The sequence below is a fragment of the Physella acuta genome, unplaced genomic scaffold (genome assembly GCF_028476545.2).
Source record: "Physella acuta isolate Inbredline_101_S28 unplaced genomic scaffold, ASM2847654v3 ptg000223l, whole genome shotgun sequence".
Lineage (NCBI taxonomy): Eukaryota > Metazoa > Mollusca > Gastropoda > Physidae > Physella > Physella acuta.
In genome coordinates this window covers 904,352-976,440 of record NW_026731742.1, presented here as the reverse complement: position 1 = coordinate 976,440, position 72,089 = coordinate 904,352, and the positions used below count along the sequence as shown (strand labels likewise).

The window sequence follows — 72,089 nt, the reverse complement described above, 5'->3', positions numbered from 1 at the left end:
TGGAAGATGGACGATAGCCATACGACAGGATCAGACGAGATGTCAAACAATGTTCTGGCAGGTGGAAGATGGACGATAGCCATACGACAGGATCAGACGAGATGGCAAACAATGTTCTGGCAGGTGGAAGATGGACGATAGCCATACGACAGGATCAGACGAGATGGCAAACAATGTTCTGGCAGGTGGAAGATGGACGATAGCCATACGACAGGATCAGACGAGATGTCAAACAATGTTCTGGCAGGTGGAAGATGGACGATAGCCATACGACAGGATCAGACGAGATGTCAAACAATGTTCTGGCAGGTGGAAGATGGACGATAGCCATACGACAGGATCAGACGAGATGTCAAACAATGTTCTGGCAGGTGGAAGATGGACGATAGCCATACGACAGGATCAGACGAGATGTCAAACAATGTTCTGGCAGGTGGAAGATGGACGATAGCCATACGACAGGATCAGACGAGATGGCAAACAATGTTCTGGCAGGTGGAAGATGGACGATAGCCATACGACAGGATCAGACGAGATGGCAAACAATGTTCTGGCAGGTGGAAGATGGACGATAGCCATACGACAGGATCAGACGAGATGGCAAACAATGTTCTGGCAGGTGGAAGATGGACGATAGCCATACGACAGGATCAGACGAGATGGCAAACAATGTTCTGGCAGGTGGAAGATGGACGATAGCCATACGACAGGATCAGACGAGATGGCAAACAATGTTCTGGCAGGTGGAAGATGGACGATAGCCATACGACAGGATCAGACGAGATGGCAAACAATGTTCTGGCAGGTGGAAGATGGACGATAGCCATACGACAGGATCAGACGAGATGGCAAACAATGTTCTGGCAGGTGGAAGATGGACGATAGCCATACGACAGGATCAGACGAGATGGCAAACAATGTTCTGGCAGGTGGAAGATGGACGATAGCCATACGACAGGATCAGACGAGATGGCAAACAATGTTCTGGCAGGTGGAAGATGGACGATAGCCATACGACAGGATCAGACGAGATGGCAAACAATGTTCTGGCAGGTGGAAGATGGACGATAGCCATACGACAGGATCAGACGAGATGGCAAACAATGTTCTGGCAGGTGGAAGATGGACGATAGCCATACGACAGGATCAGACGAGATGGCAAACAATGTTCTGGCAGGTGGAAGATGGACGATAGCCATACGACAGGATCAGACGAGATGGCAAACAATGTTCTGGCAGGTGGAAGATGGACGATAGCCATACGACAGGATCAGACGAGATGGCAAACAATGTTCTGGCAGGTGGAAGATGGACGATAGCCATACGACAGGATCAGACGAGATGGCAAACAATGTTCTGGCAGGTGGAAGATGGACGATAGCCATACGACAGGATCAGACGAGATGGCAAACAATGTTCTGGCAGGTGGAAGATGGACGATAGCCATACGACAGGATCAGACGAGATGGCAAACAATGTTCTGGCAGGTGGAAGATGGACGATAGCCATACGACAGGATCAGACGAGATGGCAAACAATGTTCTGGCAGGTGGAAGATGGACGATAGCCATACGACAGGATCAGACGAGATGGCAAACAATGTTCTGGCAGGTGGAAGATGGACGATAGCCATACGACAGGATCAGACGAGATGTCAAAAAAGATGGCATCAGTTTTAGGTTCGTTTTTTTCTTTTTGATGCAAAGAAAGCCCATATTTTATCAAACTAAATTAAAATTAAAAATGCATTTTTTCTGTTTTACTTTTTAATTAAGAGTGATTGTGGTTTTAGATTTAAAAACGTATTAGAACATAGAAGAGATTAATAATTGTGTGATTTAACAAGAGCCAGTTTCGACACAGCTGTTTGGTTTCTGTCTATTGTGTCTCACTGTATAAAGCATGTTACCTTTTGCCACAGATCAAACTTTTTCATGGAATGGTATGCCAAGTTTATAAACTGAATTATTTCAGGTTTAAATTAGATTGGGACTTTATTTTTGTGTTGGTTTTTTTTCACGTATAATGAATACAATATGTAATGAAAACGATTTGTTTCGGAAATAATTTAATTTAAAAAAAATGAATTTTATTTTTAAAATTAGATTGCTGTTGTTAAATTTAGGGTGTGAAATTAAAAAAAACAACCCAGAAAAAAACAAATATTAATTTTAACCAATCAAGTTATTTGGTAAGTGGTACTTAGAGAATGGTGTGCTTGTGAGATCGTGTAGGTGAAACAGAATTAAAGGAGGGACGTATCGCTTTCTAACAGGAAACGTCTTCGTCTAGTAACTATTCAAAAGTTCGGCTATTTTTAGATTCATCCACTTCCGCCCTATATTCCAGGAGTTCCTGAAGAAATCTTCGCGTCAATGAGCAAGCTTCTCGCCTGTGAGTTCACAGTCAGGGTAGTTGAGGGTAAAGGTGTGTTTGAGTTTGGCTTTAACGGCCTGGCACCCTCAGGGACGTTAACACTAGAGCATGGCCAGGAGCTGGAGTACACAACGCCACGAGGTGGGAAGGTCAAGGTTGGTGCAGGCAGCCATCTTGAATCGTCACATTGTGAACTTGATGTATACATACATATATATATATATATATATATATATATATATATATATGTGTGTGTGTGTGTGTATGTGTGTGTGTGTGTGTGTGTGTGTGTGTGTGTGTGTGTATGTGTGTGTGTGTGTGTGTGTGTGTGTGTGTGTGTGTGTGTGTGTGTGTGTGTGTGTATGGAAAAAGTCTGAACCCCTCAACCAATGAGAAATTTCTAGCTACGGCCCTGTATAAATATGTTTTATATAATTCGAAAGTTTTGCTAACCTGAATGTGCTGTATTGAAAATTGACTTGCATGTTTGAATGTGTTTTATTGAATAATGACTTGCATGTTTGAATGTGTTTTATTGAATAATGACTTGCATGTTTGAATGTGTTTTATTGAATAATGACTTGCATGTTTGAATGTGTTTTATTGAATAATGACTTGCATGTTTGAATGTGTTTTATTGAATAATGACTTGCATGTTTGAATGTGTTTTGTTGAATAATGACTTGCATGTTTGAATGTGTTTTATTGAATAATGACTTGCATGTTTGAATGTGTTTTATTGAAAAATGACTTGCATGTTTGAATGTGTTTTATTGAATAATGACTTGCATGTTTGAATGTGTTTTGTTGAATAATGACTTGCATGTTTAAATGTGTTTTATTGAATAATGACTTGCATGTTTAAATGTGTTTTATTGAATAATGACTTGCATGTTTAAATGTGTTTTATTGAATAATGACTTGCATGTTTAAATGTGTTTTGTTGAATAATGACTTGCAGGTTTTAGTGTGATGTGTTAAACATTGACTTTCAGGTTTTAGTATGTTGTATTGACGAGTCAGCTCTAGACATCCATACAGATGTTGACAGTGGTCGGACCTGGAATACCAGTAGAACCGTCGATGGTGACGTCATGACTTGGGTGAGTGGCTACTATAATGAGTGAATGGGATTCGATCCAGCGACTTAGCGTTGTGTGACGTCTATTTTCCCTGAGAATGAATGCTGTAGTGATGGATAAGGTAGTGCTAGTAACTGGCTATCCTGAACTGGTATATTTAACAAACAACGGTATCCAATGGATTTAAAGCCATTGTGTTATATACATATAGCAATTTAGGATTACACGAATGTAAACGGATGAACATACAGGTTAATTATTTCTAGGTAACAACATTTGAAGACGCTACGATGGTCCAAATTTGCAGAAGGCAACCATTGGAATGACTTGACGATGTCCTATTGGTGTCACACTACTTCCACCAAACTCATTAAGCTAAATTCTTGCATTAATGTTTTTTCTCTAAACTTTTATTTTAAATGTTAATTTTTAATTTAGTTTTTTAATACATTCTTATAACACAACTTATTTCAAACAGACAGTGAGTGAATTAAACACCCCCATCCACTCCGTCTACGCCGGAAAAATGACTGAACCTATCTGTACATGATATACTATTTACAAGCTCAAAGTGTGGGATGTCTGTCTGTGATAATTAGACGTACATATTTCAAGTTGTTAAATACACATTTGCAAATCACATTAAAAAAATGTAAAATAAAAATACAGGGCTTTTTCTTTGTGAGCCTCGCTTCAAGATTTTACAACCATAAAGAGTTCCCAAAATACTGCAACTATTAAAAAATTTCAACGCTAATTTGTTCATTTGGCTGGGGACGCTTTTCTGAATTTACAAATTACAACATACTTAAGGACTTATTAGCATAGGTTAAGCAAGAAAATTATATTGCCGGTTATATAGTAACTACTTTGAGGTTAACTTAATACGGATTCAAATAAATAATTTCGGGCAGATGAGGCTCGTTAGCTAAGAGAGACAACTCAAAAATCAAAACAACTGCTGCCTTGTAGTTTGTTCTTGGTTGGACAAAGGCTATGGAAGCAAATCCAAAGAGAAAAGCATGCTGAAATCGGAGTCAATGGCCTTAATTTTCAAATAAATATTGACAAACTGTTCCCTTCATCAAAAATTAACAGTTCAACGTGGGCTAGGTTTGTCTATAACTTAGCCGACATCTTGTTTTTTATCATTATCATTGTTTACGATTTTTAATAACAATACTTATTTTTACCGATTTAATAAAAATATTCACATTTGGTTTGAAAAAACAAATCTAGCTTGCAAGTACCAACACGAGAACTGCTGACCTTCTTACAAGCCCTATTATAAAGATTAACAATTATAATACGACCACATGTTGAATTTAATGTCGAAGAACTACCATTTTAAAACAAACATAAAATGTGTACCCTGCCTATAAAAAGTGAAATGAAGGCGACATTACTCTTGTTAAATAAAGATCTCTAAATTCTACTTTAGATATTTAGGCCTAATAATAAACATTATAGAAAATACTAAAGCCGTATATCAGTTATTAGTCACACAATACATGTTGTTGAAACAGAAACTTGGTAGTAAGTTTTGCGAGATCTACTAAATTTTTATGGACGTCCACGTGGAGGGGGGGGGGGGAGGAGGAAGAGGCTTCATTGAAAGTGGTCGCGTGTGGACGAGGGGGCGGGTGGTCTAAAATCCGAAATTTTTGTCGACGTCATAAATGGATGCACCCTTACCTAATATACTTAATATATTTACTTAATATACTTACTTAGTATACTTATTAAGCATGTTCGTATTGTAATATCAAACATGTCAGGTTTTATTGATGTAAGCCATTACAAATGCTTTATGTTCGCCTTTTAAAGCCAAGTATAAATATCAAGTTTCAAGATTTGACACATAAACTGCCGCGACTGAACAGACATAAAGAGACTTCTGTTCAAACGACACATCTCTGCACCATAACCGTCAATTGATCAGACCTTGGCACGCCTAAAAGTTCTCGCTAAATAAAGTGAATCAAATCGTTGTCTTCCATTCTAGGTCTACTTTAATAATGTGGAGCAGATTCAAGTCTAAAGCGAGATTTTCTAACGCCAGAAATAATGATGATGACGTGATAATACCTCACGATGTCTTTAAAATCTGAAGCTATTATGCACAGTTATCAAATCTTTTGATTTTTTCCAAAAAGCAAAAGTAAAACAAAAAATGGAAAATGGAAAATTTTCACGATGGATTTTTGTCACGGAGTGTTTGATAAAGACTGAAATCGTAACCAGCTGAATATTTTCAGCATCAAATTTTATGCAAATTAGTGGAGCATGTCAATGCAAATTAGTGGAGCAGTGAATGACGTAGACATGTAGCAGTTGAAACTGTTATTTTCCCATTGGACACGGTAGCGAGTAGCCAGTCATAGTCGAGCTAGTGACTAGCGTTTTACGTTTGATTAGACTGGCTGTATATTTGGGCTACTGTTGATCAGACCAGGTTGTATATCTATGCTACCGTTGATCAGACTAGCTGTATATTTGTGCTACTGTTGATCAGACTAGCTGTATATTTGTGCTACTGTTGATCAGACCTGACTGTTTATTTGTGCTACCGTTGATCAGACCTGACTGTATATTTGTGCTACCGTTGATCAGAATTAGCTGTATATTTGTGCTACTGTTGATCAGACCTGACTGTATATTTGTGCTACCGTTGATCAGAATTAGCTGTATATTTGTGCTACTGTTGAAAACTGGCTGTATATTTGTGCTACCGTTGATCAGACTGGCTGTATATTTGGGCTACCGTTGATCAGAATTAGCTGTATATTTGTGCTACTGTTGATCAGACCTGACTGTATATTTGTGCTACTGTTGATCAGACCTGACTGTATATTTGTGCTACCGTTGATCAGACATGACTGTATATTTGGGCTACTGTTGAAAACTGGCTGACGTGTTTTGAACTAAAAACAAACTTTAATTGTGCGAGGATTCCCCATATTTGTGATCGAGAAGTGGGGAGGATGTTCCCATGGATGAACACAACATTCTGAAAACAAAATCCAGGAGCAAATTTTTTTTATTCTGCAGATAAATTCTGAGTAGTTATATTTTATTTTTGGGTTAACGCTATAATTATAAACTTCGCGGTCGTCACTAGCCGAGAGCCTACTCTCCACACTTACCTAGGTAGGTAGAATGTAAACTAATCGCTAATAAATTATGGCTCATTTATCAAATCCGGGTTATATTTTAACTGTGAGAATATTGATTTTTTAAAAACTACAATTGTGTATGTGCAGTTACTTTTTTTTTTCAATTGAATAAACCAGAACAAATCGCATTTAAAAAAAAAATAATTTTATCATTAAACACTTTTCTCTGTATCGTCCATATTAAACTCTTTCTTCTTCGTCTTTTTACTTAGGGGTCATCCATTTATGACGTCCACAAACATTTTATTATAAATTTGGCCGTATGAGGTAAGCGCTTCCCTTAATTCTAAATGTTTCTGTCAATACCAAACATAAACTGCAAAATATTAAACATTTGATTTTAAAATTAATAGTATTTTTTTGCCTTATATTATTAATAGATTTTTTTAATTGAAGATGCTGTAGACCTAACATTTCAATGTCATTTGTGGCTGTCTTGCTATTAATAACTTTATGGGTTAGGGTAAATTCCGCTAATTAACGTGACGTCACTATATTATTTTTACTCAAGTTGATGCTACACGTGTTTCTCGTGGTCTCGCTGACCGTTAGCCCTACACACCTGACCAAGCGAGCACATTATACACGCGCTGACCGTTAGCCCTACACACCTGACCGTTAGCCCTACACACCTGACCGTTAGCCCTACACACCTGACCGTTAGCCCTACACACCTGACCAAGCGAGCACATTATACACGCGCTGACCGTTAGCCCTACACACCTGACCGTTAGCCCTACACACCTGACCGTTAGCCCTACACACCTGACCAAGCGAGCACATTATACACGCGCTGACCGTTAGCCCTACACACCTGACCGTTAGCCCTACACACCTGACCGTTAGCCCTACACACCTGACCGTTAGCCCTACACACCTGACCGTTAGCTCTACACACCTGACCAAGGGAGCATATTATACACACACTGTTATTTAAATATCGAATTGTAACGTGGTTATTTTGAGTTTTTTACTGGAACAAAAAAAAATCTAGATATGCGTCGTCTTCAGGGGCGGAACTACAGTGCCGCCAGACCCCGCAATGCGGGGGGGGCACGCCATTTAGGGGCCCAAAGCCGCCCATAATAATTATTTTTATAGTTAAAAAAAATAATTTTCTTGCATTTTTGACTTGATGGTTGTTTTTTATAAAGAATACTGTAGCTGCAGTTGGTTTATCTTTATTCTATAGACACCACCCCACGCTCTTGTATATTATTTTTCCCTTTGTTTTTAAACCCTAGTGAAAGCCGAGTCATCTTTCTTCTACAATCAAACTTATCAAAGATAAGCAAACTTTGAAACCACTTCCATGACTTATTTCCCTTTTAAAAAAAAAATCAAACAGGGGTGCTCATAAGCTCCATTTAATAGATTTGTACTAAACAAAATAAAAAGCAATTACCTCTTTTAATTATTTTTTTATAAAGTACTTACTAAACTTACTAAAGAATGACACTGTATGAAAAGAAAATGTATTTAAAATTAATAATTTAAATAAAAAAAATAAAATAAAAAAATAAACATAATACGAGACACCATTACTAATTCAAAGCTTTCATATTTTATAATCTTTTGATTGAGAGGTGGGCAGAGGTAGTATACTAGAAATAAGATAAAACTGATTTTCACAAAATACAATAAAGCACTTAGATCTACACACATATTTTGACACGATGTTGTAATTTGTTTTAATTAAAAAAAAACTTTTTTTTTCCCAACTAGAACAGGCCAGAAATGTGTATCATATGTTCGTATTTTGTGTTTATATATATATATATATATATATATATATATATATATATATATATATATATATATATATATATATATATATATATATATATATATATATATATATATATATATATATATATATATATATATATATATATATATATATATATATATATATATATATATATATATATGGGGGGCCCTAAAAGTTTTTTTGCGGGGTGGCCTTTTTTTTCTAGTTCCGCCACTGGTCGTCTTAGGCTTTGACACAAAAAAATGATTTAGACTATAATCTAGTTACAATATCGGAGTCTAGAACTAACTGTTTTTTTAAAATATGATTAAATTGTTTGAAACGTTTTTTAAAAGTTGAAATACAGATTGGCATATGGGAGGTAATTCTCTGCTTGTACTATTTTTATTTATGTTCAGTATGGCCAGACGAGTCCAATAAACAATGTCTAGTGACAGGTGCGTAGCGAGGGGGGGGGGGCGGGGGTGCGGACCGCACCGGGTGATACCATTTAGGTTTTATGACACCAAGGCAAAAAATAGCAAATTATATAGAGAAAAACTTGAGGGGAGGGGGGGGGGTGCAAAACGAAAATTTGAAAGTTTGTCCCCGGGAAGGGTCGCTACGCCTCTGGGGGGTGACACCATTAAGTGCCGCACCGGGTGACACCCGACCTCGCTACGCCACTGTCTAGTGATGTACTGGTCGCTAGTCTCTCTCTACTTCAAACTAATCCTCACAACACCACAACACCACGTGTTGGTTCAAGTAGATTAGCTGAGTCTTAATTTTAACGAATTGACACAAAAAAATATTTAACATGCGACAGGTTTTCAAAGATAGTTTCAGTCTTGTGTCCAACAACCAACTTGAATATACACGTGGGCGGCCGCTAAATGTGATTCGGCGGAAACTTGGCGGCGGTGAGTGAATCGCAGCTAGGCAAGGGTCGGATGTGATTGGTCAGTTTCATCACGCTCTGAGCTTATGTAGTCTGAGCTTATGTAGTCTGAACTTATGTAGTCTGAACTTATGTAGTCTGAGCTTATGTAGTCTGAGCTTATGTAGTCTGAACTTATGTAGTCTGAACTTATGTAGTCTGAGCTTATGCAGTCTGAGCTTATGTAGTCTGAGCTTATGTAGTCTGAACTTATGTAGTCTGAACTTATGTAGTCTGAGCTTATGTAGTCTGAGCTTATGTAGTCTGAACTTATGTAGTCTGAACTTATGTAGTCTGAGCTTATGTAGTCTGAACTTATGTAGTCTGAGCTTATGTAGTCTGAGCTTATGTAGTCTCAGCTTATGCAGTCTGAGCTTATGTAGTTTGTGCCTTTATGTCTGTTCAAGACTCGCTGATGTCTACCAAACAGGAAGTCTATCGGCTAAGATCGAATGACGTGGACTAGACAAAAAGACTAGACAATTTGTCTGCCTGTACGTTTATCTCAGTGACGTGGACTAGACAAAAATATTCACAAACGTTCGTTGAAGATTTCGATCGGTGAAAGTAAAACGAAAATCGTTGAGACAAATGATTCTTTTTGAAAATTACAAAAAGTAGGCCTACATGTAACAGCATAAACATATCGATCAAGTTGGAAGAAGAAAAAGACTAACATAAGATAGATCATAGAACTAATTAGTCTGGATATTTTCTAAATTGGTTGGTTTGCAAATATCTTTCAACCGTTGGATCTTACGACAAATCAGCCTCTGCGACGTTACAAGTCATTTGAAATCGTTTATCAGTTTAAAGTTATCCTGGTAATAAAGATTGAATACACCCCCGGGGTACAGCCCCACCCCATCCCCAGCCCTTGTCTATTGCTAGTTTACTTTTATTTCGGTGATCTACAGGCAAATAACGATCAGAGAAAAAATACAGTTTCCAACTAATTTACTTTTTACAGGTAACTTTCTTTGTGCAGTTGTGTGTGTGTGTGTCTGTGAGATTAGGTGTATGAGTGTGTGTTTCTCGGAGGGAGTGTATGTGTTTAATGTCAATGAAATGTTTACATAAAGGAACAGTTTCATCCTACTACTTTATGCTTGGCAAATACAAACTTTAAATTATAAGTTAGCAAGCTAAGTTAGTCTGTATCTCTGATCACTTTGTCTTATCTGATTCTCTGATGTTGGGGTCAAAATTGGCTATCATATTATCGACCATAAATACGACAAAATTTACTTCCTCGTTAAGCTTTCAGCTACCATACTAGTAGTCTGTGTGTCGAGATATTTGACAGTTGTTAATACATTCCTTTTTTACTTTCTCGTATATACGAAGTATAGAGAAAGTCTTGTAGGCCTAATCGTGCAAAAAAAAAAATCGAGATTTTTACAAATCTCGACGTTTTACACCTCACTGATACGGAAAAACATAATTTTGCAATCTTGTCCGCATGTATGTCTGTGTGTCTGTGTGTCTGTCTGTCTGTCTGTCTGTCTGTGTGTGTGTCTGTGTGTAAACACAATAACTTGAGTACCGTTACAGCTAGGTTGATGAAATTTCATATATAAGTATTTTATCAAAATCGTAGATCCGTATCAACTTTTTAGCGATTTTCGATAACCGGAAGTGGTAATTTTTCTACTTTGAATTTTTCAAAAGCCTATAACTTGAGTACTATTTCAGATAGATAAATGAAATTTCACATGTAAGTAATAGATCTAATTCTCTACCTACCTTCTGTTAAATTTTGAGTAATTTTCGTTGACAGGAAGTACTAATTTACGCTATTTCCGATTTCTCAAAAAACGCAAGTAAATTTATAAAGTACTAATAATATTGCGCACTATTATGCACATTTTGTTTCTGCGTTTGTTTGGTGCGCAATGTTTTTTTCTATGAGATTCTATTCTATTTTTAAAAGTTTAAGTAATTAAAAATCATGTCTACATTCCAAGTTATATAAGAATATTCGAGAAAGTTTAGGGGAGATCACTCCCGGTTTATTTTATAAGAATTACAAGTATCTTTTTCTCTAAAAATAAATTATTAATACGTCACAGAGAACCCACATTTTTCACTTTCAAGTTTTAGTTTTTATAAAATAGCGAATTTAAAAAAAAAAAAAACTAGACTATTTTTAACACTGTATTTCTTAATATATCGATTATTGACCTGTACAATGATGCACAAGCAGAATCTTTTTTTTTCTTCTACCATGAACTAACAGAAGTAAATCTCTGTTAAATTTGTATATTTTGTTAATAAAAGAATCTCTCTACAGGTGGTCAGAGATTACTCGAGACAGCAAAGTCAAGAATTAAAACCAAACCTTTCAACAGACGTTAATTAAAATAATTTGGTCACCCGCTATAAATAGGATCAACATGGCGGCCACTAAACTCACTGACCTAATTAGCGACGAGACACGGAGCCTCTGTGACGTCATTTTTGGTGTCGTCATCCACGGTTTCCTGGGACTGTTTGGGTCAGTGGCTAACATCATCAACATCATGGTGTTTGTTAAACAGGTCAGTATGTGACGTCATCAACATCATGGTGTTTGTTAAACAGGTCAGAATGTGACGTCATCAACATCATGGTGTTTGTTAAACAGGTCAGTATGTGACGTCATCAACATCATGGTGTTTGTAAAACAGGTCAGTTGAGAAGTGAGCTTCCGTATATATATATATATATATATATATATATATATATATATATATATATATATATATATATATATATATATATATATATATATATATATATATATATATATATATATACATATATATATATATATATATATATATATATATATATATATATATATATATATATATATAAAGTTCACTTCTGTGGCGGGCGGGCGGGCAAACCGAGGATTCCAAAGTCTAAAGTGCTCATCGTCTAATTTCATGATTTAAAAAAAACTTATATTTAAGGTGTTGTAAAACAATTTTTATTTTTCACTTTAAGTGAATCAATTCGGCGCTTCCTCCGGCGCCCCGACAAGGTGATATTTGGCGCCCCAGGCCTACCCGTGCTCGTTTAAATGAGTGCAAAAGACTATGAATAAATTAGGGTACTATAGTCGTTTACTAAGCTGAAACAGCATGGTGCGATTTGACGCCCTGAGCTAGACTGTGAGCACTTTGCGTTTATGCTTGCGTTTGTGTTTTCTTTGTGTTTGGGTTGGGTGTGCGTTTGTGGTTGGGTTTGCGTTTGGATTTGGTTTGTTTTCGTTTGATTTTTTGTTTGCGTTTGTGTTGGTGTTTTCTTTGTGTTTGCGTTTGCGTTTGTGGTTGGGTTTGTGTTTGCGTTTGTGTTTGTATTTGTGTTTGCGTTTGTTTTATGTTTGCGTTTTTTGTATGTTTTGTTTTTTTCTGGTTTCAGTTAGGGTGGGCAAAGCCGTATATATGCTGATTACTAAACACATGTCAAGGTCCTTTACAGATAGGTTTTTCAGAGGCCAGTGAATGGCCTAATATATATATATATATATATATATATATATATATATATATATATATATATATATATATATATATATATATATATATATATATATGTGTGTGTGTGTATGTATATACAGATATTTTTTTATTTGTTTAAGTTTCTATGTATCACTTCTCCCCAGGGACTGACGGAAACAGTGACCATCAGTTTCCTGGCACTGAGTGTGGCTGACTTGTGTAACCTGCTTCCTCTGGTCTGGTCTAGCGTGTGTTCGAATCCTTTGTTTGAGCTGAAAAAACAAACAGAAAACACGGCGTTTGTCTTTATGAGCTCAGGTATTCCATTAGCTCTGATGAGCTCAGGTATTCCATTAGCTCTGATGAGCTCAGGTATTCCAGCCTTTCCCTCAGAATGTAAACTTGCATGTACGTCTTAAGGTTTGCCTTGAGATGATTCAATCAAGGGGAGACCGATGTGACCAAGAAATGTCATTGAGAAAAGTTTCTTCCAAAAAATATTAGCCATCAAAATACGTTGTCGAACTTAACGTTACACCTATGATATCATGCTTTTAGGGATCACCCGTATGTGACGTCCACAAACAAAATGCAATGTTAGACGTCTCGTTTACCGAGATTATATGACTTGCGATACACGACATAGCAATCATCACAACAAGAGCACTGCCTTTAAATGTTTTCCTTTCATACAGGTTCAAAGTTTCGCGTCTGAATGTGTAAACTTTTTACATAACGCATCGACTTTTACGAGAACCAGACCACGCCCCCCCCCCCCCCACACACACACCCTCGTTTCCATAAAACTGAACTTATTCAGACCCCCCGTCCTCCTTGCAAAGATGTGGACATCCTATATGTATGAGCGCTTAACACTCTGAAACTATGCCATGAAGAAGTTCAAAAATTCAAACACAATTTATTTTCAGGTTTACCCCATACCATGTTCCTCAGATGTTCCTTTTGGATTCGTGTCTACATCAACTTTGAGCGATGCTGCTGTATCGTGTTCCCAATCAAAGTGAAGATGTTTTTCACCAAGACGAAGACGGTTGTTGTTGTCGCCTGTGTTTACCTCCTCATGTTGGCGTTCCTGGTCCAAGGCGCCGCTTGCCTACAGTTCAGGCCAACCTACAGCCCGATCAAAAACCTGACGGTGTTTTACGTCACGATCATTACATCTGCCGCGTGCAACATCGAGCTGAGTAACCTTATCAACGTCACGGCACGGGTCGTGCTCTTTATCCTCGATGTTATCTTCACACTTATCATGATACAAAGGCTACAGATGAAATCAAAATGGCGCAGCAATTCGTCTGCCGGAAACACCAAAAGTGTGCCCAGTCTCCGCGACTACAGACTAATCAAAATGTTGGTGTTTATCTCATGTATGTACATCTCTAGCTCTATTCCCGCCATCGGCTACACCGTCTGTCTGTCTTACATTGATACACTCTCAGGTGTCAACATCAATTTTTACTCCCTGATTTGGTCGGTTGCTGTATCTCTAGAGGCGTGTGGTAGCTCCTTCAACATCTTCATCTTTTACACAATGAGTGTCCGATACAAGAGGAGTTTTCTTGATCTGTTCGCGAGGAAGTTTGGACCAGTAAAAACAGATGCGTGTCGTAATGGGGACTTTAAATAGTTGAAACTTTGACTTCATTGTATTCGTGCTTTTAATCCGAATATTATATTTTATTTAGTTAATACACTAATCAGCTTTAATGATTTAGAGATTTTAAAATAAATGTTTTAAATTCTGAAAATATGTAGGCCACGATCATAGTTCAAGCAGACTTTGAATTAATTTTAATCAGCCTCGATTGGCATTGATTGCATACACCAACCTGTTACGTAAGCGTCGACATAATTCTTTAGAAGATTTTTTTCAAACCAATTTAAATATCTATTTTAGTTTTGTTTATCAGATTCTTAACAAACCAATTTAAATATCCATTTTAAATTAGTTTATCAGATTCTATTAAAAATCATTATAAATATATATTTTAGTTTTTGTTTTTCATATTATTTCAAACCAATTTGATTATCTACTTCTGTTTTCTGAAAATTTGTTCGACTAATGTCATACAAGTCAATCAAACATCTAATTACAAGAGCTACAATTTGTTTAAAAAACTGCTACTATAGCTTACAAATTGTAAGTAGTGTGTTGTACCTGTATACAGAAATGGTGTCTGCAGAGGTTTCAGTTAAAACTTTTGTTCAGAATCTATTCAACACAGAATCTATTCAATACATAATCTATTCAACACAGAATCTATTCAATACAGAATCTATTCAATACAGAATCTCTTCTATACAGAATCTACTCCATACATAATCTATTCAATACAGAATCTATTCAATACAGAATCTCTTCTATACAGAATCTATTCCATACAGAATCTATTCAATACAGAATCTGTTCAATACAGAATCTATTCAATACAGAATCTGTTCAATGCAGAATATATTCAATACAGAATCTATTCAATACTGAATCTCTTCAATACAGAATCTATTCAATACAGAATATATTCAATAAAGAATCTATTCAATACAGAATATATTCAATACAGAATCTACTCAATACAGAATCTATTCAATACAGAATCTACTCCATACAGAATCTACTCCATACAGAATCTTTTCCATACAGAATCTATTCCTTACAGAATCTATTCAATACAGAATCTATTCAATACAGAATCTATTCAATACAGAATCTATTCCTTACAGAATCTATTCAATACAGAATCTATTCCATACATAATCTACTCCATATATAATCGGTTCCATACAGAATCTAATTCATTTGAAATGTATTCCATTCAGAATCTACATCATAAAGAATGTACGGTGAACGGAAAAAGTCACAGGAAAAAAACAACAGATAAAATGTCACAGATTTTGCTAGGAAAAAGTCACAAAAAAGTCATAAAGCAAAATATTTATCGGTAAAAGTCACAGAAATAAAGTCACAGAAAAATGACAGAAAAAAAAGTTGCTATGAAATATTTTCATTTAATTGTTGTAACTGTAAAATTGTGGATGTTTATTGTTGTAAACAGTGCATTTTGGTAGCATATTTATAAAATTTATAAGCATTATATACTTAACAAGTAAAAATACTTTAAGATAATTTACATAGCACCCTCAACGTGTGTTAATTATTTAGTTAAATACCTGGTAGAAAAATTAATTATAAAAGAAAATTAGGCCCATCCTTGTGTTTCGCAATCCTACCATGTCAGGTGGACGAAACTAGATCAAAGGGAATGAAACAGTAGCGGAACTAGAAAAAAAGGGCCGTCCGCAAAAAAAGCCCCCCCCCCCCCCCCTCCACAAACAACAATTATGAACATATGATACTTGTTCCTGGTCTGATCGGGGTTTGAAAAAATAATGCCTTTTTTTGTCAATTAAAACAAATTACAACAACATCTCATGTGTGTGAGTGCATTAGTCTGTTTTGAAAAACTGTTTTATTTCATGTCGGCTGTAAAATTTCTTAATCTCGAGGAGGTCAAAAGAATTTGAATCTACTCCAAACAGAATCTACCCCATACAGAATCAAAATGACTTTTGATGGTTGTTTTAAGGTGATTCTAACTACGTGGTGAAATCCATTTTAGCAATTTGTTGATTTTTAACCTCAGCTAACTGATAAAACGGTCATCAAAGCAAAGATCAAATAAATAGATTAAATATTTTTTGCTACGAAACCAAGTTTGTTTTAGTAAAAATGATGGAATAGGTTATTCCTACAAACAAATATTTAGGACTTCTTGAAACATTTATTGTACCATTATCAGCATCAAAATATTTTCTTATATTTCGTATTTGACCTGTTGATGTATGTTTTCAAAATGTACAGCTTATTTCTATATTCTAACACTCTAAACAAAATGTAAAGATAGTTGTTTAATTTTAATTTTTGAGAACATAATGCTGTCTTTAGATAGAGACTGTATGTCAAGGACAGTTTTTTACTTTCTCGTATACGAAGTATAGAGAAAGTATTGTACTCGTGCTAAAAAAGAATCGACGTTTTACACCTCCCTGAGTCAGAAAAATATAATTTTTGCAATCTTGTCCGTTTGTCAAGTGTGTGTATATGTAAACACGATAATTTGAGTATCGTTATAGCTAGGTTGATGAAATTTCATATATAGTAGTATATCAAATTTGTAGTTACGTATCTGCTTTTCGCCGATTTCTGATAATTGGAAGTGGAACTTATTCTACTATAAATTTTTCAAAAGCCTATAACTTGAGTACTGTTTCAGATAGATAAATGAAATTTCACAAGTAAGTACAATATCTAATTCTCCGCTTACTGTCAAATTTTAAATTATATCCGTTAGACCGGAAGTAGTAATTTACGCTATTTCTGATTTCACAAAAAACACTCGTGAACCTATAAAGTGCTGATAATATTCCGCACTATTATACACAGATTGTTTGGCGTTCATTTGGTGCGCTATTCTTTTTTCTACGATATTATATTCTATTTTTACAAGCTTTTATTTAACTCACTTCCTCTGTCGTCATTCGTCAGTCGACAGTCTGTCGTCAGTCCAGATCGAAACGCAGGAGTGAAAATTCGGACACTTCTGCTTGACCGATACGATTCACATTTGGCACGTGGGTCAATAAATGAAGACAATGCAATCTGAAACTAAATTTGACTTAATTGGATGCCTAATTAATTTTTTATGAATTAATTAAAATTTGGCCCGAATTAGTAGGCATGCTTATCCGACCACACCACACGCATCATCACGTTCAATAGCTGCGCCATCACGTTCAATGGCTGCGACATCACGTTCAGTAGGCGCGCAATGATTTTTAGTCATGTAACTCTATCTAAATATATAATTCTCTTCTGGGAGCCATTAGAAAACAAGCTGCAAACGCACCTTGCAATCCCCTCTCTTCCTCTCTATCGCTACCAACCCCCCCCCCCCCCCCCCCCCCCCGTCCTCACATTGTCTGGTGAGCTGTGGTTCACGCTGTTTACATTTTACAATCATAGAGTCGGGTTTGGTGACGGCTATTAGGGGCAGATAATTTAGTTTGAAACGATTTTAAACTTAGAGGAGGTAACTAAGGAGAGGCTGCTATCACGGGGGGGGGGGGGGAGGGTTTTTTAGTGTTTTAAAGCAAATATTTTCAGTGTCAGCGTTGGTACTGTCGAATTCACAAATTATAAATTACTGAAAAGTAGAAAATAAAAAAACTAAATACGCTGCGGGTCGGCTCGTTGTAAATAAAACATGTAAAGTACTGAAAAAAAATTCATAAAAAAACGTTTTCATAACAAGCTTTTATGTAATAGTGCACTAAAAAGTAGAAAATAAATTATAGACTACTTTTAAATAACTAGAAAGAAAAGCGTGGGTGTCTTCCTTAACATTAGTAAAGGTATCCAATAGATACTAAAGTGACCCACGCTTTTCTTTCTAGTTATTTAAATAGTAGTCTATAATTTATTTTCTACTTTTTAGTGCACTATTACATAAAAGCTTGTTATTAAAACGTTTTTTTATGAATTTTTTTACAAGCTTTTATTTAACTCACTTCCTCGTCAGTCTGTCTGTCGTCAGTCTAGATCGAAACGCAGGAGCGAAAATTCGGACTGTTCTACTTGACCGATAGGATTCACAGTTGGCACGTGGACATGAACAAGCTTTTATGTAATAATGCACTAAAAAGTAGAAAATAAATTATAGACTACTATTTAAATAACTATAAAGAAAAGCGTGGGTCACTTTAGTATCTATTGGATACCTTTACTAATGTTAAGGAAGACACCCGCGCTTTTCTTTATATAACTTTTTTTTTTTAAAATAACTATAAAGAAAAGCTTGGGTCTCTTCCTAAATATTAGTAAAGGTATCCAATAGATACTAAAGTGAACCACGCTTTTCTTTATAGTTATTTAAATAGTAGTCTATAATTTATTTTCTACTTTTTAGTGCATTGGTACATAAAAGCTTGTTATTAAAACGTTTTTTATGAAAATAAATTTACAAGCAATTATTTAACTCACTTCCTCTGTCTGTCGTCAGTCTGTCGTAAGTCTAGACCGAAACGCTTTATCAGACACGCGTCATCACCTTCAATAGGGCTGCATCACGTTCAATAGGTGCGCAATGGTTTTTAGTTATGTAGCTATTTTATATAAAACATGTAAAGTTCTTTAAAAAATTCATAAAAAACGTTTTAACAACAATCTTTTATGTAATAATGCACTAAAAAGTAGAAAATAAATTATACACTTCTATTAAAATAACTATAAAGAAGAGCGTGGGTATCTTCCTAAATATTAGTAAAGGTATCCAATAGACACTAAAGTGACCCACGCTTTTCCTTATAGTTATTTAAATAGTAGTGTATAGTTATTTAAATAGTAGTGTATAATTTATTTTCTACTTTTTCGTACATTATTACATAAAAGCTTGTTATTGAAACGTTTTTTATGAATTTTTTTTTTAAAAAGTTTAAGTTATTAAAAATGGATTAAAAATCATGTCTATATCCCAAGTTGCCATCCCCCGAAGTGTTATCTATATATATAATTCTCCTCTTCGAGCCGTTAGAAAACAAGCTGCAAACGCTCTCCCTACCTCCCCACCCCTACATGGTTTTAGTGAGCTGTGTTCACTCTAAATGTTTACAAGCAGAGCCAACGATTTTAAACGTAGGGGGGGGGGGGAGGGGGGGGGGGGGGGGAAAGGAAGGGGGGGGGGGGGTTATGGTCCTTAACGAGCTACTTATAGTGTTTTAAAGAAATATTTTCAGTGTCAGCGTTGGTACTGTCGAATTCACAAATTATGAATTATTGAAAATTAGAAACAACTAAATAGCGGCGTATGTTATGCCGCGGGCCGGCTCGTATAAGAATATTCGAGAAAGTTTAGGGGAGATCACCCCCGGTTTATTTCTCTGAGCGACTGAATGATCAAGTTGACCGACCAACTATCGGATGATTAACTTGACGGACACAACAAATGGGACGAACGAAGTGGTTGGCGGAATGGCGCTTCTGATGAAGTTTAGAAGTGAACTATCTGTGTTGTATTTAAATCTCTGGTATAAGTCATCTAGTTGTGTTGTATTAAAATCTCGTTTAGGGCTATAAGTCATACAAAAAGTCATCTGTTCCATCAACATGCTAATCACGGATGAAAGCAGTAAAGTTTACTTCAGCAAGGCCATTACTTTATTTACAGATGATACAACTAGGCTAGACCAGAGCGTCAATGATGAATTATGACGACATTAAACTATTGACCTAACTAATTTAATTTCCTTAACCGATTATCTTTCTTTTATTGTCCTATAAAATAAAACATAATGGAACTGCGCCTATTATATTCTACCCGATGTACGAAGTTAAAAACATTGTATTAAAAAAATAAAAAATGATTTAGAGATTTAGATTGTAGTCTTGTACACAATGAATCTGATTTATGCCGCAGACTGTGAGATTGTTCTAATGTCGCTCACAAACATCACATTAAATGGCCGGTGTTCTAGAACAATCTTTCCATTTTCCAGTCTAGCTCCATAATGTCAATGGGGTGGTGTGGTGGGGGGGGGGGGAAGGATTTAATTCCTCGGGGTAAACAAGAGTTATCTACCCCTGATTATATCGATTTTTTTATTTCCTTTAAAACGAAGCTCTAGATGTAAGTTAAATAAGCTCTTTTTGTATTCTAATGTAGCTCTACTGGTGGGAAATTTGTAGACAAGGCCAATTAATAAACAACGCCGGTAATACTGTGTGTTCTCTGTGTAGATGAGTCTGTTTGTCTGTCTGCGGTTTGTGTTCTCTCTGTACATGAGTCTGTACGTCTGTCTGCGGTTTGTGTTCTCTGTGTAGATGAGTCTGTACGTCTGTCTGCGGTTTGCAACAGAAATATTTGATGGAATAAAAAAAATTAAATCTAAGTACACTACCACCTAACACTCTCAATCAGAGACTACACACTACACTCAACAACCTAACAATCTCAATCAGAGACTACACACTACACTCAACAACCTAACAATCTCAATCAGAGACTACACACTACACACTACAACATTACTAATTCAATACACAGTTCTTACTTTTCAATAGAATTCATGATATGGAACAGACTGGATATCTTTTTAGCGTCACGGTTAGTGTTATAACTTATAATACGGTGAATATTATAACTTATAATACGGTTAGTATTATAACGTATAATACGGTTTGTGTAATAAGCTATAATACGGTTTGTGTTATAACTTATAATACCGATAGTACGTTTCTTGAAGTAGAATCTTGATGTCAACAGACAACTAAATGACGTCTGTTTCCTCACACGTGCATTCTGTGAGTGTTTGTGTACAGAGTTTCTACCAGGCATCTCTTCGGGGGGACTAAGCCCCCCCCCCCCCGAAAATTTTTTACCGCCCCCCCCCCCCCCCCCCCGAACGAAATGAAATTTATATAATTTATATAGGAAATATATACTTTTAAAAGAGTCCGCCCCCCGAAGAAAGTCTACCGCCCCCCCCCCCCCCCGAAAATTTCAAGTGCCCCCTGGAGAAAAAGTCTGGAAGAAACACTGTTTGTGTAGCTGTGAGTCTCAGTGATCTTTAACATTTTTGTGTATCTAGTTTCTCTAGCTCAGCACTTCGTCAAGTCGGCTGAACTTGACGATTTTGTTAACTCTCCAGAAGCTGAAAAACTGTCAAGTTTTAAAACGTTCAAAATGGCGGCTATGGCGTTACCTGACCTACTTAGCGACGAAGCAAGGGACATCTGTGATGTTATTTTCACCGTGGCCGTTCACGGTTTTTTAGGCGTGTTTGGCACCGTCACCAACGTCATAAACATCATGGTGTTTATAAACCAGGTCAGCAGTTCACACCAACTTCATAGGCCAGTTTGTCAAAACATCTGGTTAATGATTTTAAAGTAACTGATGTAACATTTGTGTATAATGTATTTCTAAATTTCGGCAAATTGTGGTATTTATAATCAGCTTATATATATATATATATATATATATATATATATATATATATATATATATATATATATATATATATCATAAATAGATTTATATTAAGCTAAAATAGCATTTTTTTTAAACGAAACAAAATTAGACATAAGAAAGAATAAGTGATCGCTTCCTTACACATCCTACGTCCAGGGACTGAATGAAACAGTGACCATCAGTTTCCTGGCCCTAAGTCTGGCTGACCTAGGTAACGTGCTGCCCCTGGTCTGGTCTAGTGTGTGTTCGAATCCCTGGTTCCAGCTAAGGCGACAAACAGAAAACACGCTTTTTGTGCACCTGACCTCAGGTGAGTCAAACGTTTTGTGCACCTGACATCAGGTGAGTCAAACGTTTTGTGCACCTGACATCAGGTGAGTCAAACGTTTTGTGCACCTGACATCAGGTGAGTCAAACGTTTTGTGCACCTGACATCAGGTGAGTCTAATTTGAACTCACGTGACAGACTATCTCAGACAAGATATCTCAGACAAGATATCTCAGACAAGATATCTCAGACAAGATATCTCAGACAAGATATCTCAGACAAGATATCTCAGACACGATGTCTCAGACAAACTACCTTTCACAGACAAACAGACAACAAGACGGACAGACAAAGAGACAGACAATGTTAATTTAAAATAAGCTTATACAAATGTCTTTCATGAAGACAAAACTAGTGTTTATCCTTATTACAACTAAAAGCTTTCCAATATGTCTAGGTGCCCCCCACGCCATGTTTCTCAGATGTTCTCTCTGGATTCGAGTGTACATCAACATTGAAAGATGTCTGTGTATCATATTCCCACTCCAAGTCAAGTTGCTAGTCACCAAGAGAACAACCGTTCTAGTTCTACTTTTGATATACATGCTGATGTTCACTTTTCTGGTACAAGACGCGGCCTGCCACCCACTAGAGCCGTACTTTGACACGAGAAAAAACCTCACCGTCTTTGGTGTGACACTAACAAGCAGTGAAGCGTGCAATATCAACCTGAGCAACCTGATGAATGTGTCCGCCAGAGTTATCATCTACCTCCTGGATATCATCCTAACACTTATCATGATACAACACTTGCAGGTCAAATCAAAATGGCGTAGCGAGACTTTTGCCGGAAACACAAAACACGAGGCGACCTTGAGAGATGACAGACTAATTAAAATGCTGGTTTTCATTTCCTTTCTCTACATCTTCACCTCGCTGCCGGCTATTTGCTACACGGTGTGTAACGTAGTCTTGAGCTCCGTGTTTGCCCGTTATGGCGTCAACCGAAATTTTTACTCACTCGTCTACTCCATCGCCGTGTCGGGGGAGGCGATCGGGAGTTCCTTCAATATTTTTATCTACTACACCATGAGCGCCAAGTTTAAAATGGCCTTTCTGCAGATCTTCGGCAGAAGAAAATGATTCAGTGAAAATAATTTGATAATATCGCCTGTCAAATACTTTATTTTTAACAGTGGAAGTTTCAATGTTGTAAAAACAAATTTAAAAAACCCCAATGTGGATTATGTAAATGTTGTGGTTAAGGTTGCAGCAATCAAATAACATTTTAATGTTTTAAAAGTTAAGGCAAACGATCTCTAAAATAATGAACGGAGTTCGTCCCTATTGGTATACGGTAATAGTTAATTAAAGCATGATTTAGAGACTTCTTGTCTTGTGATTTTTTTCTCCCATTGCACGGCGTTTCTCTTAAAAACCTCTCAAAACTCTAAAAATTAAATAGCTGCTCCATTTTAGTTTCTTATTGAATGAACTAGGCTATGAAAACACACCCAGAAAAAAAATCAAGCAGAAATCGGAGTCTTTATTGTGCATGACAATTGACCAGTAATACTAAATTGTGATTGGAGGAAATTCTGTCCAACATTGCAATAAAGCACCTTATAGATTTGATAAATCAACCACTAGTTAAAGTTTATCAAGTAAGTTTTGAATGTTCACGTCAACTAGTCTTGTCGAAAAGTTTCTGACTACGTCTGTCTATAGAAAAAAAATTGCTCCGTACTGCTGTAGGTTTTATTTCCTTGCTTGTCAGCAATAGACATAAGTAGTGTAGCAACGTGACGTGAACTTCTTATAGACATATTAAGTATTTTACCAATGGTAAAATGTACGCAATACCCGGATTCGTTTCGGATGGTCCTAGACTGATGAAATACGAAACAAAAAGGATTACCAGACAACAAAAACTCTTCACGGACTCGAAACTAATGTCTAGGGTAAAAAAAAGACCTTGTGCAACTAATAAACTTTTAATCAATCTAGAACCTTCTAAAAAGTAAACAAGCCTAAATAATAAAATACAAATACTATGCGAAAAAGGAAATATACAATAATGAAAGACCCAACTTACAATTTTCAGGAATAACACACTGAAACTACTAACACTGGATAAGGTACCTAAGTTATCACCACAACCTACACGTTATTAAAATAAGACACAGAAAAATACTGAGCACAATGGTACTTAGAGATAATTACTGCTTAATCTTGAAAATACAACATGGTGTCGTGGCTCTCTCTCCCTGTGGGTGTCTAGTGGGGTCATCGTGCGAGGAAAATTCCTCCTTTATATACTACGCTAAAATTATGGGATGTCGACCTCAATGTCAAGGACCATTGGGGGAAGGAGCCACAGCACGAGTCACACAAACTCAGTGGTGAACACTATCACATGAGTGTGATGGAAAATTTCTTGTTTAACCCACAGACTACTCAAGGCCATTTAAATATTTATAAAAATAAACAATTAAAAAAAGAAGACCTAAGTAGGTTACAGCTAACACCGTCGCAGTTCATAGGACATTCAATGAACCTTGTTATATAGAAATGTACAACCTCTATTAAACAGGTTTGTGCTTGTTTAGTGAGTGGCCTTGTTTGACACTGGCAGGTTTTTGCTGGGTTTTGTTCTCCCCACAGAAAAGGCCCCTGAAAATGTTCCTGTAGTTGGAGCTCATGGTGTAGTAGACGAAGATGTTGACGGAGCTGTTGACACCCTCCAGCGTCAGGATGACGGACCACGACAGCAGGAACAAGTTCTGCTGGACGCCGGCCAGGCTGTAGGCGCTGGCGTAGACCACGCCCAGCAGGAAGTTGATGCAGCTGGGCATGAGGCAGACGATGAAGATGCAGGAGATGAGTGTCACCATCTTGACGACCTTCTTGTCCCGCAGCGCCATCCCCTCCCCCGCACTCGTCGCCTCGCTCCGCCACCTGGACTTGACCTGCAGCTGGTGGACGATGAGGCCAGTGAAGATGACGTCAAGGATGAAGGAGCTGAACTGGGAGACCACTATGTAGGTGGAGCCGATACTCTCAATGTACGGGCCGTCGTCTTTAAATATTCTGGCCAGCAGAGTTCTATTCATAGAGGGGAAGTAATGCCAGCCGATGTATGCACAGATAAACAAGGGCGACACTCCGATGAAGGTAACGACGGATATGATGACGAGGAAGATGACAGTTCGCCGTGGGGTGATGATCTGCTTGACCTTGAGGGGCAGGGCGATACAGAGGCATCTCTCGAAGGTGATGAAGGTCGTCGTCCACCAGGCGATGCGGACAAAGATGGCGTGTGGCACAGCTGGGGAACAAACAGGGGAACAAAGATGGCGTGGGGCACGGCTGGGGAACAAACAGGGGAACAAAGATGGCGTGTGGCACAGCTGGGGAACAAACAGGGGAACAAAGATGGCGTGGGGCACGGCTGGGGAACAAACAGGGGAACAAAGATGGCGTGTGGCACGGCTGGGGAACAGACAGGGGAACAAAGATGGCGTGTGGCACAGCTGGGGAACAAACAGGGGAACAAAGATGGCGTGGGGCACGGCTGGGGAACAAACAGGGGAACAAAGATGGCGTGTGGCACAGCTGGGGAACAAACAGGGGAACAAAGATGGCGTGGGGCACGGCTGGGGAACAGACAGGGGAACAAAGATGGCGTGTGGTACAGCTGGGGAACAGACAGGGGAACAAAGATGGCGTGTGGCACGGCTGGGGAACAGACAGGGGAACAAAGATGGCGTGTGGCACAGCTGGGGAACAAACAGGGGAACAAAGATGGCGTGGGGCACGGCTGGGGAACAAACAGGGGAACAAAGATGGCGTGTGGCACAGCTGGGGAACAAACAGGGGAACAAAGATGGCGTGGGGCACGGCTGGGGAACAAACAGGGGAACAAAGATGGCGTGTGGCACAGCTGGGGAACAAACAGGGGAACAAAGATGGCGTGGGGCACGGCTGGGGAACAAACAGGGGAACAGACAGGGGAACAAAGATGGCGTGGGGCACGGCTGGGGAACAAACAGGGGAACAGACAGGGGAACAAAGATGGCGTGTGGCACGGCTGGGGAACAGACAGGGGAACAAACATGGCGTGTGGCACAGCTGGGGAACAAACAGGGGAACAGACAGGGGAACAAAGATGGCGTGTGGCACGGCTGGGGAACAGATGCAAACAGGGGAACAAACAGGGGAACAAACAGGGGAACAAACAGGGGAACAAAGATGGCGCGTGGCACAGCTGGGGAACCAACAGGGGAACAAACAGGGGAACAAACAGGGGAACAAAGATGGCGTGTGGCACGGCTGGGGAACAGATGCAAACAGGGGAACAAACAGGGGAACAAACAGGGGAACAAACAGGGGAACAAAGATGGCGTGTGGCACGGCTGGGGAACAGATGCAAACAGGGGAACAAACAGGGGAACAAACAGGGGAACAAAGATGGCGTATGGCACGGCTGGGGAACAGACACAAACAGATACATCTACAGTGGCTAAACAGAGGAACAACAACCTGACATAAACACGTCTTCAATGGACAAACATACTGGACCTGCAGATGTTATGCTACAACCCTAACCCAGAGAAAGAATTGGGCTAGAAGATGTCTTTACGCTACAGCCCCAACAACGACCTCAAAACTTATACTGAACCTACGTTTTGAGTCTTTTCGTTCGATACACAAATATTAGATGGTAAGCACATTAAATCGGAGCTTCTGTGATTTATTAGATTAAAATCTACAAAATCCGTGCGAGCATGATTTTCAATTGGTATACATACCTATGCAATTATCGAATCATTATTAATTATCTGGTCATGTAATCTTTAAAAATTCCAACACTTTTATTTAACACCAACCAACAAACACCAACCTCCAAACACCAACCTACAAATACCAACCTACAAACACCAACCTACAATCACCAATCACCAACCTACAAACACCAACCTACAAACACCAATCACCAACCTACAAACACCAACCTACAAACACCAATCACCAACCTACAAACACCAACCTACAAACACCAACCTACAAACACCAACCTACAAACACCAACCTACAAACACCAACCTACAAACACTAACCTACAAACACCAACCTACAAACACCAACCTACAAACACCAACCTATAAACACCAACCTACAAACACCAACCTACAAACACCAACCTACAAACACCAACCTATAAACACCAACCTACAATCACCAACCTACAAACACCAACCTACAAACACCAATCACCAACCTACAAACACCAACCTACAAACACCAATCACCAACCTACAAACACCAACCTACAAACACCAACCTACAAACACCAACCTACAAACACCAACCTACAAACACCAACCTACAAACACCAACCAACAAACACCAACCTACAAACACCAACCTACAAACACCAGCCTACAAACATAATGTCCACCTACCTGCCGTGACGTAGTGTATATCGAACGCTACGAAATCGATGTCCGAGCCAGCAAACAGGGGATTCAAACACACGCTCTCCCAGAGCAGGGTGACCAGACTACCCAGGTCAGTGATGGCTAGGGCAAACAGGCTGATGGTCACAGAGTCGCTCAGACCCTGCGGATCAAAGTTTTTAATTAATGACACACTTATCGTGGGACGGTATGTTTATACAGTCCCGGGGTGTGAGTCAGTCATTAACTGGTGCTATTTATATTAGGTGATCTACACCATACAATTAGCGATGGACAAAATACAACTAGAGACGACAAAATACAGCTAGAGACGACAAAATACTGCTAGAGACGACAAAATACAGCTAGAGACGACATAATACAGTTAGAGACGACAAGAATACAGCTAGGGACGAAAAATTACCACTAGGGACAACAAAAATACCACAAGGGACGACAAAAATACCACTATGGACGACATAAATACCACTAGGGACGACAAAAATACCACTAGGGACGACAAAAATACTACTATGGACGACAAAAATACCAATAGGGATGACAAAAATACCACTATGGACGACAAAAATACCACTAGGGACGACAAAAATACCACTAGGGACGACAAAAATACCACTATAAACGACAAAAATACCACTAGGGACGACAAAAATACCACTATGGACGACAAAAATACCACTAGGGACGACAAAAATACCACAAGGGACGACAAAAATACCACTATAAACGACAAAAATACCACTAGGGACGACAAAAATACCACTATGGACGACAAAAATACCACTAGGGACGACAAAAATACCACAAGGGACGACAAAAATACCACAAGGGACGACAAAAATACCACTAGGGACGACAAAAATACCACAAGGGACGACAAAAATACCACAAGGGACGACAAATATACTGCGATCAACAGACAGAAAAAAATTCATAAAGAAACGTTTTAATAACAAACTTGTATGTAATAATGCACTAAAAAGTAGAAAATAAATTATAGACTACTATTTTAATAACTAAAAAGAAAAGCGTAAGTCTTTTTATTATCTATTGGATACCTTTACTAATAATTAGGAAGCGGCCCCGCGCTTTTTTTTCTATATATTTAAATATTAGCGTATAATGTATTATATTATTATAATAGTGCATTATTAAATAAAAGCTTGTAATTAAAACGTTTGTTATGAATTTGTTTTTCCAAGCTTTTACTTAACTCACTGTCTCACAGATTCGGTTTAGTACTTTACATTTTTTAAATTTAAAAAGTTGCTTGAATAAAAACCATCGCGCAAAAAAATTATATACTACTATTTAAATAACTATAAAGAAAAGCGTGGGTCACTTTAGAATTGCTGACTAAAAACCATTTTGCACCTAATAATGGTGATGACGCGTGTATAATAGTGCGGAATGATTGGGCGAGACTGCCTACAAATTTGGCCAAAATTTTAATTAATTCATAAAAAATCAATTCAGCAACCAATTAAGTCACATTTAATGTCATGTTGCATTGTTTTCATGTCTTGACCCACGTACCAACTATGAACCGAATCTGTCAGTTAGAAGTGCCCGAATTTTTGCTCGGGCGTTTCGATCTAGACAGACTGATGACAGAGACAGTGAGTTAAATAAAAGCTTGATTAGCTTGTTGAGAGACTGGTCGGAGGCCGGATCAGTGGTGTAGTAGCCAACTGTAAAAAAAATTCGTAACAAAAATTCATAGAACACGTTTTAATAACAAGCTTTCATGTAATAATGCACTAAAAAGTAGAAAATAAATTATACACTACTATTTAAATAACTATAAAGAAAAGCGTGGGCACTTTAGTATCTATTGGATACCTTTACTAATATTTAAGAAGAGACCTACGATTTTCTTTATAATTATTTAAATAGTGTATAATTTATTTTCTACTTTTTAGTGCATTATTACATAAAAGGTTGCTATTAAAACGCTTTTTATTGAATTTTTTTAGTACTTTACATGTTTTATTTACACTAGAGTTGCAAGACTAAAAACCATTGCACACCTATTGAACGTGATGACTAATATTGTGGAAGAGTTGGATGAGACAGCCTACTAATTTGGACAAAATTTTGATTAATTCATAAAAATTAATCAGGCAACCAATTAAGTCAAATTTAATGTCATGTTGCATTGTCTTCATGTCTTGAACCACGTGCCAACGTTGAAACAAATCTGTCAGTTAGAAGTGCCTGCAATTTCGCTCGAGCGTTTCGATCTAGTTAGACAGACTGACCAGGAAGTGAGTAAAATAAAAACTTGTAAAAAAGAGTTTATGTCTAGCCCATCTTATTTTTAATCTAATTTAAATTTTTGTCTTAAATTTTGATGTTTCGGTGATTCAGTATACACACCCATATATCTTATGACAGACACACAGCCATTTATGACAGGCAGACGCCATCTCATGACAGACACACAACATCTGATGATAGAAACAAAACATGGTGGCAGACATACATTTCACGACAGACAGACTATATAACACGACAGACCCACGACAGACGACAGATGACAGCCACACAACACCTGATGACAGACAGACGACAGACGACAGATGACAGATGACAGCCACACAACACCTGATGACAGACGACAGCCACACAACACCTGATGACAGATGACAGCCACACAACACCTGATGACAGCCGTACAACACCTGATGACAGACGACAGCCACACAACACCTGATGACAGATGACAGCCACACAACACCTGATGACAGACGACAGCCACACAACACCTGATGACAGATGACAGCCACACAACACCTGATGACAGACGACAGCCACACAACACCTGATGACAGATGACAGCCACACAACACCTGATGACAGATGACAGCCACACAACACCTGATGACAGCCGTACAACACCTGATGACAGATGACAGCCACACAACACCTGATGACAGACAGACGACAGACGACAGACGACAGATGACAGCCACACAACACCTGATGACAGACAGACGACAGACGACAGACGACAGATGACAGCTACACAACACCTGATGACAAACACACGACAGACGACAGACACAGGACCCACCTGCTTTAAGAAGACGATGATGTTGATTATATTAGCGATGGAGCCAAAGAAGCCAAAGACGCCATTGAGCACGACAAAGAAAATAATTTCAAAGACTTTCCTCAAGTCATCGCTGATTAGTCTCTCAAGCGACTGGTCGGAGGCCGGTCCAGTGGTGTAGTTGTAGCTGATTAGCTTGTTGAGAGACTGGTCGGAGGCCGGGCCAGTGGTGTAGTAGCCAACTGACCCATCGGTCGTTAGCAGCATCCTGCGCTGGGCTCCAGTCAGGACTTGTTTCACTGTTGCTAGTTGTTTAATGTTTGCCCCTTGGATTGTTAATTGTGTACAAGAGATGGTTAAAGTAGATAAAAGAACACATCTTTAAAACACTACATATACAATAAAACATGTTCTAATCTACTAAAATCATCCAAAATACTAAAATGTTTTGCCGTTGTAAATTTTGTCTTAGATGTTTTTGTCTGAGATCAATTGCCGATGTGTCATTTGTCCTGATATATTGTGTACTGAAATCTTTTGTCACTGAGATAATCTGTAACCCACCATACAAACATCTTTAACTTATTGAAAAAAAATCATATTTGAAAATTAACTTGATTTATTCGTAACGACTAATAGAAAAAATGATGAGTTTAGCTCCTAGAGTGAGTTACATTTGTGAGCACTTACTTACATATAAGAAATGTAATGACATTTTACATCTGTTCCTTCTCCGCCTTTTGCAATGTCAACTAACATCTTTTGGAACGATCCCATTTTGAAAGCTGGAGAATTAAAATTGTTAATTTAACTGTCCTTTGTGATAATGACGGACTAGATTTCAGGACAAACTGAATTAGAACCCCGCAACAAATCTGATAGAAATGTGTCTGATCGTGTTGGAGCCAAATAAAAATTAAACAAACCTCACATCGACGTCGTTCAGGGAAACAGACGGGTCCAGTCAGGTGTAGAGACCAGGCTTTAAGAAATCTGTAAGTGCTGTGAAATATGGGTTCCAGAGAATTAGTTTTACCGTGAGATAAATGTAATGATTCAGGTTGAACTGTTGTGAAGACTTGTTGTAGACTTGTTGAAGTCCTCAAAGATCTCAGACCATTGTCTACATCTTCAGGTTTGGCAGGCTAAGTGCTGATGTCTTGACAGCTTGATGTGATGTCATGACAGCTTGAGGTCACGTCTGTCACGTACGTGACAACACTGACATATCTCAGACATCGCTACGTCATGAAAGTTCTAGAAATTATTTAATCACACGTGGATCGACCAGACAAGTTGATGAAAATCACCGGAGCAGTTTTGACAAGAGATTTACAGATTTACAGATGAGCAGATTTACAAGTACCATAACAAATGTTTAAATTGTTTCCACTCCAACACTTGCTAATCACACGACCGGTGACAATTTTGTTCTCACGACAATCTGAAGTGCCAAGTTTGGAGAAACTATAATTAGAGTTTTTTAAAGCGGTGAGTGATTTCGGTCAAACGACGTGTATGTAGTAGTGTACTGGAAGTGTAAGTTTTAAACATCAGACATGAAGCGCGCTCACAAAGACTCGCATGACCTCACCCCACACTGCTCACCCTTCACGTGCCCCCACCCCCTTACCCCTGCCCACAGTTGGTCACAATGATTGTCTGCCCCGAGAGTTGTCTGCCCTTGGTAAATTCTGAGTTTGCTGCCCAAGTGGTTTGGTCAGACTCGACACAAATGTCAGCTGTCACCTGATGTCACGTGATTTTAATTCGATGACATCTGTTCATTTTATATCGATTTCATCAAAACATCATCGAGGTCAAATGTTGATGAAATCAAATGATCACCAAGATGAAAATGTTGATGAAATCAAATGATCAGCTGGGTGAAAATGTTGATGAAATCAAATGATCAGCTAGATGAAAATGTTGATGAAATCAAATGATCAGCTAGATGAAAATGTTGATGAAATCAAATGATCAGCTGGGTGAAAATGTTGATGAAATCAAATGATCACCGAGGTGAAAATGTGGATGAAATTTTTAAAAATCTTTCTGCTGCATTAGTTTGTGTGCAACTAGAATAGACCTCAAGTGATAGTTCGTGATGTTCACCAACGTTATGTGAAGACTTGGTTCACTTTATTCCCTGTGTTATATAGCTGTTGCCATGGTTACGTGACCTCCAGGTCTCGATAAAACGACAGAAAAATGAGTAAACAAGCCGTTATGTGAAAAACGTCACCTTTGTGTTTGCTTACATGTGTCTGCTAAAATTTGTCTGTTTGCTTACATTTCACAAATGGTCTCTAGCAAATCGATTCCAGCTAATTATTTGACGACTGTGTTTGCAGTAAAACAAAGAGAAATGTATTTGAATTAAAACTTGTAACGACGTGACGTTAACGAGATCTTTTGTTCATGGAAGTTTATTAGGTGTGTTTGATAGCATCCTGTTGTTTGTTGAGGTAATTAAATTAATAGAGTTGTATCCCTTTGGCAGCTCTAAGAGTTCGCCCCCTGGCGGTGGAGTTGTCTCAGAGAATTGAATCGATCGAGTCCTGGAGAAATGACACGGCTAGTTTACTTCAAGGGGAGACAAACTATTATTTCAACAAGGGAAGACAATCGCTCCTTGTTCAAACAGTAACAAGTCCACTTTACATTTAAACAGTAATTTAAGGGGACAGAATCTAGTAGAAAATTAGTTTGAATTTATCAGGGTTATCTCCTGCAAGAGAAAATCATTTGATGTTTAGCAAAGTTGTGAATTGTGCAATCTTTGGTCGCTGATTTCAACCCGAAAGTCTGTCCACCCAGTGGCCGAGCAGTAAAATTTTTTTTATTTGCTTCAGTTTTATTGCACTAGGCTCATTTAAGCTCAAGCTTTAAATTTCGTACTCAAGTAAACTCAGTGTCAAGCTCTAAGCTCCAGTTAGCTCAACTGACAAGCTCTAACATCCAGTTAGCTGAAAGCGTCAAGCTCTAAGCTCCAATCTGCTCAAGATGTAATCGAAACCACTTCAGTCTACTGAAGACTATCAGTGAAAAATTTTGACAATGCTACCAGTAAAGAATTTCAGTAAAAAAATCTGGAAAATGCTATCAATCTACTGAAGACTTTCAGTGAAAAATCTGGACAATGCTTTCAGTCTGGTGAAGACTTTTAGTTTCGATGAAGGACCAACCTACGATGTTTTATTTGCCAAATATGTTTGTGTTTTAAATCTTTCGACACATTGAAAATAATCAGTTGTATACTTTACATTATCTGATGTGTTTGTTATTCTTATGTTTCAACAAGTTTAAAAAATAGATTTGAACCAAACGACGTGGCTGGGGATAGCGCGTATGGTGTGTAAACATTTCTTTAGTGACTTAAATAAGTGGTCTAAAAATTCCAATCTAATTCACTTTTATTGGCAGTTGATCTGATCATAAGAGTGGTAGTTCTACTTCAATCATTGATTAGTTTTCCTGTTCTCATAGATTTTCAAAATGTCGTAGTTAGTTGTATGAAAGTATTTGACAGACGCCATCGTTTCAATCGTCTGCTGTGTGTTACATCTGGTCGTGTCGTCAGCTCATCCAAGTCTCAGCTTGAGCAGGTTGCCCACACGGCAGGTTGTGGCAGGTTGCTCACACGGAAGGTTGTGGCAGGTTGCTCACATGGAAGGTTGTGGTAGGTTGCCCACACGGCAGGTTGCTCACACGGCAGGTTGTGTCAGGTTGCTCACACGGCAGGTTGCTCACACGGCAGGTTGCTCACACGGCAGGTTGTGACAGGTTGCTCACACGGCAGGTTGTGGCAGGTTGCCCGCACGGCAGGTTGCTCACACGGCAGGTTGTGACAGGTTGCTCACACGGCAGGTTGTGTCAGGTTGCTCACACGGCAGGTTGCTCACACGGCAGGTTGTGACAGGTTGCTCACACGGCAGGTTGTGGCAGGTTGCCCGCACGGCAGGTTGCCCACACGGCAGGTTGTGGCAGGTTGCTCACACGGCAGGTTGTGTCAGGTTGCTCACACGGCAGGTTGTGTCAGGTTGCCCACACGGAAAGTTATGGCAGGTTGCTGACACGGCAGGTTGTGGAAGGTTGCCCACACGGCAGGTTGTGGAAAGTTGCCCACACGGCAGGTTGTGGAAGGTTGCCCACACGGCAGGTTGTGGAAGGTTGCCCACACGGCAGGTTGTGGAAGGTTGCTCACACGGCAGGTCGCCCACACGGCAGGTTGTGACAGGTTGCCCACACGGCAGGTTGCTGAAGGCTGTCAACAATTCTATTCAAGTGAGGCAGCCAACTGTCTGGCTTGTTTGATTTCACGGTAGGCTGATCTTACGGATTAACCCACTGGGGGGGGGGGGCGGGGTGGTGGTAATTAGGGAACTAGTGATGGAGGCTAATCGCTAATTAATGATTGTTGAGTGAATGGAGGTCAGGCTTGATCAGTACGTGTTGGTTAAATTATAATGTATTCTGTACAACTGTCACGCAGTGAGTCAGGGAGTCAGTCAAATAGTCGCTCAGGGAGTCAGTGAGTCAGTCAAATAGTCACTCAGTGAGTTTGTCATTCAAAGAATCAGTGAGTCTTAATGCGGTTGTGTTAAAATTTCATAATGATAACATATATTATATAGTATGTCATATTATATTTAACATCATTACACCATATACAAACCATCACCACACCAATACCAACACATATCCACAACATCATCACACCAACACACATCAACACATTTGTATATATACACCATCATCTAATTTCAACATTCACACGTCAACACATGTGTATATATACACTATCATCTAATTTCAACATTCACACAGCAACACATTTGTATATATACACTATCATCTAATTTCAACATTCACACATCAATACATTTGTATATATACACTATCATCTAATTTCAACATTCACACGTCAACACATTTGTATATATATACACTATCATCTAATTTCAACATTCACACGTCAACACATTTGTATATATACACCATCATCTAATTTCAACATTCACACGTCAACACATTTGAATATATACACCATCATCTAATTTCAACATTCACACATCAACACATTTGTATATATACACCATCATCTAATTTCAACATTCACACATCAACACATTTGTATATATACACTATCATCTAATTTCAACATTCACACAGCAACACATTTGAACATCTACATTTTCATCTAATTTCAACATTCACACATCAACACATTTGTACATCTACACTATCATATAATTTCAACATTCACGCATCAACACATTTGTACATCTACATTTTCATCTAATTTCAACATTCACACATCAACACATTTGTACATCTACACTATCATATAATTTCAACATTCACGCATCAACACATTTGTATATATACACCATTACTTCAAAAGAACATTCACTATTATACACTTCGCCATTGTATGCTAGAAAGCCACACAACTGTAAACACTCTACCCCTCCCCCACACATATACACAGACAGACTTACACAGTGTGGGTCTGTGTGGGTCTGTCTGTGTGTGTCTGTGTGGGTCTGTCCGTATGTGTCTGTGTGCTAACACACAGCCTGTCTGTGCCCTCCACCACATGCTTCCCTAGGTTCAAATCTTTTGTCTGTTGTGCTATGGTCAGCTGACACGAACAAAAGTTTCAATCATTTCAATCAGCAGTTCTTCTGCTCCCCGCCACCAGGCTGACTTAATTAGATCACCTGCTGCTAACTTAATTACCTAATTACTTTCTTCCTGATCACGTCTGAAAAATGTGTATATAACATGAACTTTTGGTTCGTCTTTACGACAATACGTAAGTTGCACCGAACAAATTAGAAAGTTCAACAGAACAAGTTACAAATGTCCACAGAACAGACCATGAAGATCTACGTTGCTCTTCTTATCTTGGGTATCTCTGTGGCTGTGTTTGCTGATGAAGGTATGTTTGTCTATAGCTTGTTAGGTTAATTATTGGATGTGAGTTGTTAATGAAGTTAATTAATCAATGCTTATTTTAATAAATTGAACCAATGACTGATAGATTAGAAAGAATATTTTCGTTCCCCTGACTTTCACCATAATAAAAAGATATTTAATGTTTCGGATGTAAATAAAGGCTAGGTAACTGCTTTACCTAAAAAAGGATAAATAATTTTTTTGTAATGTTTAGCACTTGATTAGGCTTAGAGTCTGGTAAATGTTTTCTAATTGTCCGACTGAACAGTCCGATATGACAGTCGTCGTGTAGTAAAAATAAAATGTTGTTGTTCACATCAAGGCTGTCACGTAGATGGTGAGTACTATGTTCAAGGCGCGGCGGTGCACACAAAGTCCTTCTGCCTGACGGACTGCGTCTGCGTGACCGATTTCTTGGATTGCGATGAGAGCAAATGTGAAGCCATGAAAGCCTGCTATTTTGGCGGGGAGTGGATCGCTGAAGGCAAGGGGGTCGAATCCCCGTCTGACTGCGAGGGCTGTGTTTGTGTAGATGGCGACATTAGATGTCATCTTAGTCCTGAGTGTCTTGTAGATGAGTATGACACAGAGGAGTACGTACATCAGCTAATGAAATATTTCATTTACATTTTTTTATAGCAGCTACAAACTGAGATCTCTAGGGTTCTGAGAGTTTTGCACTGGGCAAATAATATGACACAATAATATTTTATGGATCTGAGACTTTTGCACTGGGCAAATAACATGACACAATATTTTATGGATGTGAGACTTTTGCACTGGGCAAATAATATGACACAATATTTTATGGATCTGAGACTTTTGCACTGGGCAAATAACTTGACACAATATTTAATGGATCTGAGACTTTTGCACTGGGCAAATAATATGACACAATGATATTTTATGGATCTGAGACTTTTGCACTGGGCAAATAACATGCCAAAGTGATATTTTATGGATCTGAGACTTTTGCACTGGGCAAATAATATGACAAAATGATATTTTATGGATCTGAGACTTTTGCACTGGGCAAATAACTTGACACAATGATATTTTATGGATCTGAGACTTTTGCACTGGGCAAATAACTTGACACAATATTTAATGGATCTGAGACTTTTGCACTGGGCAAATAATATGACACAATAATATTTTATGGATCTGAGACTTTTGCACTGGGCAAATAACATGACAAAGTGATATTTTATGGATCTGAGACTTTTGCACTGGGCAAATAATATGACAAAATGATATTTTATGGATCTGAGACTTTTGCACTGGGCAAATAACTTGACACAATATTTAATGGATCTGAGACTTTTGCACTGGGCAAATAATATGACACAATGATATTTTATGGATCTGAGACTTTTGCACTGGGCAAATAATATGACAAAATGATATCTTATGGATCTGAGACTTTTGTACTGGGCAAATAATATGACAAAATGATATTTTATGGATCTGAGACTTTTGCACTGGGCAAATAATATGACAAAATGATATTTTATGGATCTGAGACTTTTGCACTGGGCAAATAATATGACACAATGATATTTTATGGATCTGAGACTTTTGCACTGGGCAAATAACATGACAAAGTGATATTTTATGGATCTGAGACTTTTGCACTGGGCAAATAATATGACAAAATGATATTTTATGGATCTGAGACTTTTGCACTGGGCAAATAACTTGACACAATGATATTTTATGGATCTGAGACTTTTGCACTGGGCAAATAACTTGACACAATATTTAATGGATCTGAGACTTTTGCACTTGGCAAATAATATGACACAATGATATTTTATGGATCTGAGACTTTTGCACTGGGCAAATAACATGACAAAGTGATATTTTATGGTTCTGAGACTTTTGCACTGGGCAAATAATATGACAAAATGATATTTTATGGATCTGAGACTTTTGCACTGGGCAAATAATATGACACAATGATATTTTATGGATCTGAGACTTTTGCACTGGGCAAATAATATGTTACGATGATGTTTTATTGATCTGAGACTTTTGCACTGGGCAAATAATATGACACAATGATATTTTATGGATCTGAGACTTTTGCACTGGGCAAATAATATGACACAATGATATTTTATGGATCTGAGACTTTTGCACTGGGCAAATAATATGACAAAATGATATTTTATGGATCTGAGACTTTTGCACTGGGCAAATAATATGACAAAATGATATTTTATGGATCTGAGACTTTTGCACTGGGCAAATAATATGACAAAATGATATTTTATGGATCTGAGACTTTTGCACTGGGCAAATAACATGACACAATGATATTTTATGGATCTGAGACTTTTGCACTGGGCAAATAATATGACAAAATGATATTTTATGGATCTGAGACTTTTGCACTGGGCAAATAATATGACAAAATGATATTTTATGGATCTGAGACTTTTGCACTGGGCAAATAATATGACAAAATGATATTTTATGGATCTGAGACTTTTGCACTGGGCAAATAATATGACAAAATGATATTTTATGGATCTGAGACTTTTGCACTGGGCAAATAACTTGACACAATGATATTTTATGGATCTGAGACTTTTGCACTGGGCAAATAACTTGACACAATATTTAATGGATCTGAGACTTTTGCACTTGGCAAATAATATGACACAATGATATTTTATGGATCTGAGACTTTTGCACTGGGCAAATAACATGACAAAGTGATATTTTATGGTTCTGAGACTTTTGCACTGGGCAAATAATATGACACAATGATATTTTATGGATCTGAGACTTTTGCACTGGGCAAATAATATGACAAAATGATATTTTATGGATCTGAGACTTTTGCACTGGGCAAATAACTTGACACAATGATATTTTATGGATCTGAGACTTTTGCACTGGGCAAATAACTTGACACAATGATATTTTATGGATCTGAGACTTTTGCACTGGGCAAATAACTTGACACAATATTTAATGGATCTGAGACTTTTGCACTGGGCAAATAATATGACACAATAATATTTTATGGATCTGAGACTTTTGCACTGGGCAAATAACATGACAAAGTGATATTTTATGGATCTGAGACTTTTGCACTGGGCAAATAATATGACAAAATGATATTTTATGGATCTGAGACTTTTGCACTGGGCAAATAACTTGACACAATATTTAATGGATCTGAGACTTTTGCACTGGGCAAATATTATGACACAATGATATTTTATGGATCTGAGACTTTTGCACTGGGCAAATAATATGACAAAATGATATCTTATGGATCTGAGACTTTTGTACTGGGCAAATAATATGACAAAATGATATTTTATGGATCTGAGACTTTTGCACTGGGCAAATAATATGACAAAATGATATTTTATGGATCTGAGACTTTTGCACTGGGCAAATAATATGACACAATGATATTTTATGGATCTGAGACTTTTGCACTGGGCAAATAACATGACAAAGTGATATTTTATGGATCTGAGACTTTTGCACTGGGCAAATAATATGACAAAATGATATTTTATGGATCTGAGACTTTTGCACTGGGCAAATAACTTGACACAATGATATTTTATGGATCTGAGACTTTTGCACTGGGCAAATAACTTGACACAATATTTAATGGATCTGAGACTTTTGCACTTGGCAAATAATATGACACAATGATATTTTATGGATCTGAGACTTTTGCACTGGGCAAATAACATGACAAAGTGATATTTTATGGTTCTGAGACTTTTGCACTGGGCAAATAATATGACAAAATGATATTTTATGGATCTGAGACTTTTGCACTGGGCAAATAACTTGACACAATATTTAATGGATCTGAGACTTTTGCACTCGGCAAATAATATGACAAAATGATATCTTATGGATCTGAGACTTTTGTACTGGGCAAATAATATGACAAAATGATATTTTATGGATCTGAGACTTTTGCACTGGGCAAATAATATGACAAAATGATATTTTATGGATCTGAGACTTTTGCACTGGGCAAATAATATGACAAAATGATATTTTATGGATCTGAGACTTTTGCACTGGGCAAATAATATGACACAATGATATTTTATGGATCTGAGACTTTTGCACTGGGCAAATAATATGTTACGATTATGTTTTATTGATCTGAGACTTTTGCACTGGGCAAATAATATGACACAATGATATTTTATGGATCTGAGACTTTTGCACTGGGCAAATAATATGACAAAATGATATTTTATGGATCTGAGACTTTTGCACTGGGCAAATAATATGACAAAATGATATTTTATGGATCTGAGACTTTTGCACTGGGCAAATAATATGACAAAATGATATTTTATGGATCTGAGACTTTTGCACTGGGCAAATAACTTGACACAATATTTAATGGATCTGAGACTTTTGCACTGGGCAAATAATATGACACAATGATATTTTATGGATCTGAGACTTTTGCACTGGGCAAATAATATGACAAAATGATATTTTATGGATCTGAGACTTTTGCACTGGGCAAATAATATGACAAAATGATATTTTATGGATCTGAGAATTTTGCACTGGGCAAATAATATGACAAAATGATATTTTATGGATCTGAGACTTTTGCACTGGGCAAATAATATGACAAAATGATATTTTATGGATCTGAGACTTTTGCACTGGGCAAATAATATGACAAAATAATATTTTATGGATCTGAGACTTTTGCGCTGGGCAAATAATATGACAAAATGATATTTTATGGATCTGAGACTTTTGCACTGGGCAAATAATATGACAAAATGATATTTTATGGATCTGAGACTTTTGCACTGGGCAAATAATATGACAAAATGATATTTTATGGATCTGAGACTTTTGCACTGGGCAAATAATATGACAAAATGATATTTTATGGATCTGAGACTTTTGCACTGGGCAAATAATATGACAAAATGATATTTTATGGATCTGAGACTTTTGCACTGGGCAAATAATATGACACAATATTTTATGGATCTGAGACTTTTGCACTGGGCAAATAATATGACAAAATGATATTTTATGGATCTGAGACTTTTGCACTGAGCAAATAATATGACAAAATGATATTTTATGGATCTGAGACTTTTGCACTGCGCAAATAATATGACAAAATGATATCTTATGGATCTGAGACTTTTGTACTGGGCAAATAATATGACAAAATGATATTTTATGGATCTGAGACTTTTGTACTGGGCAAATAATATGACAAAATGATATTTTATGGATCTGAGACTTTTGCACTGGGCAAATAATATGACACAATGAGATTTTATCTACACCGCTCGGCAGACAATATTTGTTTTTTTTTAAATAATCCAACAATACAAAATGTGGGTAAAATGGGGGTAAAATGTTAAACCATCAGAGCCCATAAAATATCATCGTGACATGTTTCAGTCATTTTTACATAATTTATTTCATGAAAATACAGGATCTAACTAATCTAATTCACGTGGCAATCTTCATCTATAAACATCGTAAAATCAATTAGTCTATACTTTACAGTCATCGAAATCGCCAATTTCACATACATCATGTGCACAATTTACATAATATGTAACGAAATTACAGCTGTCATCATATATATATATATATATATATATATATATATATATATATATATATATATATATATATAGATAGATAGATAGATAGATAGATAGATAGATAGATAGATAGATATATATATATATATATATATATATATATATATATATATATATTTGTTATGGTTAAAAATAACAACGTTATTGAGTTAATATCTTTATTAAAATATGTCATTTGTAATTATTGACATTTCAGGTCTGCAGAATAATCTTCTACACGTCCACAATCAGATGATGATTAAAAGATGCAGCAATTCAAGATACAAAATGTTGAAATAGTCTAGAACTCCCCCCCCCCCCCATTATACATCATTTATACTTCATTTATACTTCATTTATACTTCATTTATACTTCATTTATACTTCATTTATACTTCATTTATACTTCATTTATACTTCATTTATACTTCATTTATACTTCATTTATACTTCATTTATACTTCATTTATACTTCATTTATACTTCATTTATACTTCATTTATACTTCATTTATACTTCATTTATACTTCATTTATACTTCATTTATACTTCATTTATACTTCATTTATACTTCATTTATACTTCATTTATACTTCATTTATACTTCATTTATACTTCATTTATACTTCATTTATACTTCATTTATACTTCATTTATACTTCATTTATACTTCATTTATACTTCATTTATACTTCATTTATACTTCATCTATACTTCATTTATACTTCATTTATACTTCATTTATACTTTATCTATAATTATACCTCATTTATACTTCAGTTATACTTCATACTCCTAAACCATAAGACGATAATTAATAAACCCATCAATGAAAAATGATGAGATAGAGTTTATTTACATTTCATTATACTTCATGTATACTTTATACACCTCAACCAGAAAAAAAGAACAAAAATCCATTAATAAAAAATGTTGAATTTTTTTAATTTAATGTATTTTTTAATTATCATTTTAAAATAAAGCGGCAGTGATCTCCCCTAAACTTTCTCGAATATTCTTAGATAACACTAATGGGGATGACAACTACAATGGAGTCGGGATATTAGACATTTAAAATAATAAATACATAAAAACGTTTATAATTACAAGCTCTTATAAATGCACTAAAAAGAAGAAAATAATACAATTTTTATTAAATATACAATAATTTTTAAAAATATAATAAATCTGCGGTTACTTTATATATAAAAAATTGCTTTCTTTAAATATATTAATGCACTACTATCTATATCACTATAAATAAAAGCGTGGGCCGCTTGTTTAAATACTTATTATTATAGTGAGTTAAATAAAAGCTTGTAAAAAACACAATTTTCAAAAACTTAATTTTTTTTAAAAAGACGTAGTGTTCCCGTCCCTTGGCGTTGCTGTGGGGTTAGAATAAAGCCTGACGAAATATTTCAAGAAGGTTTCATCAATGCTTTACCAATCCTATATTCATAGACGGGTGACCTTGCTTTCTAAAACTCAGTTATTTAAATGTAAACAGTACCTGCACTACATTTCTTGGATCATATGTGTCGGCGCACGGGTTAACTTGCTCAAGTTATCTTGTTCACAGACAGACTCACAAACACACACAGACATACAGACAAGATTGCAAAATTAAGTTTTTCCGACTAAGGGAAGTCTAAAATGTCGCGATTTGTAAAAATCTCGGGTTCAATATTTTGCACGATTACAAGACTTCCTATATACCTACTCCGTATACGAAACAGTAATAGTGTGTATGAGAAATTAGATATGTTGTTATTAAAGCAAAAAACAACTAAAACTGGTGTATGTCTCTGAGTCCACCCAGCACAAATAGATACCTGACTCACTTTTGAAAACGTAGTGGCATAGTGCTGACCACACTCTCTCTTCATAAGTTGAGGTCGAGAAACAGGTGAACTCTACTTCATCTAGCCTTGGTCATATGAACAACTAAACAAAGGGCATCAATTCTCATTGATGTGGTATTTAACATTGTAATTTGTTTTAGTAATCACATATCACATTTCACCAACTCACCACCAACCTACTAGGTTTACTCACCACTAATCTACTAGGTTTACTCACTACCAACCTACTAGGTTTACTCACTACCAACCTACTAGGTTTACTCACCACCAACCTACTAGGTTTACTCACCACCAACCTACTAGGTTTACTCTAAAGCTAAGTGAAAGCCGTATTAGCAAAAGAAGATAATTAATGGTTTTATTAGCTAATGAAGCTAATTAGTTCCTGTGTTAGTAAATAAAATGCTATTGAAAGACTCTGTTACTTACTGAAGGTAATTAGTAGATCTGTTGGCTGTTACGTTATGTCTTGTGTGTTACGGCTCCGTCCCTTGTATGATATAATATCACAGTTATGTCCCTTATATGACATATATCACAGTTATGTCTCTTATATGACATATATCACAGTTATGTCCATTATATGACATATATCACAGTTATGTCCCTTACATGATATATATCACAGTTATGTCCCTTATATGACATATATCACAGTTATGTCCCTTATATGGCATATATCACAGTTATGTCCCTTATATGACAAATATATCACAGTTATGTCCCTTATATGACATATATCACAGTTATGTCCCTTATATGACATATATCACAGTTATGTCCCTTATATGACATATATCACAGTTATGTCCCTTATATGACATATATCACAGTTATGTCCCTTATATGACATATATCACAGTTATGTCCCTTGTATGATATGTATCACAGTTATGTCCCTTATATGACATATATCACAGTTATGTTCTTTATATGACATATATCACAGTTATGTCCCTTGTATGACATATATCACAGTTATGTCCCTTATATGACATATATCACAGTTATGTTCTTTATATGACATATATCACAGTTGTGTCCCTTGTATGACATATATCACAGTTATGTCCCTTATATGACATATATCACAGTTATGTCCCTTATATGACATATATCACAGTTATGTCCCTTGAGTGTGTAGTGAAAGCGTCAGGCTATGACTGTAAACAACACAGTGCTTAGATGTGCTGTCTCAGGCTGTCTCAGGCTGTCTCAGGCTGTCTCAGGCTGTCCTCAGGCTGTCTCAGGCATGCTGTCCTCAGTGCTTAGATGTGCTGTCAGGTGCTGTCACGTGCTGTGTCAGGCTGTCACGTGCTGTGTCAGGCTGTCCTCAGTGCTGTCAGAGACTGTCCTCTAAACGGCTGTTGACGTGTTGAGTATTGATTAGTATTGAAACATAGTGACAGCTTGTTTTCTACATTACTGAGTGACAGCTGAGATGGCCCATTTGTTTTGTTGTGAATGACTTTATTTAAGTATGTTATGCAAGAACTATCCAAGATGGCGGCACAGAGATAATACACAAGACCGCCCACCACCTGCACTTACCTTGAACACAGGGAAGGGGGAGGGATGGAATCTGCTTTGGCAGAGGTGGGGGATCTACTATGGCACAGTACGTCTCATTTTTCGCATTTCTATGAGTTCCATCCTTACATTAAATCCACATATGTAGCATTTTTGTGCCCAAAAAAAAGAAAGAAAGAAGCGAAGACATCTTTGGTTTGATTTGGGAGTTCAATTCAGGCTTATAAATAGGCTGAGAGTGACACATTATTCAACATTTTACTCAGAATTTTTTCTTATTTTGAATTAATAACTTTTTGAGATATTTATAAATGTAATCACTGTTTTACAATTTTTACTTTTTCCTGTACAGAGTATCTACTCGATTAATTAATTTTTTTTTAATTTAAATTTTATAACAGAATAGAATCGCGTAACCAAATGAACGCAAACAGTGTGTATAATTCGTATTACTAGAGCGAAAAGTTTCTAAAAGAAACATTGATTTTTTTTAGACTCTACTACTTCTGGTCACATGATACCTCAAAATTTGATTGAGAACAGCGACTTTTCGGTATACTTGATTTTTTAGAAACCAGGAATAGAGTAAAGTACCGCTTTCGTATATCGGAAATCACGCAAAAAAATAAAAAGTTATCTATGCATAAGAACCTTTACTTATATACAAAAATTTCCTCTATATAAATTCCATATACGATAAAGTGGGCAGGTGTAGAACTTCGAAAACTGTCCACATTTCATGTAATTCTTTGGCACGCTTAAATATACTTCATTCAAACTATGTATACAAGAAAGTATAAAACCTATGTAATTTAAAAAAGCACTTCTACTACACGATAGCAGCGAAAGTGATATCTCGCTTACTGTTATAAACGTGAAAGTTGAGGGGTGACCACAACCTTATTTCAACATGCACAACCCAAGCTAATTTCTACATCAACACAATTTTATTCTCACAAGCCAGGCAAATATTAAATATGACATACCACACGTAATTTGCCCCACTCTCACTATGTACACTCCCAGCCCCCTGTCGGTGTCCCCACCCTCACTATGTTCACTCCAAGCCCCCTGCCTGTGTCCCCACCCTTACTATGTTCACTCCAAGCCCCCTGCCTGTGTCCCCACTCTCACTATGTTCACCCCCAGCCCCCTGTCGGTGTCCCCACCCTCACTATGTTCACTCCCATCCCCCTGCCTGTGTCCCCACCCTCACTATGTTCACTCCCAGCCCCCTGCCTGTGTCCCCACCCTCATTATGTTCACTCCCAACCCCCCTGCATGTGTCCCCCCCTCACTATGTTAACTCCCAGCCCCCTGCCTGTGTCCCCACCCTCACTATGTTCACTCCCAGCCCCCTGCCTGTGTCCCCACCCTCACTATGTTCACTCCCAGCCCCCTGCCTGTGTCCCCACCCTCACTATGTTCACTCCCAACCCCCCTGCATGTGTCCCCCCCTCACTATGTTAACTCCCAGCCCCCTGTCGGTGTCCCCACTCTCACTATGTTCACTCCCAGCCCCCTGCCTGTGTCCCCACCCTCACTATGTTCACTCCCAACCCCCCTGCATGTGTCCCCCCCTCACTATGTTAACTCCCAGCCCCCTGCCTGTGTCCCCACCCTCATTATGTTCACTCCCAACCCCCCTGCATGTGTCCCCCCCTCACTATGTTCACTCCCAGCCCCCTGCCTGTGTCCCCACCCTCACTATGTTCACCCCCAGCCCCCTGCCTGTGTCCCCACCCTCACTATGTTCACTCCCAACCCCCCTGCATGTGTCCCCCCCTCACTATGTTAACTCCCAGCCCCCTGCCTGTGTCCCCACCCTCACTATGTTCACCCCCAGCCCCCTGCCTGTGTCCCCACCCTCACTATGTTCACTCCCAACCCCCTGTCTGTGTCCCCACTCTCACTATGTTCACCCCCAGCCCCCTGCCTGTGTCCCCACCCTCACTATGTTCACTCCCAGCCCCCTGCCTGTGTCCCCACCCTCACTATGTTCACCCCCAGCCCCCTGCCTGTGTCCCCACCCTCACTATGTTCACTCCCAACCCCCCTGCATGTGTCCCCCCCTCACTATGTTCACTCCCAGCCCCCTGCCTGTGTCCCCACCCTCACTATGTTCACTCCCAGCCCCCTGCCTGTGTCCCCACCCTCACTATGTTCACTCCCAACCCCCTGGCTGTGTCCCCACCCTCACTATGTTCACCCCCAGCCCCCTGCCTGTGTCCCCACCCTCACTATGTTCACTCCCAGCCCCCTGCCTGTGTCGCGCTACCACCCCGAGCTTTCCTATTAACGTAGTGTATTGTCTGTCTGTCTGTCTGTGTGTGGTCATGGGCGTTGTCGAATGTTTCGAACATTTTTATTTTCTACTAGATTACCAATTGCAAAACATGTTTTAAACAAATTAAATACAAATTACATAATTACTTTCTCCCTGATCAAGTCAGAAACAACGGTATAAAAGATGGACATTTTGTGTTAGCTATACAGAATTACTTAAGTTGCAAAGATCAACAGAACAAGTTGCAATTTTCCACAGAACAGACAGAACCATGAAGATCTACGTTGCCCTTCTTATCTTGAGTATCTGTATGGCTGTGTTTGCTGATGAAGGTATGTTTGTCTGTCTGTAGTTTGTCCGGTTATTTAGTGGATGTGAGATCGTAATAAAGTTAGTTGGTGAGTAAACTTTTGAAAGTTAAAAGTGTCTCTGTTTTGTGAGGTTAATCAGTGGAGGTACATACTCTACTTCCGGTTTCTGGAAAGCCAATCACTAGAGCACTGTTGTAATTAGACGAAGTTTCATAAATATGTATTACATTTTTTGTGCAGTATTCCATTTATTTTGAACGAGTTCCCGTAACCGGATGTGGTACTTTATTTTATTTATGTGTGAACACTTTAACTTGAGTACTATTTCAGAGTGATTTCCAGAGACCTGAAATAGTACTTTACGGTATTTCCGATTTCTCCAAAAATATCTCTTCTACTGCACCCATTTGTGTCAAACTTCCAAACTTTTCATGTACTGTGACATAAAATGTCGTTTAATGAGATGTTTAATTAACTTTTTAAAAATCATTCAATTTTTCCCTTACCAAGTACTAATTTCACGCGCTATGATATATATATATATATATATATATATATATATATATATATATATATATATATATATATAAATGCTTTCATTTGGTGTTTGGTACGCAATTTTTAAGTACTAAAAATATTTCTACATCCCGATTACACTGGAAATGCCATCTCTCTTTAATGATAAAATAATTTACGATACAGTTTAGGGGAGATCACTCGCGCTTATCTATCTATGTATATAATTCTCTTCTTGGAGACGCTAGAAAACAAGCTGTAAGCGCGCTCCCTACCACCCCACCCCTACATGGTCTGTCTGGTGAGCTGTGGTTCACGCTTAATGTTTACATTCGTAGAGCCGGGTTTAGTGACGGCTATTAGGGGCAGATAATTTACTTTGAAACGATTTTAAACTTAAGGAGGTAACTAAGAGGAGGCTGCTTTCACGGGGGGGGGGGTGTAGGGTAGGGGTTGGGGGAAAGGAGGGTGGGGGTAGTATCGTCCTTAACGACCTACTGATAGTGTTTTAAAGCAAATATTTTCAGTGGCAGCATTGGTATTGTCGAATTCACAAATTATAAATTACTGAAAAGTAGAAAATAAAACAACTAAATAGCGGCGTTTGACATGCCGCGGGTCGGCTCGTTTAAATTATTTAGCTCACATAAGTAGTTGATATGGGTTATTGATGATGTTTATAAAAAGTACGTAGTAAATTAGATCATTTTTATCAAACTAAAATTTAATTGATATTTATATGGTAAACTGTGTCTGAATAATGGTTACGTTTTGAAGTAGGCCATTCTGATTTATTTCACAACAAATAAATTACGTACTAAATATTACGTTACCTAGAAATGAAAAAAAAAATCTTATGGTGTAATGTTAAAATTTGCTAACCCTAACCCTACAAAGGGAAAACACCTACTTTGATTGTGAAATATTTAAATATGTGTGTAAGGCGGAGAAGCTGGTGAAAGTTTCCTAAATGCCCGATTGTATGAATTCTTTTTAAAGACGTCTTGTACTGAAACTATTTTTGACATTTTTGTTTTGTAGAAGTTGAACAAGTTAAACAAGTTGAAGGAGTTGATGAAGTTGAAGTTTGTGATGACGACTCGATCGTAGAGTACCCGTCAGAGTGCGAGACCTGTGTGTGTCAACAAGGGGTTGTAGTGTGTTCTTTCATACCTGATTGTGGTCCAGGGTATTATGGAGAACCACCTAATATGGGGTATGTACATAAGTTAACGAACTTTTTCATTTACATTTTCTTTCATAGTAAATACAAATGCAAGTCTATGGGGCTCTAGGGTTTTAAAATTGGGCTCAATAACATGGTGTAATATTGGGCGTATGACATGGTGTAATATTATTTCTCGTGGAAACAATAAACGAGTTTACTACTTAAAAAAACATTTTCAATAGGTTTTTTTTCTTCAGAATAACTATATTCATGTATTACTCATTCGGAAGTTTTCATTCAATGTAGGCTCAATATATTTAATAAAATTTAATTTCCAATTCAATTTAAATGACAACGTTCTTCCAGAACATTGTATAGTGAGAAATGTAAAGCGAAGCATATCAGTTAGCCTCTATATCAATTGTCCTCAGAATCTATTTTTATACTTATATATATATATATATATATATATATATATATATATATATATATATATATATATATATATATATATATATATCACATTTTGTATCATATTTAAGGAAATGACAAATGTCATTATGTGATATTTAATCTATCACGTGCACCGACTTTGTGTTCATATTTTATGATGTCATTTGTCACCATTTACATTTATTTCAATATCTCATGATCAGTCACTTGTCAGAATTGACGTTTCAGGTTTGCAGACTATTGGTGGTCTACAACTTCCGAACCAGAGGATGATTCGAACGTCCAGTAATGACAGATACAACATGCTCAAATAGATTTTGATTTGGGACATTATTTTAATTTAGAGCTAATAGAAACCAAGCGCAATGTCAATCTCTTCAAATAAATTTTAAAATATTAGTATTAAAAATTGTATCCAGTACTAATTTTATGATGTTTCTTTTTCTATAGTAGCCACATTTAGTTAACACTGTTGTCAAGTGTACGTTATTTTTATTATATCCATTGTACATCAATGTTATCAATGTTTGTGTTCAATGGTTGTGATCAATGTTTGTGTTCAATGTTTGTGATCAATAGATCCACATAAACTTAAGAAGTATGTTACACTATTGTTCCTTTGCCTACATTGTCCATCACGGTAGTTAACCTAAATATCTGTTTGATCACAAGATGATTGCTCATTAATAAAACAAATTATAAAGTAATTATCTAATTATCATCTCCCACGCTTATCGAGGGAAAAGATATAAAATAGTGACGCTTTGTCGACATCGGGTCGTCATTTGTGAGCTACTCAGAACATGTTACACAGTTGAACAGAACAAGTTTCAAAGTTCCACAGAACAAGTTACAAAGTTTAACAGAACAAGTTACAAAGTTTAACAGAACAAGTTGCAAAGTTCCACAGAACAATTTACAAAGTTCCACAGAACAAGTTGCAAAGCTCCACAGAACAATTTACAAAGTTCCACAGAACAAGTTGCAAAGTTCCACAGAACAATTTACAAAGTTCCACAGAACAAGTTACAAAGTTCCACAGAACAAGTTGCAAAGTTCCACAGAACAATTTACAAAGTTCCACAGAACAAGTTACAAAGTTCCACAGAACAAGTTACAAAGTTCCACAGAACAATTTACAAAGTTCCACAGAACAAGTTGCAAAGTTCCACAGAACAATTTACAAAGTTCCACAGAACAAGTTGCAAAGCTCCACAGAACAAACAGAAACATGAAGATCTACGTTGCCCTTCTTATATTGAGTATCTGTGTGGCTGTGTTTGCCTGGAAGGTAACATTTGTCTGTCTTTAGCTTGTCAGTTTTATTAGAAATTTTATTGGTTAAAGAAGTTAATTAGCAGATGTGTTTGTTAATCAAGTAAATGACGTTTGATGTAATAATGCATTAAAAAGGAGAACAAATTATTTTCTTTAATTATTTTATAATACACAACTAATGAAATAACTATGAAGAAAAGCGTGGTTCTCTTCATAAATATTACTATAGGAACCCAATACATAATATAGTGGCCCACGCTTTTCTATTATAGTTATTTTTTTATATATATTTAAAGAAAATAAGTTCTTTTCTCTATTTTGTGCATTATAACATTGAAGCGTCTTATTATTACGTTTTAATGCATTTTAATGCACTTTTTAGTATTTAAACTTACGAAATTTTCTCGGCTGTTTTTATATATGACGACATAATGAGGAAGTTTAATGACAGCCTGTAAAAGAATGCACAACAAGGTTTTGATAAAAAGATTTTACACAATTCTGTACTAAAAAGGAGAAAATAAATTATTTTCTTGAAATATAATAATGAGCTACTTTAGAAATAACTAAAATAAACGCGTTGGTCGGTATGTTTTTTCGCAAAAATATCAACTTGGATGATTACCTTTGTACTTAATTTTAAAAACCTAGAAGAATTCTTGGGATGGGCCTACCGCTCTAAAAAATTTAGAGAAATAGACAACACTATCAACTTAGCGCCCGTTGTATTCCTCCAACAACGGGCCATTTATCTAGTTCAATATATACAGAAAATGTATGTATACTTTAACATGGCAACATTTACGGATTAAAATTAGTTGTTACAAGATGTAAGTTCTAATTTTTCCGTTTGTTGAGTGAATGACGCCATTTTATCTTTGACAATATTTCTGCAAAAAATATCCCCAAAGGCCTTTTTAAATTTAACACTCAGCGAGTAGAAGACGAAAATGTTGAAAGAGCTGCCAGCAGCTTCTGAAGAGACGACGACAGCCCAGAAGACAGAGTAGAAGTTCCTGTTGGAAGAGAAGATATAAAAGTTCGTGTTCAACAGCACCGTGTAGCCAATGGCAGGGATGGAGGTCGTTATGTAAATAAAGGAAATCAGAACCAACATTTTAATTAGTCTGTAGTCTCTTAAAGATGATCCATCTTTTGCTGTCCCGGTAGACTTCTCGCTACGCCATTTTGATTTCACATGCAATCGATGTATCATGATAATTGTAAAAATGATATCCAGGATAAAAAGGATAACTCTAGCAGAGACGTTCATCAGGTTGCTAAGATCTAGATTACACTCGGCGCTATGGGTTATGACGACGTTGTAGACTGTTGTGTTTCTAGTGGTATCAAAGTACGGCAAAAACCTGTGACAGACAGCGCCTTGAATCATAAAACACAACATGACCAAATAAATGCTTAGTAAAACTAAAACAGTTTTTGTCCTTGTAAAGAAGAATTTCACTTGAAGTGGAAACAATATACAAAGGCATCTTTCAAAGTTGATGTACACTCGAATCCAAAATGAGCATCGTAGGAACATGATATGTGGCATTCCTGTTGAAAAAAAAATAACAATCAGAAAAAATTTCTGAAAATAAATATGATATTGCATTAAGGAACAAATATTTGCCTAACAAACTGATCTATAATTTTAAAGCACATTTTGAAAACATTATAAAACTGTTTTCACTCAGTAAGTTATAAAATAACTCACAAAATCCTAATGTACACCCCACTCACACACTCTACCAATAATCAATACACATTCATAGACTCAGCTGTTGTGCTTCACCGTACACTAACACCTAAATCCACAGACGTGACATCGATTTCAAGTTACTAATAACATCTATATCCACAGACTTCAAGAGAAACATGAACTTTGGATACGGTGGGCTACCCTTCTTGTTAGTCAAATCTAATCAAACACTGCGGCCAGTACAACAAAGCCTCCACAACACCTGTATTTCTACGGTTACTTTACCTGATGTTAAGTGAACGAACAGTGTGTTGTCTGCTTTTGCCTTGATATCAAACAAGGGATTTGAAAACGCACTAGCCCAAACAAGAGGCAGCACGTTACCTAAATCAGCCAGACATAAAGCCAGAAAACTGATGGTCACTGTTTCTTTAAGACCCTGATGTAGATGAAGAATTATTTTAAGTCTTATGTGTAATGGTGATAATTTTAATTGCTATTGCAGTCTTAAGGTCGCATTTTGTTTTAAACATTTAAATTTAAAATAGATCAAGTTTCGGAAATGTTTATCAACAACTCCCCAACGGACTTCATGTGGTCCTTGGCGAAATTTATGGGAGACAGGAGTTAGACAAGTCACCCTACGCATCCAGTATCACCTGGCATGCACTAGGCCTCAACAGAGTTTTAAGTCATTAAATAAGTTTCTCGAAGCTACATTATATAGAGTATCATTATCTAATTCCGTGGTCTCTAAAAATATCTCTGTAACCTTTTAAGCTAATGGTGTTGATGACCTAAGCTACTGCCCTGTTTTATGAACACCATTATGTTGATGACCTAAGCTACTGACCTGTTTTATAAACACCATTATGTTGATGACCTAAGCTACTGACCTGTTTTATGAACACCATTATGTTGATGATGTTAGCCACGGAACCAAACAGTCCCAGGAAACAATGGATGATGACGATAAAAATAAAATCGAGGACTATGCGAATATTATCGCTGACCAAGTCCGAATGTTCAGTTTCCATCTCAACTTGACCCCTCAATCCCTGGTCAGTAATGACGTAAGTTACTTTGTGTGTAGATGTGATATATGTGTGGGGGAATGTGAAATGTAAGTAGATTCAACGTTCAAGTCGAGGTCTGTAGACAACTAGTCTGCCTTTGTGGAGCAAAGTTGGTGCTAAAATAAAAAAGTAAACCTCTTCAGTTTAGTTTTGATAGCTCCAACTCAAATAAAGTCAATTTTATTATGTCACATCCTTAAGGAATGAATCAATTTTTATTAATGTATTATTATTCGTATTGAATTATTCCCATTAGGACAACGAACTGCCTATTTTAACAAGTTTTTCCATCATAAAAATGTATCTTAGCATAGTAACAAGATTAGAAAAGTGTCAAGTCTAGAAAACTAAAAATATTCAAGTTTGATTTTCGTCTCTGTAGCGTACATCCTTTTTTTAAAAAATCTTTTATTGACTTTTCTATGTAGAAAATAGTTGTCGACAATCATTTCGATTCCCCATTATGTTTTAATTATTTGTGTTTATCTTGGCATTTTGTTAAGTGTATGGTTACGGCTGTTTTAAACAAAATGTAATTATCTACCATTTTTTGAAATAGTTGTCTTCAATTGAATAATTTTACCGTGTATGTAATTTTGTTACCCTGATATCATTCAAACTAAATTGTTCGCGCAGGGTTTAATTTAAAACAAACCCTGATTTTTTTATTATATTCCTAAACCATTGAGTTTAAATAGAAGTTAATGACTGTAATTTTGACGGTAAACGTAGACCTTAACAGTTTATAGTAACAGTTTTATCAATAATGAGAAAATCTTCTAGACTTTTTCTACAACTATTTAGCGGTGATACAAATGTTCGCTTGTTCTAATATAAGACACTCACATGGAGTTCAAACGTTGGTCTGATCCCTATAAAGATCACAACTGTATAAAAACCCAGATCCATAGTGTGATCATGACGCTTGGCATTTCATGATAGCTACATGGAATTTAAAGTGACAAATTTGACAATGTTTAGAAGGGATATAATGCTATAAATATCCTGATCTTTACCGAGATAACAACAATGCAGAGTTTCCTATAGCTAAAACGACTATGACGATACTACGACAGTACTGAAGCCAAAGCTAGTCTAGATCTGAATACAGTGTTAGCACTTTTTATCTAGTGTAAGTACAGTGTTAGCACCTTACAGCTAGTCTGAGTACAGTGTTACATATGATATCTGTGTGGGGTAGAATGTGAAATTTGTGTAGATGTGATCCTAAACTTTCTCGTATATTCTTATATAACACTATGAAAGACCACAATCGGGCTATTGAAATGGTTTTTTTTATTAATTTTTTCCTTTAGAATTTTTTTTTAAAGAATAGAAAAGAATTGCACAAACAATGTAAACAATAGGGGTATAATTGGGTGAGAAATTAGGACATTATAAAAAGGTGAACTCAACTTGACCTGCCCTGTGTCCCGCGAGGTCCCGATAGGCAACTTGATCATTCACGTTTTAAAAAATAATTAAAAACAAAATTAACTTTGTCGTGATATGTCTCGTACCGGTACCACCCGCATGGTAGCCATTACACTACCATCTTAGCTATATGGGTACTGGATAACCAATGTAGAATTAGTCCTATAATGTACTGCAAAGTAAGAAACCAGTTACGCGAATAGGTCCTATATTATTATTTTAAGTTTAATTAGGGCTTATACCCCAAATTAGCCAATTCTATAGCTAAACAAAAAAAAAAGATTTTTAATAAAATTATTAAGGCCTGAAATAGTTTAGTATATAGATTCTAGTTCTAGATTCTAGATGTAGAATTTAGGTTGAGTCTAGATTCTAGTTTTTGCCGTAACTCTAGATCTAGATCTAGACTCTAGATCTAGAACCTAGATAGATAAATCCTATACATTCTGGAATTAGATGATCATTGAAGCTAAACAAAGATTTATATAAAATAATTAAGGCCTGAAATAGATTCTAGATGTAGAATTTAAGTTAAGTCTAGTGACCAGATCTAGATAGATTCATAACTTTTTCTTCATTCGACAGCTGATCTGTAGATCTAGAGGAAAGTATTGTGAAGACCTACTAAAATAAAAAGAACTGTTAAAAAGCTGATTATAGTGTTGAAACCTAATAAAAATAGCAAACGGACGCATGGTTAAGGCTACAGTCGTCAGAAAATTAGCTATATAATGCACTATAGTTTTAACTCGGCACCAAAATCTTCGATGAAACCGCCATTGTTGTTTTAAAAAGTAAATAAATCATGTGACGTCACTATTCACTCTAAGTAAAGTCAATGTTCTGAACTTTTATAATTAATGTGGTTAATCTACCAATGAATAAATCAGTATATTAATTAACGTCTTTAAATTAATTTGTGATTAACTGCCTGTCTGAAAAAGAAATTTTTTCTCTATCTACATACTACTTTACAGCTTTACTCATAGTACAGATTCTCTCATGTAGCTAAACAGACAAACAAACAAACAAAAAAACAAATAAATATTCAAACATTTAAACAAACTTGAGTTTTAGTAGTATACTAGACTTACCCGTCATCAATTGGATAACTGCGGGTTTTGGGGGGTCATCCATAAAAAAACATCACGTCTGTCACTTATCATCACAAAATAACCAGACCCCCATTTCAAAAAGACGTTTTTTATCTTTTAAAAACACCGATTTCGGCTGAGCATGGGTCTGACCACACTATTCCTTCATATACTGACGTCACAGGCGACCTTTTAAAAGGTCTATTAATTTTAATGACACCGACTTTAAAATGTAGCCTCCATTCTCCAAAACAAATTTTAAAATGCTTTTCTGGCATATCTAGCCCTGGCCACCTATTGCATGTGTATATAACGTGAAAACCCGCCATTTTGCTCGTGGTAAACATGGCCTAAAAATGGTCGGAAGTCATACGTCCGGTCCGGAGGCGATATTGTTGTTAGCAACCGACCACGCCTCCAAGTTAGCGAGTAACCCTACTATATCTAGATCTAGAACCTAGATATATAGGCCCAAATCCCATGCATTCTCGAATTAGATGATCATTGAAGCTAAACAAAGATTTATATAAAATAATTAAGGCCTGAAATAGATTCTAGATGTAGAATTTACATTAAGTCTAGATCTAGAATTTAAGTTAAGTCTAGTGACCTAGATTTAGATCTAGATCTAGATTCATAACTTTTTCTTCCTTCGACAGCTGATCTGTAGATCTAGAGAAAGGTATTGTATAATAAAATAAAAAGAACTGTTAAAACATTGATAATAGTGTTGAAACGCAATAAAAAAAATTGCAAACGGACGTATTGTTAAAGTTAGAGCCGACAGAAAATTAGCTTAAGAACGCGTTAAAGATCTGAATCAGCAACGAAATCTTGGATAGAAGCCGCCATTTATTGTTCTAAAAAGTAAACAAATTATGTGACGTCACTATTCAGTCAAAGTAAAGCCATTCTTTTAAACTTTTATAATTAATGTGGTTAAGCTACCAATGAATAAATCAATTAATTAATTAATGTCTTTAAATAAATTTGTGTTTAACAGTCTGTCTGAAAACAAAAAATTTTCTCTACCTACGTACTATTTTACAGCTCTACACATAGTGCAGATTCTATCCAGTAGCCAATCAGACAAACAAAGAAAAAAAATATTCAAACATGTAAACAAACTTGAGTTTTAGTAGTATGTAGATAGATAGCTAGATGATATATCTTTTTACTATTTCTAGTATGTTACAAATTGTCAACAGATCCCTTAATGTAGGTCAAATAAAAATTAATTAGTTAAAAACATTAAAAAAATATTGAAAAAAGTGAAAAAAAAAACGTTTTAATAACCATCTTTTATGTAACAATGCTCGAAAAAGTAGAAAATAAATATTTTAAAAAAAATGATAATACACTATTATTTAAATAACTATAAAAAGCGTGGGCCACTCTATTATCTATTGGAAGAGACCCACGCTTTTCTTTTTATCGAGCGTTTCGATCTAGACAGACAGACTGTCGAAAGACAGAGAAAGCAAATTAAATAAAAGTTTGTAAAAACACAATGAATGTTTTTACTAAACTATTTCAGGAATTAAATATTTCATATAAATCTTTGTTTCTTAGCAATGGGATAGATTAAGCTCGGATTTAATGTAGCTAAAATAAATATTTGGCGTCATTTTATTTTATGGTTAAGTGGCCTACCTCCAGATTTTTTACGGAGAGTTTGAAATAATATGAAATATTTTCACTACATGTTGTTTGAGTTTGTGGCCGAGAAGATAGCGCGCTGACATGTCAAGTGTCATGGGGACAAAAGTTATGCAATAATAGTACCCTCTCCCCCCCCCCCCCCCCCCTATAGTAAGTGCACATTAGGAAATCTCAATGCAAGCAATTGGTCAGAATCGTTTGTTATTATATTGACGTTAGCTTTAATAATTTATTCATTTTTTATTAATATGAGGTTCGAGCTCAGAAAATATTTTAGGGAGAAATCGACGATTTTAAAAGGTAAACATGTGTAAGCTGATGTGTGATTCTTTCAAGATGGGAATGATAAAGTTGCCTTTCGGGCCTTTCTGGCTTACCGAAACACGGGTAGGTGAAGTAAAGTTTACCTGTTTTTGTGACCCCAGCATATGAAAGGATAGGGTGGTAAGCACCATGTGCAGTCAAAATCGATATTTTACAAGACAAAATATGTTGGCTGAAGTGTGATGTGGAGTCTGTGTGACAGTGGGTAGAGGGAGTCAATCAAGCGTATCGTCATTTGTGAATGGCCCTTGCACTCAAAGTTATCCAAAGGATAACGGGTGGTCTAGTATTACTTATATATGAAATTTAGTCAAATTAACTCAAACGGTACTCTTGTTATCGAGTTTACACACACACACACACATATACACGTCACACACAGAGAAGAGATAGCAAAACAAAACAAAGATTCCGAATCCCGAACGTTATAAAACGTTATTTTTTTCACATTTTGATTTTGATTTTTGCACGAATACAATTTTTATATCCCTTATGTATTCCTGTCAAAATAACTTTTAATTAGCACAATTACACTACTTCCTCTATTCTCTGTATGTGTAATTTTGAGGTGGATAAAACATTGGTTTGACACTTGATGTTTCGGTGTTTTGATTTTCCGTCGCCCCGTAAATGGTGTCAAATGCTGCTGACCTTACCATCCCCCCCCCCCCCCCCACAATAAATACCAGAATTGTGTCAGATTTGACCCCTAAGGAGCAACCAATCCCCTCCCTACATTCGGTAATGTTTGGTCATGCGTACTGTAGACATTGTGTTGTTTCCTAAAGCGACAGGCTTACGTCTGTTGCAGATAATAAAAAATTTCAAACAACATTCATCGTTGCGAAGATTGCTTATTTTATTGTTTTTATTTAAACATCTAGAGATTATCTCTTCGAAACTTCTTTCAAAAAATCTCCCAGAATGCCTTCTTAAACCTGGCGCTCATGGAGTAGAAGAGGAAAACGTTGAAGGAACTACAGACAGCTTCAGATGACACGACGACGCCCAGGATGACGGAGTAGAAGTTTCTGGAGATCATCGAAAGATTTATGACAGAGTCCAGAAAAATAAACAGTATCGTGTAGCCAATGGCAGGGATCGAGGTCGATATGTAAATAAAGGAAATAAAAGCCAGCATTTTCATTAGTCTGTAGTCTCGTAAAGCTGATCCATCTTTTGCTGTCCCAGCAGACGTCTCGCTGCGCCATTTTGATTTCACCAGAAGGCGGTGTATCATGAAAATTGTGAACATTATGTCCAGGATAAAAAGGATAAATTTAGCAGCGACATTTATCCTGCCACTTACAAATAAATCGCACTCGGCGCTCTGAGTTATAATGACGTTGTAGACTGTTGAGTTTCTAGTGGTATCAAAGTACGGCAGAAACTTGTGACAGACAGCGCCTTGAATCATAAAATACAAATTAAACAAACAAATGCTCAGTAAAATGAAAACAGTTTTTGTCTTTGTAAAGAGGAATTTCACATGAAGCGGAAACAAAATACAAAGGCATCTTTCAAAGTTGATGTACACTCGGATCCACAGTGAGCATCGTAGGAACATGTTATGGGGTACTCCTGTAGAAGATCAAAATATTTTGATTGCTTTTTATAAAGTATGATTAGATTTTAATTCTGAAAGCACTGAAGTAATAAAGTTACCTACAATTTTGGAATCGAAACATTTAGAAAGTTCGACCTGAACTTGTTAGAAAATGATTTACAGATATATAACTTCAAAGTTGTAAGTTTTCATCAATTCTGTGTTAGGTCAATAATGATATGTTGCTCCGTGTTATTTTCATATATCTATATCTCTACTTAATTATAAGTCATCTTTGAATTAACTTCATGTTTATTTTACCTCCGTCTTTATAAAGTGTTATAAATAACTTCATCACCAGAAAAAAACAACATTACAATCCATTTGACTAGACACAATCCGATGGTAATAAAACACAATATTAAGTGTTAGAATTTAAAACTATATACGTGTAAACATAGCTATATACAATGCTTGTGTCCAATTAAATTCACTAAGTTTTGTCATAATCATAACAAATCCACCTCACCTCGCGTAATTCTACCTTTACCTGAAGTTAAAAATACAAAATACAACACCTGTATTCCTACCTTCACCTTACCTGAAGTTAAATGCACGAACAACGTATTGTCTGATTTTTCCTTGATATCAAACAAGGGATTCGAACACACACTAGCCCAGACAAGAGGCAGCACGTTACCTAAATCAGCCAGACATAAAGCCAGGAAACTGATGGTCACTGTCTCCTTCAGGCCCTAGAAATAGTTTTTGGAAAATTAATTGCAATTTAGACAGATAAAACAAATAGATAATTAATGTCTTGAAAAAATGACGTCACCTAATTAACCTGATAAAACAAATACATAATTAATGTCTTGACAAAATGACGTCACCTAATTAGCCACACGAGTAAGGAGAGAGACGTAAAGGTGCTGGTGTGTACAGTGAAGACAACGCTGACGTCATTTTGTAACAATTGATGTAGGATTGTTGTGTTTGTATATGGGGTCGTCCAGTTATGGGGTCATTCAGTTATGGGGTCATCCAGTTATGAGGTCATACAGTTATGAGGTCATCCATTTTAGAGATACGAACAAAAAATTTATTAGATCTACATATTAAACTTTTTTTAAACTACTGTTTTAACTCGGGCCTACAAATTGTTGTTTTCAGGTTAAACGGTTCGTGTTCTGTAGCATGTAAGGTGTAGCGTGTAAGTGCTTTATGTTCAATTAAGCGTCTCGGCGTCCACACTAAACTCACATTTTTGTTTTATTCACGACCACGAAAGTCAAACTTTTCGGACGACTTTTTTCGTCATCAACACAATGATGTTGCTAGCTTTATTGAAATTTTATATGGTCACCATGATGTTGATGACCTAAACCACTGACCTGTTTTATAAACACCATGATGTTGATGATGTTGGTGAGGGAACCAAAGACACCCAGAAACCCTTGAATGATGACAACAAACACAATCTCGCAGACGACTCGTGTTTCGTCAGTAACTAGCTCAGAATATGCTCTTTGTCGCGGGTCTATTAGGACCCTCGGACCCGAAGTGGTCACCTCATTACGTATGGTGGTCATCTCAGTATGTGAGCTGGTCAGTTCGTTTAAAAAAAGCTGACTTTATTAAAATACGTATTGTATTTAAATGTACCCAGATGTAGTTTATAGTTTTTAATTTTGTTTTTTAAAAGAAATTTTGAAATAATACACGAGGTTATAATTGCAATTTCATTCCATCTTCTAAGAAAAATTTATCATAATTCATGGTAGATAGAAATAATTGTAAATTCATTTAAAATGATTATGATTAATGTGTGTTTTATTTTAATTTTCAAAATTAAAATGTACTTTTTGTAATAAATAAAAAATTATTACGAATGATCTTGTTTAGCCAAGTGATTATTTACAACTAAGTTAATAATTAAAGTAGTATTTAGTAGTTTGGTGTAACTGGTAGGAGGTACCCCTAATCCCAAGGACGCAGCCAGCTGATCAATACAAAGCGCCACGTCACCCTCTATAACTACTACGCCACTACTCTAATCGCAGCTTAATGATGGTAATTTTAAAACATAATTGCTAGGTTGTAACAGTTCAATGTCAAGCATTGCTCCAGTTTTTTTTTCTAAGCTAATATGTTGCGGCATCCTCAAATGTATCTCAAATATAATGTAAGCTTTTAGGCAACATAAACATAAGATGACATCATCATACATCATTTAGAGTAGCTGTTAGATAAACATATAAAAATATATGTGAAAAAATAACGGATTGCAAGCCAGTTAAATGCGTGGATGTATGTCCACTTTTACTTTCTTGTATAGAGAGAGTATTGTAATCGTGCAAAAAATCGAAATCGAGATTTTCACAAATCTCGACATTTTAGAATTCTCGGAAAAACCTAATTTTGCAGTCTTGTCTGCATGTTCCTGTGTCAGTATATATGTGTCTGTGTGTCTGTGTTTCTATGTATCTGTGTGCATGTGAACACAATAACTTGAGTACCGTTACAACTAGGTTGATCAAATTTGTATTTTTTTGTATCCACTTTCCATCGATTTCCGGTTAACCGGAACTAAAATTTATTCTACTTTCGGTTTTTTAAAAGCCTATATCTTGGGCACTATTTCTGATATATAGGTGAAATTTCACATATAAGCAAAAGAGCTGTTGCGGTCAAATCACAAGAAGTAGTAGTTTACGATATTACCGCTATCTCAAAAAATAATAATCATTAAAAAAGTTTTAAAAAACCCACGTTTTCTGATTGAACTAAAAAGTAGAAAATAAATGCTATAGGCCCTACATCACAATAATGCAAGCGATCACTCTACTATAAGCGATGAAAAACGTGGGGCGCCGAAGTAAAAGTTATATTACTATTGATTAGATAATACTATTGACTTTTATTAGGGAGCTTGTAGAGAGTCAACAGTATTAGAAACTGTAAGAAAATCACGGCGCCCCACGTTTTTGCTCGCTTATAGTAGAGTGATCGCTTGCATTATTGTGATGTAGGGCCTATAGCATTTATTTTCTACTTTTTAGTTCAATCAGAAAACGTGGGTTTTTTAAAACTTTTTTAATGATTATTATTTTCAACTTTTTAGTCTTTGTCTGTTTGTTTGCATTAAAATCTTGCTATCGATTTTATCTTTTCACTTTTTTTGGGTAAACGAAGACAACTCGTAAAAAGGCAACTCGTAAAAAGACAACTCGTAAAAAGACAACTCGTAAAAAACACGTTGTTTGAATACGTTACTGACTAGAACACATAGATTTGAACCCGTGTCGAGTGGGATAGCAATCGTGTGCCCAACCACTCGACCATATCGTCTCCCCCAAAATGGCCTACCTCCTGTAAGTTTAAACTCGGTTCAAGCTAAATTCTCTGCCCCTAAGCCTGTGGCGACATGTGATCGTTCGCTTCACTGCGCGCGAGGTACGCGTCGCTGGTTTTTTTTCTAATGGCTAGCAGAGGAGAATTATATATATAGATTATATAGCGGTCTAAAATGCTCAATAAAATGTTTCCATTGATCAATTTAGTAATAATAACAATTGAATATTCAATGGTCATCCAAAAGAAAGCTTCCCTGAAAATTTCAGCGCGCTAGCTAACTGGGAAGTGCCAGAAATTTCGATCGCAAGATTTGATTGGAAAGACAAACAAATAAACACACAGAGAAAGCAAGTTAAAGAAAACGTGGGAAAAAAAAAGCATAAGAATTTATAAAGTACTAATGTTCCGCACTAATATACACGCATTATTCGCTGTTCACGTTGTGCACAATTCCTTTGTCTACGAGATTCTATTCTATTTTTAAAAGTTTCAGTATGTAAAAATTGATTTCAAATCATGTCTATATCCCGAGTTGCCATCCCCAGTAATTTAAAGTTCAATTCTGTATGTGGCGGGCAACGGGCGGCCGGACCCTTGATTACAGGGAAATAGAGCCAAAAAAAAAATAGACTTGATCGCCATAGTGTGATATATCCAAAGTGCCGTTCTTCTAAATTAATAATTTAAAAAAATTAATATTGAAGTTGTTTTAAAACAAATTTCATTTTCCAAAATTATAGTGTTAATTGACGGCATATGCAGTAAACAAAATTAAAGAAAAATTATCACCATTCACAAAAAATTTAATTATGTCCGAAAATTATTTACTTTTAGTCCCTTAGCAATCATTACGTCCCTTGATAAATTAGGAAAACACAATTACTTCCTTTTAAAGAAAACGTTACGTCTGGTGAAAAATTACGTTTTATTATTTTGTTTTGGTGTTGGAAAAAACAAATTGTATAATTAGCGTAGATTGATAAAGTGAAATGTTGTAAGTAACACACAGATATTTTAAATACTGCATTTTATTTATTTTATACGCTGAGCTTACTGTTTACTAATTGTTGTTTTTAATCAATATCAGTTCAGAAGCCAGCTCCTTAATGTCCTCTATGTTTACTTTTATCTTTCCGTTTGCAGATAAGCTTGGCGTATTATAGTCGTTCATCAACTTCAATCGGGCGCATCCACCGGCACCCTGACAGGATTCGATTAGGTGCCCTGTGCTATCCTTTGAGCGCTATGGTGCATAATTTCATCTTAAACAATGCGATAGACAATGGATAAGAAAGTTTACTATAGTCTTTAACTGAATCATCGAATCCGGCCGTCCTCCTGCGCCCCGATAGGATGCTATTTGACGCCCCGGGCCTTCCCGTGTTCGCTATGGCGCCTACGTTCATTTAAGGAAGTGCAAAAGGCTATGAATACGTTGGGGTACTAGAGTCGTTTACTAATTTAAATCAGGCGGTTCCGCCGGTGCCTCAGCATGGTGCGATTTGGTGCCACGTGCTAGACTGTGAGCACTTTGTGTTTACGTGTGCGTTAATTTGCATTATTTTAAATTATTATTTGCGTTTATGTTTTGCGTTTGTGTTTCTATTTGTGTTTGCGTTTGTTATTTTGTGTGCGTTTTTTTTCTTTGTGTTTGGGTTGGGGTTTGCATTTGTGGTTAGGTTTGTGTTTGCGTTAGTGGTGTCGCATGCGTTTGTATTTGTTTGCTTTTGTGTGTGTGTGTTTTGGTTGGCTGTAATTAGGGTCAATTGGAAAAGTAATATATTTCATACACCCGGGTAATGCCTGGTATATGCTGATTACTAAACAAACATGTCATGGTCCTTTACATATAGGTGTTTTTACAGAGGCCAGTGCAGGGTCTGGCCGGGACGGCTTGTGTTATTTAAGAATATTCGAGAAAGTTTTGGGGAGATCGCTCCCGCTTTATTTAACTTAATTAGGACAATGTATGATATAACGATTTTCAACTGCCTAGTCAAACAATGACAATGTATGAATATATAAGTTTTCATTCTAATTCGATAATTGATAATGATGGAACTAGCTGCATAAGCCCGTTGTTGGACAAGCTAAAAATGTTTTTTAGATTTTCAATTGTCTATGACGGTTTTTTAGGATACCTTTCCATAGAGACACCTGGTATAAACTGTTAGCAATCTCCCCTTTCACTTTTCTTATTATTTCACACTCGGATTTAGCAACAGCATAAAGAGATGCTTGAACATTACCCGAGATTATCATGACATACGGTTGTATTATTTGCTTTACCTGAAGTTTTATATTAAGCCTATTTGGCTGTTCTTGATAAGCTACGAATTTCAACCGTTTTTTTTTTCTTTAAAGCAAATGGAAAGGTCACGTGAACAAGTTCATAATTCAAGTCCAGAAACAACCTGGCTTCAGACACGACTGACGTCACGAGTTTTAGGTTTTAGTTTGTATGTTTGTATGTTTGTATGTTTGGGACACACTACAGGTTATAGTTTGTCATTATGTTTGCCGCGTGTGTGATTTTACTGCAGTGTACAATTATCACAAACACGGCAACAAAATCAGGCAATGTAGGCTACTCACGTCTTTGCTTTATAAAGTATCACACAAATTTGACGGATAAAAAACAAATTAAAATAGTATTAATTTAACATTTCAGAGATTTTTTATTTTGTTGTTTCTTTTAAACAGCTAAAGATAACCTCTTCCAAACTTCACACAGAAAATCTCCCAAAACGCCCTCTTAAACCTAGCGCTCATGGAGTAGAAGACGAAGAAGTTGAAGGAGCTACCCACAGCTTCAGACGCCACGACTATTCCCCAGATGACAGAGTAGAAGTTCCTAAACATCCGTACGTTGCTGATGACGGAGTCTAAGACATTAAACAGCACCGTGTAGCCAAGCGCGGGGATGGAGGTCGCTATGTAAATAAAGGAAATCAGAACCAACATTTTAATTAGTCTGTAGTCTCGTAAAGCTGATCCATCTTTTGCTGTCCCGGTAGACTTCTCGCTGCGCCATTTTGATTTAAGCAGTAACCGATGTATCATGATAATTGTAAAAATGATATCCAGGATAAAAAGAATAACTCTAGCAGTAACGTTCATCATGTTGCTTAGATCTAGATTACATTCGCTACTCTGTGTTATGATAACTTTGTAGACTGTTGAGTTTCTAGTGGTATCAAAGTACGGCAGAAACTTGAAACAAACAGCGCCTTGAATCATGAAAGCCACCATAACTATGTAAATGCATATGATAACTAGAGTAGTTTTCCTTCTTGTGAACATTACCTTGACCCTCAGAGGAAAGACGATACACAGACACCTTTCAAAGTTGATGTAGACTCGGATCCAAGAGGAACATCTGAGAAATGTTATGTGGGGCACACCTAAAAATAGAGGTGTATTTTTAGCAAATTTATATTTCAGAATTAACTCTTCATTTCTCCTGAAGAGATTTTATTGGTACTGCGATATATGACACAAAACTTGACCAAAGTTTGTAAGGATCTTATTGAACATTAAGTACGTCGTCATGTTTTATAAAGTGTGATTTCAATTATCAATGCTTTGCTCTACTTATCACTTGTAATATCTAGTTATTGTGGACAATTATCATTTTTATGCTACATTATTGTAATAATTATGTTCATAGTCAGTCACACAAAATCCTCTAACTTTACTGCAAACATGTGTCACACAATCCTACAATAAATCCTCTAACTTTACTGCAAACATGTGTCACACAATCCTACAATAAATCCTCTAACTTTACTGCAAACATGTGTCACACAATCCTACAATAAATCCTCTAACTGTACTGCAAACATGTGTCACACAATCCTACAATAAATCCTCTAACTGTACTGCAAACATGTGTCACACAATCCTACAATTAATCCTCTAACTGTACTGCAAACATGTGTCACACAATCCTACAATAAATCCTCTAACTGTACTGCAAACATGTGTCACACAATCCTACAATAAATCCTCTAACTGTACTGCAAACATGTGTCACACAATCATACAATAAATCTCCAATGTGGCAATGATTCCAATCACCTACAGATTTTAAAATCCGAAAAGTCGAAACTTGACACAATTTATAATCAGACTCATACTGCGAAGAGTTGTCCTACGTAGACAAGTTGACTCCTATTTTATTTTCACAAGCTTTTATATAATTCGGATAGTCTGTATGTGTGTTTGTTTATTTGTCTGTGGGTTTGTGGCAAATCTTGTTACTCAGTTTTTTAATTAGTTAGATCCGGTCGATCTAGTGAAAACTATAAGGGCAGTAAAATAAAAAATTTAAATGATTTGAAAGTTAGAGGTAGCAAGATTAAAAGCTTGCTGTCGTCTGTAAAATATGGTCACGCACGGCCGCTTTTATTGAGAAAATGAATCACTAAAAAGTTAAAAATAAAATTAATATAAAAAAACTTTATAGCAACAAGCTTTTAAATGCACCGAAAATAAGAAAAAAAATAATAATCTGCTTTCTTTCATAAAAGCTTTAATCGCTTAAAAATGTAAAAGATCTCATTCAAAGATCTCATTTTCATGAAAGAAAGCAGATGCGGTTTTTTAATTTCAGTGCATTTAAAAACGTTTTCCTATAAAGGTTTTTCACATTTGTTTTACTAACTGCTCCACTAGAACCTCACATCAACTTTTCTAATACAATAACCAGCGTCAGTAGCGATTCACGAAGGTGGGGAAGTCACACCATTAGAGGAGCGATACCAGTTGATGGGATGACACCATTTAGTAGGGTGACACCATTATGTGTGATACCATTTACAGGGGTGACACCTTTTATGGATGTATAAAAAACGCAGCTGCCTACCATACACTATTTGGAAACTTTGAAATAAGCCAACAAGAAGTTAACAACACCTGTATTTCTACCTTCACCTTACCTGAAGTTAAAGGAACAAACAACGTATTGTCTGCTTTTTCCTTGATATCAAACAAGGGATTCGAACACACGCTAGCCCAGAAAAGAGGCAGCAAGTTACCTAAATCAGCCAGACATAAAGCCAGGAAACTGATGGTCACTGTCTCCTTCAGGCCCTGGAAAAATGTTATTGTAGTCTAAAAACGATTTTAAAGCCATTTATTTTATAATTAGCAACACAATATCTGGCATCGATGCGGAGGTTTCCTCTAGTCCTTAGTGTGAGAACAAAGTGTTGAATTTATAATGTATATTTTTTAATGTACGCATCATAAATCATTGTATGGCCATTTTCGTTTTCAGGCTTAGGACATTGGAATAAATGATATATATCTTATTTACAATAAAATTGTGAAACTCAACTCGTGTTGTCCGTTTGTTTTATCATTTGAAGCTACTAAACACAAAACTATATTAGTTGAAAATTGCAAGTATATTAGTTGAAGTTGCAAAACAAATCTATTAATTAAACAAATGTATTTTAAGTTCAACTTTACAGCTAGTGTCATGTCCGCTGAAAGTAAATAGTGTGTTAGTTTCTATTACAGGGAAAGAAATAATATCGTCTGGACTTGGCAGACAAACACTGTAATGAGGAATAGTGGCGTTTTTTTTTTAAAAAGGGGGGGGGGCTGAATGGGCAGCAGCACAGGGCCCGATTTATAGGGACCATAAAGTTTACAAAAATTCAACTTTTTTCTTTAACCATATTCAATCACATAAATAACATTTTTGGCGTCAAATTTTAGCGTCTTTTCTAATGAAATATTAAATATGTATATTATAAATAGAATAGTTCTCAGAGCAAATGGCTAATGCATAGCTAAGCAATATGCTTGCCGTATATAAATCGTCTTTTCCTGTTGATTGTTACTTAAAGTAAGCTCTTTTCTCTAAAGTAATTGTTATTAACTACCACTCATGTTACGAGTTTGTTGCCTTAGACTAAACAAACTCATCATCACCAACCCTGTAATCTGTTGTAATAACCAGCTTTGTAGAATCCACACGTTTGTTTGTCACTAATGATGCCTTGTAGCTTCCTGCAACTAGCTGTTAATGTGGTAATAATGCGTATATTTTAGTGGCACCAAGGGATATTACGAGGACAGAGTTATATATTTTAGGGGCTTCTTGGGGAATTAATGAGACAGGGTCCAATATTTTTAGGGGTCCCATGAAATATTAAGGGAACAAGGCTCCGTGGTTCTAGTGGCGTCAAGGTTAAATTAAGTGGACATGGTCCCAGGGTTTTAGGGGCACCAAGTCGCTAAGTCTGACGTCAACAGTGTTAGCAGAATCGCTATGTCTGACGATTCTATTAGGTGACTTTGAAATAGGTTAAATTAGAATATAATTTAATTAAAACAAGATTTTATATTTTTAATAATGGAGAGATAGCTGAACAATACAAACAATTTTCACCAATTGATATGAGAGTTCCTAGCCAACATGATAGCCGTTAGCTAAACACTCAGGTGGCATGGGTACGGAACCGAAGCAGTTAATGACGTTTTTGTTTGTTTTGGTGTCTAACCTAGAAAGTGGACAGAGGGAAATATCAAAGCACGCGAATAATTGCTATTTTAGACGTTTGTTTTAATGATTTATTTATTTACTATTCACATGTGGTTCGCGCTAATGACTTTGATTCAGATAAAGTGAATCATGGGTATAGTTTTGAAAGTATGTTTCCTAATAAAAAAAATCTAGCAATGGTGTGTGCTGAAGGAATATCAAGATCAATGCGACACACACACGATGTACGTGCAACACCACCCGCGCTGCTCTACTAGCAGTTCACTAATGTTTCACTCAACCAACCCAGGTTACAGGATGTCACATCTTCCTTTACCAATACATGGATTGAGACTGATGCTCATAATAAGATGTCAGACAATACAACTTAAATTGATTCATGGAGTTCTATAGAGAGCCGTCATTCTGACCCCCCCCCCCAGTCTTTGAAGCCAGCCACTGACCTGTTTCACAAACACCAAGATATTGATGATGTTGGTGACGGAACCAAACAGAGCCAGCAAACCCTGGATGATGACGATAAAGACCAGATCACAGATGACCCGCATGTCGTCACTGACCAGCTCAGAAACTTCCCTCGGTGTGACGGTCACGTGTGTGGCTAGATGGACCTCGCTACCTGCAGTGGTCATCGCTGTTAGTGCCTGGGTCTCTTCGGTACGGGATGAGCTCATTTTTATGAATGTAATTAGAACTATTTTACATATCTTTTTGTTGATTTCTTTTATAGATGTTTTTTTTAAACTATGTTATGTTTACGAAGGATAATGATTATATTTCATTATGGATAGAAATAATTGTAAAATTACAAGCACATTTTAAGAATTAATAGTTTCTTGTTTAGTTTTACCCATTACTTAGACAAAAGATTTTTTTTTCTAAAACATAAAGTTGGGTTGTTTAGCAAAGGTTGTCACGTGATTGTTTAAGACAATCTATACTTTAAGTACTAAGTAGATGTTGAACTCGTGGACTGAACATTAATTTCAGGGGATCCAGCGGGCTGATCGACCAAAGCGCCACGTCACCGTTGGAACAATCACAGCACAATCGAAGCTTAATGACGGATCATTTGTAACGGAGTTAAAACTAAGTTTTCTTTGGCTGCAAGTCACGCTTTGTTTTACTTTTGTTTGACGCGAGTTATGGTTTTAATACAACACATTTCTCATTTCTGGCTGGTGTATACGACCAAACAACTTGTAGCATATGAGGCCGAGAAACTTTGAAGATGGCTGTCTAGAATAGGGAAAATAGGAAAGTGTGTAACTGGCTCATATAAACATTTCAGTAACAACAGCAACCGTTCAAAAATAGATAGCATGAGCTACCAGATAGCATGAGCCAACAGATAGCATGAGCTACCAGATAGCATGAGCCAACAGATAGCATGAGCTACCAGATAGCATGAGCCAACAGATAGCATGAGCTATCAGATAGCATGAGCCAACAGATAGCATGAGCCAACAGATAGCATGAGCTATCAGATATCATGAGCCAACAGATAGCATGAGCTACCAGATAGCATGAGCCAACAGATAGCATGAGCCAACAGATAGCATGAGCTATCAGATGGTATTAGCTACCCGAGATTCTAGTTACATCCAAGTCTTATCATTATCTTGTTCAGACTATTTAATAACTTGCTTTAATAATATATTTTAAGTTGTTTTTACTTTCTCGTATATACGAAGTATATAGAAAGTCTTGTAATCGTGC

The 72,089-nt window shown here is 36.7% G+C and overlaps 6 protein-coding genes across 6 annotated transcripts; 3 read left to right on the top strand and 3 right to left on the bottom strand.

Annotated features, from left to right (window-relative positions):
• The first annotated feature begins 11,720 nt into the window (after window positions 1-11,720).
• Window positions 11,721-14,460, top strand: LOC131937847 (uncharacterized). Its single transcript, XM_059295524.1, has 3 exons — window positions 11,721-11,864; window positions 12,977-13,220; window positions 13,742-14,460. The coding sequence occupies exons 1-3, from the start codon at window positions 11,721-11,723 to the stop codon at window positions 14,458-14,460; spliced, it is 1,107 nt and encodes a 368-aa protein (XP_059151507.1).
• A 7,108-nt stretch (window positions 14,461-21,568) lies between these two features.
• Window positions 21,569-23,267, top strand: LOC131937846 (galanin-like G-protein coupled receptor npr-9). The gene is made up of 3 exons (XM_059295522.1): window positions 21,569-21,712; window positions 22,013-22,166; window positions 22,582-23,267. The coding sequence occupies exons 1-3, from the start codon at window positions 21,569-21,571 to the stop codon at window positions 23,265-23,267; spliced, it is 984 nt and encodes a 327-aa protein (XP_059151505.1).
• Window positions 23,268-24,709: 1,442 nt separating this feature from the next.
• Window positions 24,710-30,926, bottom strand: LOC131937845 (uncharacterized). The gene is made up of 3 exons (XM_059295521.1): window positions 30,681-30,926; window positions 27,590-27,746; window positions 24,710-25,452 (listed from the first exon to the last, which is right to left on the bottom strand). Exons 1-3 carry the CDS (start codon window positions 30,924-30,926, stop codon window positions 24,710-24,712), a joined length of 1,146 nt encoding a protein of 381 aa, XP_059151504.1.
• A 5,550-nt stretch (window positions 30,927-36,476) lies between these two features.
• LOC131937811 (von Willebrand factor C and EGF domain-containing protein-like) lies at window positions 36,477-42,726 on the top strand. The gene is made up of 3 exons (XM_059295454.1): window positions 36,477-36,606; window positions 36,946-37,216; window positions 42,468-42,726. Exons 1-3 carry the CDS (start codon window positions 36,528-36,530, stop codon window positions 42,478-42,480), a joined length of 363 nt encoding a protein of 120 aa, XP_059151437.1. The 5' UTR covers window positions 36,477-36,527; the 3' UTR covers window positions 42,481-42,726.
• A 17,131-nt stretch (window positions 42,727-59,857) lies between these two features.
• On the bottom strand, window positions 59,858-62,088 carry LOC131937844 (uncharacterized). Its single transcript, XM_059295520.1, has 3 exons — window positions 61,891-62,088; window positions 61,098-61,251; window positions 59,858-60,357 (listed from the first exon to the last, which is right to left on the bottom strand). Exons 1-3 carry the CDS (start codon window positions 62,086-62,088, stop codon window positions 59,858-59,860), a joined length of 852 nt encoding a protein of 283 aa, XP_059151503.1.
• A 4,468-nt stretch (window positions 62,089-66,556) lies between these two features.
• On the bottom strand, window positions 66,557-71,044 carry LOC131937842 (uncharacterized). Its single transcript, XM_059295519.1, has 4 exons — window positions 70,814-71,044; window positions 69,801-69,884; window positions 68,794-68,968; window positions 66,557-67,257 (listed from the first exon to the last, which is right to left on the bottom strand). Exons 1-4 carry the CDS (start codon window positions 71,042-71,044, stop codon window positions 66,557-66,559), a joined length of 1,191 nt encoding a protein of 396 aa, XP_059151502.1.
• Between the last annotated feature and the right edge of the window lie 1,045 nt (window positions 71,045-72,089).

What these genes read in the sequence shown, in the direction of transcription:
- LOC131937847 (XM_059295524.1), top strand. Translation starts at nt 11,721, where the DNA reads ATGGCGGCCACTAAACTCACTGACCTAATTAGCGACGAGACACGGAGC. An exon ending in TCATGGTGTTTGTTAAACAG is followed by an intron (nt 11,865 to 12,976) that starts GTCAGTATGTGA and finishes ACTTCTCCCCAG; the next exon opens with GGACTGACGGAAACAGTGAC. An exon ending in CTCAGAATGTAAACTTGCAT is followed by an intron (nt 13,221 to 13,741) that starts GTACGTCTTAAG and finishes ATTTATTTTCAG; the next exon opens with GTTTACCCCATACCATGTTC.
- LOC131937846 (XM_059295522.1), top strand. Translation starts at nt 21,569, where the DNA reads ATGGCGGCTATGGCGTTACCTGACCTACTTAGCGACGAAGCAAGGGAC. An exon ending in TCATGGTGTTTATAAACCAG is followed by an intron (nt 21,713 to 22,012) that starts GTCAGCAGTTCA and finishes TCCTACGTCCAG; the next exon opens with GGACTGAATGAAACAGTGAC. An exon ending in TTTTGTGCACCTGACCTCAG is followed by an intron (nt 22,167 to 22,581) that starts GTGAGTCAAACG and finishes CAATATGTCTAG; the next exon opens with GTGCCCCCCACGCCATGTTT.
- LOC131937845 (XM_059295521.1), bottom strand. Translation starts at nt 30,926, where the DNA reads ATGCTGCTAACGACCGATGGGTCAGTTGGCTACTACACCACTGGCCCG. An exon ending in TCATCGTCTTCTTAAAGCAG is followed by an intron (nt 27,747 to 30,680) that starts GTGGGTCCTGTG and finishes TTTGATCCGCAG; the next exon opens with GGTCTGAGCGACTCTGTGAC. An exon ending in TATACACTACGTCACGGCAG is followed by an intron (nt 25,453 to 27,589) that starts GTAGGTGGACAT and finishes TTTGTTCCCCAG; the next exon opens with CTGTGCCACACGCCATCTTT.
- LOC131937811 (XM_059295454.1), top strand. Translation starts at nt 36,528, where the DNA reads ATGTCCACAGAACAGACCATGAAGATCTACGTTGCTCTTCTTATCTTG. An exon ending in GGCTGTGTTTGCTGATGAAG is followed by an intron (nt 36,607 to 36,945) that starts GTATGTTTGTCT and finishes GTTCACATCAAG; the next exon opens with GCTGTCACGTAGATGGTGAG.
- LOC131937844 (XM_059295520.1), bottom strand. Translation starts at nt 62,088, where the DNA reads ATGACCACCATACGTAATGAGGTGACCACTTCGGGTCCGAGGGTCCTA. An exon ending in TCATGGTGTTTATAAAACAG is followed by an intron (nt 61,252 to 61,890) that starts GTCAGTGGTTTA and finishes AACTATTTCTAG; the next exon opens with GGCCTGAAGGAGACAGTGAC. An exon ending in GTTCGTGCATTTAACTTCAG is followed by an intron (nt 60,358 to 61,097) that starts GTAAGGTGAAGG and finishes TTATGATTCAAG; the next exon opens with GCGCTGTCTGTCACAAGTTT.
- LOC131937842 (XM_059295519.1), bottom strand. Translation starts at nt 71,044, where the DNA reads ATGAGCTCATCCCGTACCGAAGAGACCCAGGCACTAACAGCGATGACC. An exon ending in TCTTGGTGTTTGTGAAACAG is followed by an intron (nt 69,885 to 70,813) that starts GTCAGTGGCTGG and finishes CCACATTAACAG; the next exon opens with CTAGTTGCAGGAAGCTACAA. An exon ending in TTATTACAACAGATTACAGG is followed by an intron (nt 68,969 to 69,800) that starts GTTGGTGATGAT and finishes AATCGTTTTTAG; the next exon opens with ACTACAATAACATTTTTCCA.